The sequence below is a fragment of the Phyllobates terribilis genome, unplaced genomic scaffold, assembly GCF_046119375.1.
Source record: "Phyllobates terribilis strain yellow unplaced genomic scaffold, ASM4611937v1 Scaffold_11__3_contigs__length_659146591, whole genome shotgun sequence".
In the NCBI taxonomy this organism is placed as follows: domain Eukaryota; kingdom Metazoa; phylum Chordata; class Amphibia; order Anura; family Dendrobatidae; genus Phyllobates; species Phyllobates terribilis.
In genome coordinates, this window is record NW_027362771.1 from 329,859,350 (window position 1) to 329,931,438 (window position 72,089).

Consider the following 72,089-nt stretch of genomic DNA (forward strand, 5'->3'; position numbering starts at 1 on the left):
TTTTTTCTATTTATGGTGTTTATCATGGACGCTAACAAATTTAAATATTTTTTATAAATCCGACTTTTACAAACACGGCGATACCATTTGTCTATTTTTTTCCATTATTTTTTAACAAGGAAAAAGGGGTTGATTTGATTTTTTTTTCTATTGCCTATGACTGAGCTTCAAAGGAGTACCAAGATGACAGAGAAGAGAGCCTTCAGCAGGCCCCCGGCTATTATACTAACCTATCGGTACCCTGCAATCGCATCGCGGGGTCCCGAAACGTGTGAGCCCCAGTGTGCGTTGTATTGAAATGCCACTGTCAGAAATTGACAGAGTTTTTTAAATTATTAACAACCGCGGATAACAGTTCTAACCGCGGGCGATGGAGACAGATGCCAGCGGTGTAATATAGGCGGCATCAGCCACATGTGAAGGGAGCTAACCTCCTGAGCCCCCTCCACATGTGCAGTTCCGTGTCTATAAAATTAAACCACATCCTAATGCGGGGATGGCTTGAACAATTATTTTCCTTCTGCAGCTGTCCTTTATCTGATCTCATTTTTCTCGGCATAAGGCTGGTTTCACAAATCTGTGAAACTTGGCCATCCGCTGGGTTTCTCAGCCTGAGCTAACTGCCTTATAGGTTATGTATAAAAAAAGTTAGCTCAGGTTAGGAGACCCCGCAGTGGGCCAGCAATTCCGATCAAAACACGATCCATGCTTAAAGAAAGTGTGAAATCAGGTCTTGGAGATAGGTGGGGTTGTACACAGATCTGGAGAGGAGAGAGGTGGGAAAGTATTTTTGAGGACACAAACAGACTGTAGAAAAGGAGGAAAGCACAAGAGAAGGAAATCACAATGGAGATAGGCTGATAAAAAAGAGAGTGTAGAGCAAGATACAGTACAGCAAGTGAAAACAACAGCAACCTGTATACACGCAGAGATTACATCCACCCTACATTACAGGGAAAGTCATTCCCACAAAAGAAAAATCTGAAACTTGGATCAGACTGCAAACTCCATACCAGAGAGTTTGAAAATGAATAAGGGAGTAAAGATTGCAGACTGAACCACTTTAATGAACTTACAGTAAGTTTATCAGGGACTTTTGGAGTTTATGCTATTAGACAAGGTAATTACCTGCCTGTTCTGCCATACAAAGAATTGTTGGGGTGGGGCAGTGATTCTCTGGCTTCATTTTAACATCTACAGAGCAGCTTTTTTTTCTTCCGTTCTGCTTTATTGTTGGGCATCACTGCTGACGTCATGCTGATTGATAGTTGGCTCCCCGCAGTTAGGCAGTAGGGAGCTGGCAGTCAATCTGCATGATCTCAGTAGTAACACTTGGTTGACAGAGAAGTGTAGAAGATAAAGCACTGCTTTGTCTGACTGCTCTGAGCCATAACATATCATCACAGGGCAGATCAGACAGGTAGTTGGCATCTAGTTTTCAACTACCTGCCGGTAAGTTCTACCTGCCCAATAGCATAAACCCCAAAGTTCCGAATAACCTCTTTAACTAAAGGTAACAACTAATATATCTACAAATTATTTTTTTCCAAGTTACTGGTGACCATAGTCTTTACGGAGTACCTAGAAAAACCGACATATGATCCATTTTGGAAAGAGGAGTTTAAGTGTGAGGGAAAACCATCCCTAATTATAACTACAATCTCTGCCCACTTATCAGTAGCCCAAAATGACAAAGAGGGATTTTGTGTCATAAAATATATAAACTTTATTAGACAATATTTATACAATTGTACATATACAATAAATAAGATTGAAAAATATGAAAAAGAGGGGAAAGGAGTTTGAAAAGAGAGGACAGCTATAAAGCAGGATAAGATGGAAAAGATCCTGCAAAGAGACTACATCCCTAGTCAGCATTAATTATATATCTGGTGTAAATATCAATAGCCAGCTAGGTAATACAAAATAAGGAAATCCTAGCAAAGACCAAATCAGTCCATGTATCAAAAATCTATGACGAAGCCATTCCAGGTGAAACGCGCATCGAGGCTGCTTCACATCCCCAGCATTTCAGTCTGTGCCGCTTCTGACCACATCAAAAATGACCCAAGGTAATTGAAACTTTACAAATATATAGATCTCTTATCGCAAATGATTCACCTTATAGAGTTGTTACCTTGATGACACGAGCATTTTTTATAGTATCTATCTTGAACTGATTATTTCTCTCTGTCCTTTCATGTCATAGATTTTTGATACATGGACTGATTTGGTCTTTGCTAGGATTTCCTTATTTTGTATTACCTAGCTGGCTATTGATATTTACACCAGATATATAATTAATGCTGACTAGGGATGTAGTCTCTTTGCAGGATCTTTTCCATCTTATCCTGCTTTATAGCTGTCCTCTCTTTTCAAACTCCTTTCCCCTCTTTTTCATATTTTTCAATCTTATTTATTGTATATGTACAATTGTATAAATATTGTCTAATAAAGTTTATATATTTTATGACACAAAATCCCTCTTTGTCATTTTGGGCTACTGATAAGTGGGCAGAGATTGTAGTTAGAATTAGGGATGGTTTTCCCTCACACTTAATCTCCTCTTTCCAAAATGGATCATATGTCGGTTTTTCTAGTTATACAGGGATTACGGACCATATATCATATGGTTGGCTGATAGGTTTTCATTTACGGAGTACCTGTAGCCACTTTTCCTGTATTGGTGTAGTTAAATTAGCCCTTTCATGAAAGCTCACATTCAGAAAAGTGCCTTCTATTGATCTTTTCTTACAGTCTTTTAAGTGCAGAAGAAAAACTGTAGCGAACGGACAATAGATGCCAGCTCTGTATAGAAAGAAGAAACAATTAGTTTAATAGAAATTATGCAGATTCATACCTTTATCATTGATATTCAAGATATTCAATGAAGAACAATTTTACCAGTGGAGACTCAAATTGATAGGAATTAAGGTAAGGATGGCATTTCTAAATGTTAAAGGGCGGGGGAGAGGGGGGGGAACGGGGATCACCATTATCTTTAGCCAAAGGTAAAATGGGGAGCATGTGACATTCAAAGCATATCAATGTTCTATGCAACTTTCTGTAAAGGTTTGCAGTACTTTACATTCCTTTAGCAAAAAGCAGTGAAGTCGAGATAAAAGGTATATATCAATACACACCTCTCTGGGGGGAAATGTACTTTATCAGCAGTCAGTACTATAAAAGAAACCAATTCAAAGCCTATCTATCAGAAGCTGCTTTTATTTGATCCCAAAGCACGACTTGAATACATCGTAAAAGCCTTTATTTATTTTTTTATTCACAATATTTTATTACCATTTTCTTCCCTGCAAAATATCATTTATAAAATGTGGGCTTATTCCGAAAGTACAGGTGCATCTCACTAAATTAGAATATGATGAAAAAGTTAATTTATTTCAGTTCTAATCTTCAATACAAAAAGTGAAACTCATATTATATAGAGTCATTCTAAACAGAGGGATCTATTTCAAGTATTTATTTCTGTTAATGTTGATGATTATGGCTTACAGCCAATGAAAACACAAAAGTCATTATCTCAGTAAATTAGAATACTTTATAACAACAGCTTGAAAAATGTTTTTAAAATCCGAAAATGTTGGCCTACTGAAATATATGTTCAGTAAATGCACTCAATACTTGGTCAGGGCTCCTTTTGCATCAATTACTGCATCAATGCGGCATGGCATGGAGGTGATCAGCCTGTGGCACTGCTGAGGTGTTATGGAAGCCCAGGTTGCTTTGATAGCAGCCTTCAGCTCGTCTGCATTGTTGGGTCTGGTGTCTCTCATCTTCCTCTTGACAATACCCCATAGATTCGCTATGGGGTTAAGGTCAGGTGAGTTTGCTGGCCAATCAAGCACAGTGATACTGTTGTTTTTAAACCAGGTACTGGTACTTTTGACAGTGTGGACAGGTGCCAAGTACTGCAGGAGAATAAAGTTTCCATCTCCAAAAAGCTTGTTGGCAGAGGGAAGCATGAAGTGCTCTAAAATTTCCTGGTAGACGGCTGCGCTGACTTTGGCCTTGATAAAACAGAGTGGACCTACACCAGCAGATGACATGGCTCCCCAAACCATCACCGATTGTGGAAACTTCACACTAGACCTCAAGCAGCTTGGATTGTGTGTTTCTCCACTCTTCCTCCAGACTCTGGGACCTTGATTTCCAAATGAAATGCAAAATTGACTTTCATCTGAAAACAACACCTTGGACCACTGAGCAACAGTCCAGGTCTTTTTCTCCTTAGCCCAGGTAAGACGCTTCTGGCATTGTCTATTGGTCATGAGTGGCTTGACAGTGGCTTGACACAAGGAATGCGACACTTATAGTCCATGTCCTGGATACGTCTGTGTGTGGTGGCCCTTGACGCAATGACTCCAGCAGCAGTCCACTCCTTGCGAATCTCCCCCAAGTTTTTTAATGGCCTTTTCTTAACAATACTTTCAAGGCTGCGGTTAGCCCGGTTGCTTTTGGACCTTTTCCTACCACACTTTTTCCTTCCATTCAACTTTCCATTAATATGCCTGGATACAGCACTCTGTGAACAGCCAGCTTCTTTACCAATAACCTTTTGTGGGTTACCCTCCTTGTGGAGTGTAATGACTGCCTTCTGGACATCTGTCAAGTCAGCAGTCTTCCCCATGATTGTGGAGCCTACTGAAACAGACTAAGGGACTTTTTTAAACGCGTGGGAAGCCTTTGCAGGTGTTTTTTAATTATTCTAATTTACTGAGATAATGACTTTTGTGTTTTCATTGGCTGTAAGCCATAATCATTAACATTAACAGAAATAAACAATTGAAAAGATCACTCTGTTTACAATGACTATATAATATATGAGTTTTCACTTTTTTTTGTATTCAAGAACTGAAAAGTAAATTAACTTTTTAATGATATTCTAATTTAGTGAGATGCACCTGTATCTTCAAAGTCGCAACAGCAAGACAACCACAAAAAGGAAATGGTTTTGCAGGTGATAGTCACAGACAATTATGCTTTCCTTATCCATTTATTCTTCTCAGTGTTTGCATTTTGATTGTGTTCATGCTACCATTGGTAGCATGAAGCGGTACCTACATACCATTCAGGTTACACAGATTGTCCAGCCGCCTTCACCCAGGACATGCAGTCTGTCCACAGCCATCACACTTGCTTCCTGAGGATCTTGCTCGCATTCTCCACCAACTGTGGTAGATCGACTTACTTGGTTGCACATAGAGGTACACAGGAACACTGTCTCTTTAAATCTTCTGCTGAGTTTTTTTAAGAGAACTACATAAACTACAGTAATGTTAGCAAAACAACCAAACACGGCCTTCCCGGCCTAACAGGAAAACAAAACATAACCATAACGTATGGCACCGTCCTTGTTGCTACGGGTAACCGCCCGTTTCAGGAACAAACAATCCCAGGTTTGTCTTTCCGTCATAAGACCAAAACAGCTCAGAGATTTCACCTCCAGGCCCTTCCCACACCAAATGTTCCGAAAGGCTGTGATTTTATCCTCTGAGTTCCTCCCTTTCTACAGGTGTTTAATTACCCTAGCACTAAGAAGGCTGATTAACCTACTCGTGTGCTGGAACCTTTTTCCTATGCATAATTTCTGCAGCTTTTAAACTCAGTGCTACATATCTCCCCTCCAGTACTTTGCCAGTGACTGTCACATATTCCTCCCCTCTGCCCAAAGCCGTAGGTTTTGGCACCTTCAGTCACCAAACAGGGAAGTCTGTGTTCACATGAAAGATGAAGTTCTGTAGCCCTGAGTTTCAACTCTTGGAACTCCATCTCTGCTTCAAGAGACCATTTGGCCATTGACATCTTTCTGTCCTTATGAAGGTCGGTCAGGGTTGTGGCTATTATGACAAAATTCAGGGTACACCGCTGATAGTATCCCACCATTTCCAGAAATACCTAAAGCTATTACCCCCCAGTACTTTGCCAGTGACTGTCAATATATATATATATATATATATATATATATATATATATATATTTATATTATTTTTTTTTTTCCTTCCCCGCAACACCACGCAAGTCCAACACACACCAAAAGGAACTGAATGTGACTCACCAATTATCAGTGATGGGAGGGAATACAAGGAGCTGTCATGGGTTCTGGAAAATTTCATTACTCGTAAGTAATGAACATCTCTTCCTATAACCCATGAGAGCACCCAGGAGAGCATAAAAGAGAACCCTTAACCATAGGGCAGGACCACAACTTGTAAAACCTTTCTTCCAAAGAAAAGATCAGCAGAAGACCGCAAGTCCAATCTATAGTGCTTGTAGACGGTATAAGGTGAGAATCATGTTGCGGCATTACTTATATGTTCAATGGAAACATTCACTTTTTCCGCACAGCAGGTTGGAATAGCCCTAGTAGAATGAGCCATCAGGCCCCCTAGAACTGACAGATTACTTGAAGAGTAGGCTAACTCAATGACTCCTTTAGTCCATCTAGCTAGGGTGCTCTTGTTGATCCCAAGCCATTTCCTGGGGCCCTGATAGGACATGAAAGTGATGAACTCCAGGCTTTTGTGACTGAAATATAGCTTTCAGGACTTCTCTTGACATCTTGAGTATGGTATTCTTTTTCCTTAAGGGTCCCAGAATTAGCGCAGAAGGAAGGAAACACGATTTCCTGACTCCTATGGAACTTAGAGGCCACCCTGGGGAGGTATGCCGGATCCAGTTTTAACACTACCCTATCCTCTAGGATTTGAGTAAATGGAGGACTAACTGATAGGGCTTGAAGGTACCTTACCCTACAGGTCTAAGTCAGGGCTACAAGAATGAGTTTTTTTTAGTGTAATCACCTTTATAAAAGCCGAATCCATGGGCTCGAATGGGCGCTTGGTTATTGCAGTGAGCACTAGAATCAAATCCCAAGATGGCAGATTTGGAGTGGAAATTGGTCTGGACCTTAAGCTTGCCTTTATGAATTTTGCCAGATCATGGTCATATAGAGCGCCAAGAATCGATCCTGGACCCTGAATGTACACAGACAGTCCCTTTTCTTATCCATTCTGGAGAACTTTCAAAAGGGCTCTAACTTATACAAAAAAAAGACAGCATAGCCAGAACAATAAGATTTTTTTTTCTCAGAGGAGGGACCTCCACACATGAAGCCTCTAATTCTCTTCCCCTGGTTCCCCCATTTATTTTGGTCTCTTTGAGGATCTTTCATATGAGTGTAAGACTAAATTAGGGAACCTCTTCTTATTGTCTCCTGCCTTCTCCAAGATATCATGTAAAACTTGCCCAAACAGATATTCATGCTGACAGCTTTTGGAGCAAAGCCTAGTCTTGGATTGGATTGGAGAGCCCCTGACCAGCACTTTAGCTATAGAGCTCGTCAAGCTGCATTTGATAGAGCAGCGGATTTGGCTGTCAACTGAACCATATCTGCTGAGGCTTTTGTCAAAACCGCCACCACCCTTTATATCATATCTAGAGCGGCTAAAATACTTTCTCTTGCTGTCTTATTACTCAGCTGGTTTTCCATGCGGTCTAGCCATGGCATCAGGAACCTAGCTATACATGTGGCTGCTATGTCCGGTTTAAAGGACCCTGCTATTGAAGGAGTCTTTTAATGCCCCCACATTATCAAAGGGCAATAATGATTTTTTTTTATTTTTTTAGAGGCTTTTGAAATGGCTATATCAATCTTTGGGGCTTCATCCCAGATGACAAAAGTATCTCTCTCAGGCTATGTGCCCACGATGCAGAAATACTCAGGATTTTTTCCTGAGCGTTTCTGCATCTCCCTGGCAGAAAAAAACGTATGCGGATTGTACATGTGTTTTCCTGCCAGAGACATGCGGATGTGAAGCGTTCTTCACATGCATTTCCGCATGCGGGTTGACAAGGGCTTTCCAAGCGATTTTAGCATCACTTGGAAAGTGCTTGACAACTTGGTTACACTATATAAATCCATGCAACCGGTATGGATTTACATAGTGTGACCGAGAGAATGGTTAAAAATAAAAAAATAAATATATACTTACCCTCCGATGGCCCGCGCTGTCTTGCTTCACCGTCCCGGCTGCGGTAGAGTGAAAGACCTGCCGACGTCAGCGTCGCGTGACCCGTCACATGACTCTGACGTCAGCGCAGGTCCTTCATTCCATCGCGAAGTGCCGGGAAGCAAGGAGGAGCGCACCGCGGGCCACCATAAGGTAAGTATACATTTATTTTTTATTTTATTCTTTTTTTTACAGCTTTTTTTTTAATGGTACCTGGGTGTGGATGAGACTCTCCTCTCCTCTACACCCGGGTACCATCCGCACATTAGAACGCGCCAATTACGCAAGTACAGATGCAGTCTTGCGGAATTGGCGCGTTCTAATGCAAGTCAATGGCGGCGAAAACGCAGCACTTCCGCAAAATAATTGGTAGTGCTGCATTTTTTTCCGCAATGATAATCCGCAGTGGAAATTTCTGCAGCATGTGCACAGCACATGCGGATTATCATTGGGGAACATGGAAGGCCTTCAACCATTCGTTTTTTTAAGCGTTTCTGCAGCGTTTTTGCCGCTGCGGAAACGCTTAAAGAACGCATCGTGGGCACACAGCCTCAAAGGGATATTTATGCTTTGAAGCTTACAGTATGAACCCTTTCCGCTCAGGCTTCTTCCATTCCCATTTAAAAGCAGGGAAGGTCTGATGCTTACGTTGTTCTAGACCACATTATATCTTAAATGGATTTTTGAGCCTTGGGCTTGACTAGGTACACAAAGGACCTAATAGCCTCAATTAGTTTTCCCGTTTCTTTGATTGGAAAGGAAGAAGATGCATATTCCCCTTATGACATGACCAGCTCTCCTGAATCTGAAGATACAGTTCTGGTCCTCTTTATTTATCTCTCTTAACTAGCGATGAGCGAGCATACTCGTTACTTGAGATTTACGAGCATGCTCGGGTGATTCCCGATCATCTTCAGCGTACTAGGGTGTTATGTTTTAGTCGCATTTTGTGCATGATTTGCGACTGGATAGCTTAGATTTGGATAGCTTAGATATAACAGTATTAAATATACAGTGCCTACAAGTAGTATTCAACCCCCTGCAGATTTAGCTGGTTGACACATGCGGAATTAACTTGGCATTGTGACATTTGTACTGTAGATCAGCCTGGAAGTGGGAAATGCACTGCAGCAAATTTTGTTTTTGTTTTTTTTTTTAAACGTAAAAAGTTAATTCAGAGTGTCATTTATTATTCAACCCCTCAAACCACAAGAATTCTGTTTGGTCCCCCTAAAGTATTAAGAAGTAGTTCAGGCACCAAGAATAATGAGCTTCACATGTGTGGATTAAAGATCTCTTTTGCCAGCCTTTTCTGACTATTTAAGACCCTCCCCAAACTTGTGAACAGCACTCAGACATGGTCAACATGGGAAAGACAAAGGAGCATTCCAAGGCCATCAGAGACAAGATCGTGGAGGGTCACAAGGCTGGCAAGGGGTACAAAACCCTTTCCAAGGAGTTGGGCCTACCTGTCTCCACTGTTGGGAGCATCATCCGTAAGTGGAAGGCTTATGGAACTACTGTTAGCCTTCCACGGCCTGGACAGCCTTTGAAAGTGTCCTCCCGTGCCGAGGCCAGGCTTGTCCGAAGAGTCAAGGCTAACCCAAGGACAACAAGGAAGGAGCTCCGGGAAGATCTCATGGCAGTGGGGACATTGGTTTCAGTCAATACCATGAGTAACGTACTCCACCGCAATGGTCTCCGTTCCAGACGAGCCTGTATGGTACCTTTACTTTCAAAGCGTCATGTCAAGGCTCGTCTACAGTTTGCTCATGATCACTTGGAGGACTCTGAGACAGACTGGTTCAAGGTTCTATGGTCTGATGAGACCAAGATCGAGATCTTTGGTGCCAACCACACACGTGACGTTTGGAGACTGGATGGCACTGCATACGACCCCAAGAATACCATCCCTACAGTCAAGCATGGTGGTGGCAGCATCATGCTGTGGGGCTGTTTCTCAGCCAAGGGGCCTGGCCATCTGGTCCGCATCCATGGGAAGATGGCTAGCACGGCCTACCTGGAGATTTTGGCCAAGAACCTCCGCTCCTCCATCAAGGATCTTAAGATGGGTCGGAATTTCATCTTCCAACAAGACAACGACCCAAAGCACACAGCCAAGAAAACCAAGGCCTGGTTCAATAGGGAAAAAGTCAAGGTGTTGGAGTGGCCTAGTCAGTCTCCTGACCTTAACCCAATTGAAAACTTGTGGAAGGAGCTCAAGAATAAAGTCCACATGAGACACCCAAAGAACCTAGATAACTTGGAGAAGATCTGCATGGAGGAGTGGGTCAAGATAACTCCACAGACCTGTGCCGGCCTGATCAGGTCTTATAAAAGACGATTATTAGCTGTAATTGCAAACAAGGGTTATTCCACAAAATATTAAACATAGGGGTTGTATAATAATTGACCCACACTTTTATGTTTAAAATTTAATAAAATTCAACTGAGCAACATAACTTTTTGGTTTGTAAGATTTATGCTTCTGTTCATAAAACCTACTCTCGTTTGCAGTTTGAAGGCTCTAACTTATTTGCATCTTATCAAACCAGCTAAATCGGCAGGGGGTTGAATACTACATGTAGGCACTGTATAAACATTTATAACGTGATATGAAGTAAGAATTCTTTTGCCAAGTTTAAAAGCAGGAAAAAAAAATTAAAACTTTTAATTAAAAAATAAAAATGGATGATTCTCATCCGTACGGCATGTTTTTTTTTACATCAACAGATATTAACATTTACAAGACCAAATACAGTTTCCTATGTTAAGAATATCAATGCTTCCATAAAAACTAGATGCTATATGGTTGATCTATATGGGATCCAATTTTTATGTGGCTCCTTAGGCATTAAAAGGCAAGTTTCATCTGGCATATGGGGAGCTATTGCATGGTGGATTATTTTTTTTTTAATATATAGAGTGCAGAGTAGATCCATGAAAAAAAAAACAAAAAAAAAACAGCAGTAGCACAAATTAATTAGTAAGCAGAATATCCTCTCTATTTCCTGACAGATGGCTTTATGAATTGCAAATTTTAAAAGAAAAAGCAGAAACAAAAAATGTAAAGTAAATGTAGAAAAAAGTGATCTATTTACGCAATCATGAAGACGCACAACTAACTTATATGAATGTGCAAAAAGAATTAAGCTGGTGATGTGACTGACATTAGGAAAAGTACATCTTAACGGGTTTGGATATAACTTTTGTGCATAATTAACATGAATAATTTATTACATTTGAATATTCTTCCCCGCTTTGAAGTGCAGTGCTGAACTTTAAATTTAAAGCAACAATAAAAAAAAACAAAAAAAAGACCTCAAAATCTGCAAAGTATAAAAGGATTTATTATGACTAGTGTTGAGCATTCCGATACTGAAATATCGGGTATCGTCCGATATTCGCAGTATCGGAATTCCGATACTTTTGCAATATCGTATACCGGAATCGGAAGTTCCCATAATGCAATGAGCCAGTTTCATTTTATTCAGCCAATGAGGATCCTAAGAAGTGTGGGCACATCCTGTTAGGCATGTAGGCATCTTAACTAATGGCATGGCTGTGATTAGCTGCTGAAATGATGTCATGATGCACTATAAAAGCCGCCGCCGCCATTTTGAGCTCACTCTGCTGTGAATTCAGTTAGGGATAGGACGCTGTTGTTCTGAGGGACAGTTTTAGCTACCTGTTTAGTCTATTCTGCTTTACCCAAGCTACTTTATAAATCGCTGTGCCTTGCAGCGCTAGTGCACAGTTCCCTGTGCTGTTCACCGCTGTCTGCAAGGTCTGTGTGTGAGAGTGCAGCTCATGCTGTAGTGTGTGCTTCAGCCACGTCTGGTTGTAGTGCACTCAGTGTGTGTCACTGCCTCATACATTGTCCTTTTTTGCCAATTCATAATTTTTCCTGATATCTCCTATTAGTGTGGTGGTTCCATCCGTATTCAGCTAAATTGGTTCCATACACTATATAGGAGTAGATAATTTTTTTTTGTCTTGCAGCGCTAGTGCACAGTGCTCTGCATCTGCACTGTTCACCGCTGTCTGCAAGGTCTGTGTGTGTGTGTGAGTGAGTGCAGCTCACCCTGTAGTGTGTGCTTCAGCCACGTCTGGTTGTAGTGCACTCAGTGTGTGTCACTGCCTCATACATTGTCCTTTTTTTGCCAATTCATAATTTTTCCTGATTTCTCCTATTAGTGTGGTGGTTCCATCCGTATTCAGCTACATTGGTTCCAAACACACTATATAGGAGTAGTTAGAGGAGCCTTTCTGCAGCATTGTGCCCTGCAGCTCCAGCCAGATTAGTATTAGCCTATTTTTTGTAGCCTCATCTATTGCATTGTAGGTTACCTTCCTACATTGTAATAGCTACAAAAAGTTTGTGATACTATCGGTATTACATCTTTGGGCACATCCAGTGTCTTTCTGTGACAAAAAAAAACTAAATAAAGTTCACCAAACACTCCACTTTACAGTTGTATAGGCCACATTAGCTCATATTAAAGTCGAGTCCACACTTTATAAAATTAGTGTTTCTTATACCTGTTAGCAGCTGTTCAGGAATAAGCACACTAAGCCCTTAGTACTTTTCTGCCTATCTTTATCAGTCTACCAAGATGAAGAAGGCAGGGAGTAAGGCATGTGGTCGTGGAGTTTCTGCAGGGAGAGGACGTGGGGATTCTGTGCCTGCTGTGGGCACCAGTGACTCAGCATCCCCCAGTTTTACCAGGGAACAGTCCTTTATGCGCAGCTTTGTAGGAGCTAGCCGTACCCCACGGCTGCGGGAGGACCAAATTGAAGCCGTTGTCGGATGGATGGCAGCTAACGCATCGACTTCAATGAGTTCCAGATCCTCTCAGGTCCTGAGCACAGAAGAGCACCCATCTGTCTCTTCACCACCTGACAAATTGCCCAGGCAGTCAGAGAGCCCTGGACAGGAGCCATCTCTGTTCTCTGAATCTCTTGGCTTGGAAAGAGCGGGCCAGCAAAGCAGAATTCGAGAATTTGAAGAAGAGGTAGTATGCAGTGATGCGCAACCGTTTTGTCTCTCTGAATCTGAAGAGGCGGGTGGGCCAGTGCCTATGGTCAGCAGCACACCTCAGTACGCATCTGATGATGAGACTCAGGTGCCACTTTCTGGTGCGTACTGTGCTGTCAAGACTACCCAGGAGAAGCAGTTGTTTGAAGAGGGTGGTGTAGATGATGAGGTCCTTGACCCATCATGGCGTGAGGGACAGGAAGGTGGTGGGAGCAGCTCTGAGGAAGAGATTCCCCGAACAGCCCAAAAAGGAGGGAGAGGAGGGGGCAGACTTGGTTGCCTGTAGCCTCCACTTCGGCACCCATTAGGAGCATGGTTTTCCAAAATCCAAAGCGGGCGCTCCCAAGACTTGCAGTGCCTGGTTCTTTTTTGACACAGTTGCAGGTGACATTTGCTTTGTCAAATGCAAGCTGTGTAATCAGAAGGTGAAAAGAGGGAAGTGTGTCAGCAACCTCAATACCACAAATATGTGGAAACATGTGCGGACCAAGCACGTGGTGGAGTTACAAAAACACACTGAAGACCTAGGCCAACCTAGAGCGCCACCTACCACCTCGTGTTGTAGCCTCTTCCTCCAGCTCACACACTGCTGGTTCGGCTTCCTCACAGGATCGCCATGGAAGAATCTCTGGCACTGTTGTACAGAGACACAGTGTAATTCCACCCACAGCACCACTTTCCCAGTCATCCTCACACTCCCAGGCCAGTCTACAGCCATCGTTAGCACAGGCATGGGAGAAAAGGCGCCCATACTCGGCAAACCACCCCCGAGCACAGGCTCTGAATGCTGGCATTGCTAAACTACTGGCCCTTGAAATGCTATCATTCAGGCTGGTGGAGACTGACACCTTCCGTAACTTTATGGCATTGGCAGTCCCACAATACAACGTGCCCAGCCGCTTTTATTTCAGCAGGCAAGCCGTCCCTGCCCTGCAACATCATGTGGAGGGAAAAATTAAACATGCGCTACAAAACACCGTCAGTAGCAAGGTCCACCTGACCACCGATGCGTGGACCAGTAAGCATGGACAGGGACGATACCTTTCCCTCACTGCCCATTGGGTAAATGTTGTGGAGCCGGGTACAGATCTTGAGAGCGGCGCTGTACGTGTTCTGCCAACTCCAAGGATTGCAGGAATCCAGTCTGTACACTGACTCCTCCTCATACTCCAGTTCCTCTGAATCAGCGCTGCAGGAGCCGTCACGGTCTACCTCCACATCGACCCGTGAACGGTTACCTGTTATGATGACCGATATGAGCACAGCCGTGGCCAAACGTCAACAGGCCGTATTAAAATTAATTTCTTTGGGGAATCGAAGCCACACAGCGCAGGAGCTCTGGAATGCCATCAAGCAGCAGAGCGACGTGTGGTTTGTGCCAGCGAATCTCCAGCCAGGCATGGTAGTGTGTGACAATGGCCGAAATCTGGTGGCAGCCCTGGGCCTAGGCAACCTCACTCACATCCCATGTCTGGCACATGTGCTCAACTTGGTCATGCAGAGTTTTTTGAGGGACTATCCGGATCTTGATGCACTGCTTCACAAGGTCCGCATAGAGTGCGCTCACTTGCGGCGTTCCAGCAACGCAAGATCACGCATTGCAGCTCTGCAGCGCCGATTACGTCTTCCGGAACATCGCATCATATGTGACCTACCCACCAGGTGGAATTCAACGTTACATATGTTGGAGAGGTTGTGTCAGCAGCAGGCAGCAGTAATGGAGTACCAGCTGCAGCAGGCGCAAACAAGTCACAGTGCGCGCCGTTCACACTTCACCACCACTGAGTGGGCTCCTATGAAGGACATTTGCCACGTTTTGCGTGCCTTCGATTATTCCACGCGGGTGGCAAGTGCAGATGATGCACTAGTCAGCATGACTATCCCCCTTATCAGCATGCTTGAAAAAACACTGCAAGCACTAAGGGACGATGTTTTGGAAGAGGTGGAGGATGAGGAGCCACAAATGCCATCAGCTTCTCTACAGTCTGCGCAACGTGGTTCCTCACAAAGGCCTAGGCAGGGGACACTTTGTGAGGAGGATGAGGAGGAGTCAATGGATGAGGAAGACATCTGTCCAGAGGAGGGAGGTACACAATGCTCTAGAAGTCAGTATCTAGAGCGAGGGTGGGGTGATGCAGAGCAGGCAGAGATCACGCCTCAAGCAGGGGACAGCGTTTCTTGGCCAGTTGGCAGTCTGCAGCACATGGTTGATTTCATGCTGCAGTGCCTGAGAAACGACCGCCGCATCGCCCACATTCTCAACACGGCTGATTATTGGGTGTCCACCCTCCTAGATCCTCGCTACCGGGACAACTTACAAAGCCTCATAACACCGTTGAACCAGGAGCGTAAAATGCGGGAGTACCAAGACGCACTGGTGCATTCCATCATGTTCTCCATTCCAACCGAGAGCAGTGCTGCTAGTGCTTTACAAAGCTCAGTGCGTCGAGGCAGTGGAGGAAGCTCTGCACAAAGAGGGAGCAGAAGCAGCGCCTCAGCACAAGGCAAGACCAGTATGGCCCAAATGTGGCAAAGTTTTGTGTTCCCGCCACCACAAATGTCTACACCATCACAGACGGCTCCAGTCAGCAGGAGGCAACGTTTCCGTCAGATGGTGACAGGCTACATGTCTTGCCCTCTTAGTGTACTCCCAGACGGCTCTTCTCCCTTCAAGTTTTGGGTCTGTAAGCTGGATACATGGCCAGAGCTTAGTCAGTATGCATTGGAGGTGCTAGCTTGCCCTGCTGCTAGTGTATTATCGGAACGCGTCTTTAGTGCCGCAGGTGGTGTACTAACAGACCGTCGTATGCGACTATCCTCCGATAACGTTGACCGGCTTACTTTTCTCAAAATGAACAAGGCCTGGATCTCTCATGAATTTGCCAGTCCTCTTCCAGAATAAATAATTGGTTGGCAACAGTATCCAGGTCTCCTGTTGTGTTCATGTTTCTACCACCTGAACTGTAATACCTGAGCTCCAACACCGCCAGTTGGCGCTCGGAAGTGCCGTCTGCACAGTCAACACTTGCTGCCGTGTTATTGGGGTTCAGTAACGTCAGCTGTTCCCCTGCTGTGTGTCCAGCAAATTCTCCTGCTTTGTCCACATCCACTGTACTACTGATTTAAAACTTGCTCCAATTACACCTCTGGCTCCTCTGTTTTTAGTATTTACCCTGGGCTCCAATACCGCTAGTTGCTGCTCAGAAGTGCCGTCTGCACAGTCAACGCTTGCTCCAGTGTTATTGGGGTTCAGTAACATCAGCTGATCCCCAGCGAATTCTCCTGCTCTGTCCACATTCACACTACTACAGATTTTAAAGTTGCTCCAATTACGCCTCTGGCTCCACTGTTTTTAGTATTTACCCTGGGTTCCAGCACGTCAGCTGTATCCGGGTAGTGTCAACGTCACTTTGCCTCCAAGGCGTTGTCCTGTGGTGTTGCGGTCGGGTTAGTAGACTCTATGGTGCCTGCAGTTTAGGTGACTCCTATGTGGGCTGCGGGATCTGGCGATGAAGGCTGGTTCCATAGTGCCAATAGGACAAGCACCCCCTGTAGGACTGTGGGTTTTGGTAACTGCGGCCGGCTCGCGGCCTTGAAACTTTTTTTTACATGGGTACCTTCTGCTACCCATCCGGGTTCCAGTACCGTCAGCTGGTTCTCGGCAGTGCCTTTGGATTAGGTGCCTCCTTCTCGGTATCCAAGTTCCACCAACGTCTGCTGGTCCTTGGTAGTGCTGTCTGGCACCGGTACCTCCTGCTTAGTAACCGAGTTCCAGCACCGTCAGCTGGTCCTCGGTAGTTCCATTGGCTCTTGTACCTTCTGCTACCCATCCGGGTTCCAGTACCGTCAGCTGGTTCTCGGCAGTGCCTTTGGATAAGGTGCCTCCTTCTCGGTATCCAAGTTCCACCAACGTCTGCTGGTCCTTTGTAGTGCTTTCTGGCACAGGTACCTCCTGCTTAGTAACAGAGTTCCAGTACAGTCAGCTGGTCCTCGGTAGTTCCATTGGCTCTTGTACCTTCTGCTACCCATCCGGGTTCCAGTACCGTCAGCTGGTCCTCGGTAGTTCCATTGGCTCTTGTACCTTCTGCTACCCATCCGGGTTCCAGTACCGTCAGCTGGTCCTCGGTAGTTCCTCAGCCTTCTTGTACCTTCTGCTACATTTCCAAGTTCAAGCTTTTTGAAATGGTTCTTGGTAATCACTCTGGATCTCCCTGACGAGGACCCCGAAGACGACGACCCCGAAGACGACGACCCCGAAGACGACGACCCCGAAGACGACGACCAAGAGGACAAAGAAGAGAAGACAACCACCACGATACAGAAGAACAAGAGACAGAAAACCAAGAAGCTGCAGAACAAAAAGAAGAACTTTAAGCATAAGACTAAAAATCAGAGCAAAAGATAATTATAAGCAGAAGATGACTAAGCAGTGTATGGGGGTGAGTCCGTTCCTCCTCGTGGTGCCCCTGGAAAAGACCTGCTACTGCAGGCCAAACTAAACGCGGACAAATCCTGTTGTAAATCTTTTGTGACGGGCAGAACGAATGGTGTAATGTTCAAACTTTTATAGATAACTACAGAAATGCCTGTCACAAATAAGAATATGATGAAGAAGAAGAATATGAAGAAGATGAAGTAGAATATGAAGAATAATAGTTGAATAAGAAGAATATGAAGAATGTAAAAAAAAGAATAATACAAAGAAGGTGAAGAAAAAGAAGATGAAGAAGGTGAAGAAGTGGATGAAAAAGATGCTGATGCTGAGGATGATGAAGGAGAAAGTGTGGGAGAAGTAAAAAAGAAGGTGAAGAGCATGGAAGTAGTGAAACATAAATATCTGACAAAATATAAAAATACTTAACATAGTCAATATTTCCGTAACTCAAAGTCTTAAAAAAAATATTAATTCCTGCTATTCCATTTGATTGGGCTAAACCTCTATGCCTTTATTGTCTCCCCCACCTCCCCCAATACATTCTACATTATTCTTAGTTGTTTTTCTTCATGTAGAATTAACCTACAAGGAAAGAAAGGGTTTATTTTCATGCCGATATTTCTGTCCCATTGACTTGCATTGGTTTCCAGTATCGGAATCGGCGATATCCGATACTTTTGGGGTATCGGTCCGATCCAATCCGATCCGATATCGGAAGGTATCGCTCAACACTAATTATGACCCCGTAGAAGAATGGTATAATAGTGACGGTTGCCTTTTCAGCTCATGTCCATTGCAAGATATTTCGGACCATCTAGCTTAACTTGCTTTCACATCTTATGCCCACAATACTCCCCAACTCCAGTCCTCATGGCCACCAACAGATCATGTTTTCAGGATTTCCTTAATATTGCACAGGAGACGGAATTATCACCTCTGCAATACTAAGGAAATTCTGAAAACATGATCTGTCGGTGGCTCTTGAGGACTGAAGTTGGGGGAACACTGCTCTAAAGCCAGTGGTCTCTACTGTCAGAGCATGCTGGGAATTTTAGTTTTCCAACAGTTGGAAAGGCACAGGTTGTAGTCTCATATCTAAGCATTTTAGACTTTTAACCCCTTAAAGGGAACCGATCATGTCAGATGAAACTATTTAACTCTACATCTGCAGGTTAATAGCTTTAGTACGGAGTACGGGACTCGGTAGACAATTAACTTTAATCCAATCGGGTGCCGCCAGCTTTCAGTCATGGCTACAGTCACCGCTCACAGCACTGAGAGCAACAGCAGTAAGCATGCCCTGGCCCCTGGATAGCAGCACTGCAGAGCCAGCTGTCAAGTTAGTTATCCAATGAGGCAGATTCCCTTTAAGAAAAAAGCAATTTGTTTTGTTTTTCATTGTCACATTCCAGGAACCATATTTTTAATTTTTTGTCGACGTAAGGCGTGAAAGCGGGTTTTTTTTTTTACTGCATGCTGCATTTTTGGGTACATAAATTTATTACATAACTGTTATCTGTTTATGGGAAAAAAGAAAAAAAACACAGCAGTTCTGTTTTTTTTTTTACCTTTTCATACAGCACAAATAAAGGTGTCCGCAAAATTATGGCAATGTCAAATTTATATAGTTCTATTTAGGTTTTACTATTGCACAATAAATACTGATTGGGAAAAAAAAATCATTTGTTCTTGTGCTGCTAAATTCTGAGAGCTAGACGTCTTTAAATTTTCCATCAATAAAGCTGTATGAGGGCTTATTTTTTGCGTTCTAGGATGTGGTTTTCAGCGGCACCATTTTTTTTGGTACATATGACTTTGATTACACATTTTTGAAATTGGAATGTACAAAAAATTATTTAGGATTCATATTTTTTAAACAATGTTTACTTTTTGACAACTATCCTGGTGGCTCAGTGGTTAGCACAGTAGTCTTGCAGTGTTGGAATTTCTGACGTTATTTTTCTTGTGGCATGCACCATACAGGATAAATAATGGCATAATTTTATAGAAAAGGTCAGTATGATTACATTGATATCCAATTTATATACTTTTTTTACATTTTACTACTGGCACAAGAAAATCACTAATGAAAATATATATTTTGTATCATGTTCTGAGAGTTTAACATTCAGTTTCCCATATAAAGAGCTGTATGAGGGCTTGTTTTTTTGTGTATCATGCTATAGTATTTATTTGTACAATTTTTGATCACTGTTTTTGTTTGGTGAGAAAGAATGAACAAAAAAAGGCAATTCTGGCATTTTTTGCACTCTTTGTTGTGTTCAACATTGGACAGGATAAATAATATAGTGTTATAATACATTTAATTTTTTTTCAGTTTGGAAAACTAGAGTTGAGGAGAGTGTTTTTTTTTTAACGCTATTATAAAATGTAAAAAAAACTTTTAACAGTCCGTCAAGGGGACTTTGACATCTGTTCTTAAAGTCATATTATTGATACACACTACTTCAGCAGTGCTGTGTATTACACTATCTTGTCAGTGCTTAACTGTCAGGTAGTCTATCAGGCCCTAACTCCGGTGGGATGTGATAAGCACCCCTGCCATACACCACAGCATATGAGCTAACAGAGGGATTGCTTTCCTTCTGTTCAATTCCTCGTGTGTAGCTGTTACTGACAGTGGCATATGAGTGGTTAATCTGCTAGGATCGGTAAGTTACAGCAGGAGCCCGTCTGTGTATATCAGTTACAGCAGCTGATCAGCATGATGTACATATCCATCATGGAACACTAACTGATATGTGCTCATGGCGGAAATATAAGTCACATCAAATATAAGGGTTAAACCTTTTTCTGGCTTTGTGTCATGTTCCATAAATCAGCATTTCTACAAATAAGGTATGAAGAAATTTGGATAGATCGTTTTGAAAACAAAAACCTCACGATTCTTCATTTACAAAGGAATGCTCTTTAATAAAGGCATACATTAACATTTCTCTGCATGTTGGAAAGTTGTCACTGAAAATGAGGATACTTAAGTTACATTGAGATAGAACAATTTGATCCATAGCTGTAGACCTTAAAGAAAACAAAAACAATGTACCCGACAGGTTTGGAAAGCAGCAAAAGGATTTCTGAAGGCTTGTCCCGCAAATACCACATACAGGCAAAAGTACTACTGTAGACCGCACTCAATATCATTTTTTCTGTTCTACAAATGCTACATGGAGATGAATATTGGAAAGCACGTACTGCAATTCCACTTAATGAGATACAGACCTTTTAGATACACCTCTTATGAGAAATATACATGACCACTTAAATGTACGTGGATGATGGAATCATTTATGTGAATAACCGCATGCATGTTCCTATCAAGAAGAAATGAATATTATGCAGTAATGTTTACTTGTAAGTTAGAGTACATATTTTCAGTATATATCCTAGTTGTATTTTTATTTTGCCAAAATTGGGGTCAGAATGCATTGGAGGGTATGGATGGAACACAGATGTTTATTGCACATTATAGAGACCATAAATTTGGCCATATAAATGTAGCCTTACTCTAAAGTGATATACAATCTGCGAGCTGCCAAAGCTTTTTTTTAGAAGCTTAGAATAATAAGGTTTCACCATCAGAACATTAGATGCAATTCCAGATCTTGCGCTTCAGACACTGAATCCAGAGAATAGTTGAAGAGGATTGCATATTCACAATGTCAAATGACCTGAAAACTGCAGGATTGTACCCATATTCCATAATTGTGGCTAGAGTTTCTCTTCTCACATAAGTAGCATATGGCAATGATAAGTGGCAATTTCAGAAGCTTTATAAAATGCAAACACCTAAAATAAACATTTTATATAAAAATAATTTCAAAAGCATTCACAAATATGCAGAAAGGACACTAAACTGGAGCGGCTTTTCCCATATAATTACGCTCCATAAGAACAGCGTGGTCAGCCTCTCCATAATGCAACATGCACAGTAGTACAGATTACACCCACTACATATTAACTCCTACTGCACTGCTGAACTGCAAGTGCTCTATAGGAGGGTTCCCCAACTCCAGTCCTCAAGGCCCACCAACAGGTTATGTTTTCAGGTTTTTCTTAGTATTGAACAGGTGATAACTGCATCAGCTGCCCAGGCACAGCCATCACCAGCTGCCCAGGCACAGCCATCACCAGCTGCCCAGGCACAGCCATCACCAGCTGCCCAGGCACAGCCATCACCAGCTGCCCAGGCACAGCCATCACCAGCTGCCCAGGCACAGCCATCACCAGCTGCCCAGGCACAGCCATCACCAGCTGCCCAGGCACAGCCATCACCAGCTGCCCAGGCACAGCCATCACCAGCTGCCCAGGCACAGCCATCACCAGCTGCCCAGGCACAGCCATCACCTGTGCAATACTAAGGAAATCCTGAAAACATGATCTGTTGGTGGGCCTTGAGGACTGGAGTTGGGGAACATTGCTATAGACAAGGAGACATTACAAACGGTTACTGGTGATTATATGTAAATTATATTGTATATTCCATGAAACGTAAACAGGTCTGTGTTTTTTTTTTGTTTTTTTTTAACTTAATATGTCAATTCACTTGAGTTGCAAAACCAGTTATAGCCTGTGAGCATCTTCACAGCTTTTTCTGGGAAATAAAGGTGCACTTTTTTTCTTTCAATTCTTGATGTCTCATTTAAAAAATATATATTTATAAAATCACAGGTGCACAAAATTTTTCAACTTTGGACCCTAACAATGTAATTCTGCCAACCTTGTGCACGATTACCAAGTATAAAGTTTCACAAATCATAACCAATTATGCACAAGCCCTGTGACAACTAAAAGGGAGGACTTCTCACAATACTAAGACTTCTTATAGGTATTTTTTGACCATTGTATTTCACCATAATAAAACTCAGTGCCAGAAAAAAAAAACATTACATCGATTGTACTACAGATTTTGCAAAATGAAATGTCAAGAATACGAACGCTAAGTTTCTTTGATTCAGACGGGTGGAAAAACTCCACTAGCACATACTTGGTCATGTTTTGCTGACAGTAAGAGAAGCAAAAATTGGAGTGCCATCTTACAGTCAGTAAAATGTAATTTTGCTGGATTGTTTCAGACTGTTCAGGGCTAGTGTCAGATTACTGCACATACACTAATTCTTAGGCACTTCCGAATAAAAGGTTGAGAGGCTTCACAATTTAAACAATAAAAGGACTTTGGTTTGAAATTTAAATATTAAAAAAAAAAAAAAAGTAAAAAATAAACAGTGCAGAAGAATCTTATGACTGGCGCACAAGAGGTCAAGGAGGTAGAGAAGCCGTGGCAGAGATCGGGCCCATGTTAAATACTCCATTCCATCTCTGCATCAACAAAAACTGAGCACATAGACACATGTAGAAAAAGAAATACTGGTTTCAAATGTAAAACTTTACACTAGATGAGGTCTGTCCTTTAATAACTCCTGCTTGGATAAGCTACAGCTTGTTAGCCACACTGAATCTGTAGATTTTCTCCCAAATGTCAATTGTGTTATTCTCGATGGACGAGGACAAACAGTCCCAGCAGAAATAAGACGGCATACTGAAAAATAGAAGGAAATCATTGAATCAAAATCAGTTTAAAGTGACACCAGTTGAAAGTTTTTAGACTTGAACCAAAGGCAAAACAAGAAATATATTTTTTTTTATTATTATTAGTTGTCAAATAAAATCTTTTATGTTTTACATGATTCACTGTCCAATTTCTCACCTAAAAGCATTCTTGGAAAAGGAGAATAATCCCATAATACAAACAGGAAAAAATAGTGCACACAGTTCCTTCGGCTTTATGGTATGAAGCCACAGAGATATAATTTATCACAAAAGAGCTTCAGTGTGCACAATATTTAAAGAGGATATAATATAATATAGAATAAAATATATACACACAGTGGTGCTCAAAAGTTTACATACCCCGGCAGACTTTTTCCTTTTCTTGGCCTCGTTTTACAGAATATCAATGATAAAAAAAAACCTCTCCACTCATGGTTATTGGTTGGGTGAAGCCATTTATTGTCAAGCTACTGTATTTTCGCTTTTTAAATCTTAATGACAACCAAAAACATCCAAATGACCCTGATCAAAAGTTCACATACCCTGGTGATTTTGGCCTGATAACATGCACAGAATTTGACACAAATGGGTTTGAATGGCTACTAAAGGTAACATCCTCGCCTGTGACCTGTTAGCTTTTATGCACACACACACTGATTACAAGCTGAGTGAGTTTCTGGGATCCAGACAGACTCTTGCATTTTTCATCCAGCCACTGACGTTTCTGGATTGTGAGTCATGGGGAAAGCATAAGAATTGTCAACAGATCTACGGGAAAAGGTAGTTGAACTGTATAACACAGGAAAGGGATACAGAAAGATATCCAAGGAACTGATAATGCCAGCCAGCAGCGTTCAAACTGTCATTAATAAATAGAAAATCAGTGGCTCTGTAAAAACCAAACCACGGTCAGGTAGACCAACAAAGACTTCGGCCACAACTGCCAGGAAAATTGTTCGGGATGCAAAGAAAAACCCACAAACAACATCAGCTGAAAATCAGGACTCTCTGAATACTAGCGGTGTGGCTGTTTCAAGATGCACAAAAAGGAGGCACTTGAAGAAAAATGGGCTGCATGGTCGAGTCACCAGAAGAAAGCTATTACTGTGCAAATGCCACAAAGTATCTCGCCTACAATAAGCCAAACAAACATCAAAACTTCTGGAACAAGGTAATTTGGAGTGATGAGACCAAAATTTAACTTTTTGGCCACAACCATGAACGTTACATTTGGAGAGAGGTCAACAAGGCCTATGATGAAAGGAACACCATTCCTACAGTAAAGCACGGAGGTGGATCGCTGTTGTTTTGGGGATGTGTGAGCTATAAAGGCACAGGAAACTTGGTAAAAGTTGAAGGAAAGATGAATGCAGCACATTATCAGCAAATACTGGAGGCAAATTTGCACTCATTAGCCCGGAAGCTGCGCATGGGACGTACTTGGATGTTCCAACATGACAACGATCCAAAACACAAGGCCAAGTCGACCTGTCATTGGCTACAGCAGAACAAAGTGAAGGTTCTGGAGTGGCCATCTCAGTCTCCTGACCTCAATATCATTGAGCCACTCTGGGGAGATCTCAAGCGACAGTTCATGCTAGACAGCCCAGGAATTTACAGGAACTGGAGGCTTTTTGGCAAGAAGAATGGGCAGCTTTACCATCTGAGAAAATAAAGATCATCATCCACAACTACCACAAAAGACTCCAAGCTGTCATTGATGTTAGAGGGGGCAATACACAGTATTAAGAACTGGGGTATGTGAATTTTTGATCAGGGTCATTTGGATGTTTTTGGTTGTCATTAAGATTTAAAAAGTGAAAACACAGTAGTTTGGCAATAAATGGCTTCACCCAACCAATAACCATGAATTGAGAAAAAGTTTTTTGTTATCATTCATATTCTCTCAAACAAGGCCAAGAAAGCAAAAATTCTGCCGGAGTATGTAAACTTTTGAATACAACTGTATGCACACACACGCAAATTGATTTATTAAAAACAAAAAAAATAAAATAAAAAAAATCAGAAATTCTGTAATTAGCTATGAGAAAACTAATGATTCTCTTTATTTCTCGGGTCACCGTTTGATGAGCCAGGATGGCGTGACTTCGCAATGCCATACACACAATGTTGCACCAGCCAGGCTATATATAGAGTTGTGGGAAAAGATTCAGGATAAATTTTATTTAATTCCCTGTTGTTTGCATGTATTGGAGTCCAGTGGGCGGTCCTACTCACTGATTCACAGCTATCTTTGTATACACAGTCATAGAAGGAAAACTGTCAATCACTGAATAGGACCGCCCATTAGATACATGTACCTACAAACACCAGGGATTTCAATGAATAATATGGAAGTTTTACTGAAAAATTTCCCCCCAAAAATGTTTATCAATCTGACCAGATCCTGCTGCTCTATAACATCATGTTTGCAGGTCAGATACCATCTCCAATATGACAGGTCCCCTTTACTAATGATTTGCAACTCAGCACCCCAAATAAGATTACCTATAGTGCTCATGTCCTGTTGGTCTCAGCTCAGAGAGAAGATTACGTGATCATTTACTGGTCAATGCAGACTTTACTCTTGCAATACCAGGTCATACTATATCTTACTCATCACAGCTGAAAACAAGACAAGAAATGTGACCTCAAATCGGCAGTGACTAGCTGCAGCGGTTTTGAGATGTCATCTTTGGAATAGGAAGCACAGAGACAGTCAGGGGAACTGGGAAATGTAGAAATGGAAGCAGCAAAAGGGATTGGCAAGGTAAAATGTATTTTTTCAGCTAGACAAACCATTTAGATAGGACATTATGCTTTTATTGATAGACTTGCTTCAATAATTACACTCTAAGAAAAAAACAAAAACAAAGCAAAATGCGCCCCTGCTTAGATTTATTTTGTACATATAGGTCATCAAAATGGCTCACCTTAAACTTGGGATAGTCATTCATGAGTATTGTGACAATGCCAATGTAAGGTACAAACCTGAAAAGTAAAATGGTCATTAAATAAAACTGGACTGCTAAGAAAAAAAAAAATAGTTAGCTACTAAAGAACTGTTCAGTATCGGCACAATGAACAGAAGTGCCTGGTGTAAAGCAATGATAAGAGTGACAGTAGGAATCAGTTCATACACTGGGCAGTTGTCCTCGTTTAACATGGTCCTAATGGTACCATCATGCCATTCAAATAGAACATGGCATGATCACACATTTCATACTGTAACAGCCTATCATTTTAAAAAGATTAATGGGGTATTTGGGCCTTATTAGAATATACTCTATAATTCTATTCAAAGGTGGTCTCATCACCAGGATCCCAAGATCAATGGGAATAAAGTCAATGGGACTGTGCTGCAGTACACACAGAATCAGGGTGACCATACACAAAAAATACTGAAGTTGCAGAGCCCCAGGAGAGCAACAGAGACTGTTATTCCAGCAATCTGACATCTCTTGGCAATCTCCTGTAATTTGCTGCCACTTAAGCACTCCTTTATGCATAGTGACCTGTTGGAAAGGTGGTACACCATTCTACCTTGTTGTAGAATGGCAGCACGGTGGCTCAGTGGTTAGCACTGCAGCCTTGCAGCGCTGGGGTCCTGGGTTCAAATCTCACCAAGGACAACATCTGCAAAGAGTTTGTATGTTCTCCCTGTGTTTGGTAGATTTCCTCCGGGTTCTCTGGTTTCTTACCACACTCCAAAGACATACTGCTAGGGAATCTAGATTGTGAACCCCAATGGGGACAGTGCCGATATCTGTAAAATGCGGCAGAATATGATGGTGCTATATAAGCAATAGTAACTATTTCTTTATTATGTCTTCTGAGATTACATGACTATTGCAACCGAGTGACACTAACACACTCCTTTATGCAGTGACCTAATGGAAAAACGTCAAAGCCACCATGCAGAGGCTTTGTCAATGTATCTTAGAAATATTGCCAGCTTTAACTTTAAATTCAAGTTTTAGTATGACAAATATTTGTGGGCCATAATTAAATGGCACTAAATGGCAGAATAAGAATTACATTGTAATCAGCCTGAATACTATATGCAAGAAGCTTCTTGAAGACAAAAGGTAGTACTGAGGAAGCAGTACAGGGGAATACTAAAATATGACAATGTCTTGGATTCTGCCGGCAGGACCCCGGGGATCAGCCAGTAGTGCTTTGTATTCAAATGTTTGCCTCAGCTGATGATGCAAGTGGGAAACGTTCTGGTGTTTATGTGAGAATTATTCATGGCGTGCTAATGATGTGAGTCAGTGACAGTGACCTATGGATGCATCATTGCAGAAGTGCTAATGATCCTCCATCTCCTTCAATATATACAATAAGCGTTGCTTCCACGTAACAGATTGTTGGGTTAACATTAGGGGGTTAAGAGGTAGCAAGTCATTAGAATTGACATAACACTATACTCTCACTGAACAGACTCACTCAAAAGTCTATGTGCATCATTGACTCTAAAATGACAGCTAGAATTTAAGATCTGTCAGTAGTCTGAAATAAAAAAAAATAGTAATATTCAGTGCACCAAATATCTGGAGTGAACTATGTAGAATAAAAGCATCTATAGCAGAAAGCACAGATATCTATACACATAACCAAGATACTCTTATATCATCCAGAGGAACAACACAGTAAAGGACGCCCACAAAGTTTGCTCTGCAGATAGAGGAAGTTTTGTAATTTTGGAGCAGATCCTCTTCTATCCACAGCATAACCAGTGACTGGAGACCACTGATGCTCTAATCCATTTCTGAACAAACTTTCAGCAAATAATATAAGTGCAGACCCTTAAGCCTATTTTACACACTTTTTCCAGGCTGCTTTTTGCAAGCAAAAAAACACACCAAGAATTTCAACATTTCAAGTGTTTTTTTTTTTTTGTTCACTCACTACATTAAAAAAAAAATAAATAAAATCCACTACAAACCCCTATAAGACTTTCATGTAACATCCAGTCATAGGATGTTTGGATCTCTGAGACTATTACAAAAAGATGCCTGATTAAAATCTATATATTTCCAGACCCCCTACTTCTGTGTTTTAGGCAGCTCTTAAATCTAAGAAGCATCATTGTAAGAACCGCCCCGTCTTCTAGGTACTTTCAGCTGCATCACATCTAACTTAGTGTACTTAATTATACACTGCTCAAAAAAATAAAGGGAACACTTAAACAACAGAATATAACTCCAAGTAAATCAAACTTCTGTGAAATCAAACTGTCCACTTAGGAAGCAACACTGATTGACAATCAATTTCACATGCTGTTGTGCAAATGGAATAGACAATAGATGGAAATTATTGGCAATTATCAAGACACCCTCAATAAAGGAGTGGTTCTGCAGGTGGGGACCACAGACCACATCTCAGTACCAGTGCTTTCTGGCTGATGTTTTGGTCACTTTTGAATGTTGGTTGTGCTTTCACACTCGTGGTAGCATGAGACGGACTCTACAACCCACAGAAGTTGCTCAGGTAGTGCAGCTCATCCAGGATGGCACATCAATGAGAGCTGAAGCAAGGAGGTTTGCTGTGTCAGTCAGTGTAGAGTCCAGAGGCTGGAGGCGCTACCAGGAGACAGGGCAACAACCCAGCAGCAGAACCGCTACCTCCGCCTTTGTGCAAGGAGGAACAGGAGGAGCACTGCTAGAGCCCTGCAAAATGACCTCCAGCAGGCCACAAATGTGGATGTGTCTGCACAAACTGTTAGAAACCAACTCCATGAGGGTGGTATGAGGGCCTAACGTCCACAGATGGGAGTTGTGCTCACAGCCCAACACCGTGCAGAAAGCTTTGCATTTGCCAAAGAACACCAGGATTGGCAAAGTCACCACTGGCGCCCTGTGCTCTTCACAGAAGAAAGCAGGTTCACACTGAGCACATGTGACAGACGTGACAGAGTCTGGAGACACCGTGGAGAGCGATCTGCTGCCTGCAACATCCTTCAGCATAACCGGTTTGGCAGTGGGTCAGTGATGGTGTGGGGTGGCATTTCTTTGGAGGGCCGCATAGCCCTCCATGTGCTCGCCAGAGGTAGCCTGACTGCCATTAGGTACCGAGATGAGATCCTCAGACCCCTTGTGAGACCATATACTGGTGCGGTTGGCCCTGGGTTCCTCCTAATGCAGGACAATGCCAGACCTCATGTAGCTGGAGTGTGTCAGCAGTTCCTGCAAGATGAAGGCATTGAAGCTATGGACTGGCCCGTCCGTTCCCCAGACCTGAATCCGATTGCGCACATCTGGGACATCATGTCTCGCTCCATCCACCAAAGTCACGTTGCACCACACACTGTCCAGGAGTTGGCGGATGCTTTAGTCCAGGTCTGGGAGGAGATCCCACAGGAGACCATCTGCAACCTCATCAGGAGCATGCCCAGGCGTTGTAGGGAGGTCATACAGGCATGTGGAGGTCATACAGGCATGTGGAGGCCACACACAATACTGAGCCTCATTTTGACTTGTTTTAAGGACATTACATCAAAGTTGGATCAGCCTGTACTGTGTTTTTCCACTTTAATTTTGGGGGCGACACCAAATCCAGGCCTCCATTGGTTAATAAATTTGATTTCCATTGATGATTTTTATGTGATTTTGTTGTCAGCACATTCAACTTTGTACAGAACAAAGTATTCAATGAGAATATTTCATTCATTCAGATCTAGGATGTATTATTTGAGTGATCCCTTTATTTTTTTGAGCGGTGTATGTACCAGATGCCCAACTGGGGGTCTGTATGGAGGGAAGACAGGGCAAAAACTTAGAACAAGGATGAATTCTCATCGCCACACAATAAAAGAAAGAATAGATCTACCTGAGGATAAACATTTTTTGTGGCCCTGATCACAGCACCATTGACATGAAATTACTGGGATTTAAAGGCAACTTCAAATCTCAGAGAAAGTCTGGAAGTACAAACTTATGACGACCTTTGACACATTCAGAACAGGAATGAATGTGTTGCATGGATTTATGTCATACTACATCAAATAAAAAATGTGCTCCTCAGACCATTTGGGGGCAACACAACCCTGGACCAGGCATCAGAGGACAATAAAACGGTCACACACCTTATCTATGAACTGCACCATTATTTATGGCCACAATTGTTTCTCACATTGCAATACTGATGGTTCTGCTTCACATCACTTGTCTTATTTACTACACTATCCCTGTGTCCTGTTGGGTGGCATTAAAAGTCATCAACCACTTAGGACTCTCAATTTTCACAATTAGATAGTGTCACTAGGTGCAAATACAGCTGTTACAAATGGCATCTATAGCATAGCTGAGTGGTACTACAAGCCAGCTGTCAGACATTTTATTAGACCGTGCCATTAAGTGCACTTGCAAATGCTCGACCAACAGCATTAAAACTACTGGAGAATGGAACCAGTGGCAAAAAGGGTAAGGGGCCCGTGTGTGTGTGTGTGTGTGTGTGTGTGTGTGTGTGTGTGTGTGTGTGTGTGTGTGTGTGTGTGTGTGTGTGTGTGTGTGTGTGTGTGTGTGTGTGAGATAGGGAGGTTGGGGGCAGCATCATTAGAAGGGTCATAGCTGCCAATCACTGCAGATTTAAAGCGATTGTATTGGCACACGATGAATTCATTATGTAAAGAAAACAAAGGCCACATTAGGTTTTTGAGAATAACCTATTAAATGAAAATGGGCCAAACCTACTGACCATTTGATATGTATGGGGGCCTCCTGACTCTTCCCCCAACAGATTATGCCAAGGGTTAATAGGATATGCAGTTATGTGTATGGCCAGATTTAGGATAGTTAAAGGGAATCTGTCACCAGGTGTTATGAGAGCAGCATAATGAAGAGATTGAGACCCTGATTCCAGCGATGTATCACTTTCTGGGCTGCTTGTTGTAGTTTTGATAAAAATCACTTATCGAAGAAAGATCATTAGAGGACAAGTAAACTTGCTGCCATGTAGTCCTCCATATTCATGAATTCTGTACAACCTCACCCCAACCTCTGATTGGCTTTCTGCCTATACACAGTGCACACAAAGTTGTCAATTAGTGGTGTGGGTAGAGTTATAGAGTGTACTAATAGATCTGCAGCATATAAACCAGTGATTTTATCAAAACATCAGCAAGCAGCCCAGTAAGTGGTGAATTGCTTGAATCACTCCTCTCAGATATGGTAATTACTTACTGCTCATTGCCGAGGTTACTGGCCACCACTGCCATCCACTTAAGCAGAGGTGCACAACCCCTCCAACAAAGCTAGAGGAACAGTGTGATCTTGAAAAAAAAACAGGATGATACTAACCGTTCAAGCAACGTTCCAAAAAACGTTTAGATTATCTGTCTCCTTGTAAATACTTGGATTTCCATAAAAGAACAATTCTAGATCATCTTTTCCAAGAAATGCATTGTGCCATTTCTTTTAACGCTGACTAGAAATGTATGAATAAATTGACAAATGGACGTTACCAGTTTGGGGGAAAGGAGGGGGGTGGGGGAATGGGGTGGGGGTGTCCCTACAAAAACTGAGACTGTCCAATCAGTATATAAGACTGAAGGGATATACCCCAGGAATATGGTAACACTCAGTTGTCAATTTATTCACAGTAACTTTGGAGGAATAACAGAGGAACAGCACAATGCAGAGTTAGCTCTAATTCAGATGTCAGTGATTTTTCTCAAAAGCAAAAAAAAAAAAAAAAAAAAAACTTCAGAGTTTCATATCAGACTTTGGCCAGTGTGTCAGTTTTAATCAGAAGAGTTTAGTCAATGTCATCAGTTTTTCTTAGATGAAAAAATAAAACTGATGGAGGTTCTTAAAACTTCTCTTATTAAACAGTCGGTGAAAAATGAACAGCACACTGAAGGCATACGAGTGCTGTCCGATTTTTTCATGAATCTGTAGACTTGCATTGGCGTGTCTGATCAGAGACTTGGATAACACACGGACATATCTGTGTTTTTGTGCTGCCTACTTGGACATGTGAACAGCTCCATAGACCAATAGGTAGATACGAGTGCTATCCGTGAAAAACAATGACAGAACCAGTATGAGAAAAATGGACGTCTGAATGAGCCATTATGAGAAAAGATCAACCGTCATGGAGAACGTAAATGCCTTGGATGGTGACAGATCATTTTTAATGCAAGAAATATTTCCCAATTCCAGCTAAGTCACAAAATATAAGTTAGCAAGATGTAAAGGGCACACAGATAAGAGTATCAACAAATACAATTCCTTTGAAGTGTGTTCATGCAGTGTGTTACCATGTAGAAACACAATTGCACACAGAAGCTGTAGACACAATATGGCAAAATATTTTTCTGACGTTTAGGTGGCAGACAAATGTCTTTAAAAAACAAACCCAAAAGAACGTACCCCCTTGCCCTTCCGACAACATCCTTCTTTTCCAGCCAGTTCTGGCCCTGCTTGTAAAGTCCTCGATCATCTACTGCATTGTTGTCTCCCTTGGTTAAAAATTTGATCTCTCCATTTTCCCTTTAAAATAAAAGAATTACCAGCCAAACATTAACAATCTAATTTGAGCAGAGAGTGTGTGTGTGTGTGTGTGTGTGTATATAATATAGACACATAAAATATCCAAAAAATGGCAGCACTCCTCCAGTAAGTGAAAAAAATAAATAAAGTACCTTTATTAGTGCACCTCCAATAGCAACATTTCAGTTTCTCCTCAAAACTTTCCATAGGCTTCTATTCATGTGAATGGAGACCTAAGTCTAGGAGTGGTGTCTTATCAGGACAGGGACCCAATAATAAGGTACGCCTTGACGATGGATGTTGGGCTCACATACAGTGCCTACAAGTAGTATTCAACCCCCTGCAGATTTAGCTGGTTGACACATGCGGAATTAACTTGGCATTGTGACATTTGTACTGTAGATCCAAGGCCATCAGAGACAAGATCGTGGAGGGTCACAAGGCTGGCAAGGGGTACAAAACCCTTTCCAAGGAGTTGGGCCTACCTGTCTCCACTGTTGGGAGCATCATCCGTAAGTGGAAGGCTTATGGAACTACTGTTAGCCTTCCACGGCCAGGACAGCCTTTGAAAGTGTCCTCCCGTGCCGAGGCCAGGCTTGTCCGAAGAGTCAAGGCTAACCCAAGGACAACAAGGAAGGAGCTCCGGGAAGATCTCATGGCAGTGGGGACATTGGTTTCAGTCAATACCATAAGTAACGTACTCCACCGCAATGGTCTCCGTTCCAGACGAGCCCGTAAGGTACCTTTACTTTCAAAGCGTCATGTCAAGGCTCGTCTACAGTTTGCTCATGATCACTTGGAGGACTCTGAGACAGACTGGTTCAAGGTTCTATGGTCTGATGAGACCAAGATCGAGATCTTTGGTGCCAACCACACACGTGACGTTTGGAGACTGGATGGCACTGCATACGACCTCAAGAATACCATCCCTACAGTCAAGCATGGTGGTGGCAGCATCATGCTGTGGGGCTGTTTCTCAGCCAAGGGGCCTGGCCATCTGGTCCGCATCCATGGGAAGATGGCTAGCACGGCCTACCTGGAGATTTTGGCCAAGAACCTCGGCTCCTCCATCAAGGATCTTAAGATGGGTCGGAATTTCATCTTCCAACAAGACAACGACCCAAAGCACACAGCCAAGAAAACCAAGGCCTGGTTCAATAGGGAAAAAGTCAAGGTGTTGGAGTGGCCTAGTCACTCTCCTGACCTTAACCCAATTGAAAACTTGTGGAAGGAGCTCAAGAATAAAGTCCACATGAGACACCCAAAGAACCTAGATAACTTGGAGAAGATCTGCATGGAGGAGTGGGCCAAGATAACTCCACAGACCTGTGCCGGCCTGATCAGGTCTTATAAAAGACGATTATTAGCTGTAATTGCAAACAAGGGTTATTCCACAAAATATTAAACATAGGGGTTGTATAATAATTGACCCACACTTTTATGTTTAAAATTGAATAAAATTCAACTGAGCAACATAACTTTTTGGTTTGTAAGATTTATGCTTCTGTTCATAAAACCTACTCTCGTTTGCAGTTTGAAGGCTCTAACTTATTTGCATCTTATCAAACCAGCTAAATCTGCAGGGGGTTGAATACTACTTGTAGGCACTGTATATTGGCCAATTTATGCACCAAGTACCTTCTTTTTACTGTAATTTTTCTATAGCAATATTGCAGTTCCATTTTTTCCAATATTCCATATGTACATAATGTAGCCTTTACCCATTTCCTATGGCAGTAATGCAGTTCCAATTTTCTACATTATTCGTAGTATTTCAGAGTGCAGCTATATTTTCTCTTAGCTGCCACCTATACACACTAGTTTGAATGTGCTGGTCAGTTTTCCTGTTTGAGAGACAGACTGTCCCGCTAGGGACTGTAGGTATAGAAGTAACTAGTCCGGCGGGTCAGTGGAAGGCTTCACCCCGCATAGCTCTTATAGATTCGCAGGTCTCTCCCAATGTACACATATGGGAGAGACTTGTCAACCAACATGAGCGATACCTGCAAGGGACACACTGGAGTAGTGTCTACTCCTTAACTGTCCGGATCTTCTAACTAGGTTTTCTCTGAAACTCAGAAATATTTCATAAAAAAAATATACCTGGTTGCAATTGTGTAGCCAGGCTCTGATTCATACTGTCCGTGGTTGGGGCAGCATGAATCGACTGACAGGCTTCCTGTAAAAATAGTAAAATATAGAAACACATTACAATCCATGACATCAATAGCCCTTCCCAGAGTTATTTCCTCGCCATGCATGCTAAATCGAGGTCTTATAAATGTGCTGGTCAGAACAAAGTGTTTTGATGCCATTCACTTTACCATATAATGTAGTGAAAAACGATACTTAAAAGGTACAAATTATTTGGACATAATTCCTCAGGTCAGTTCAATTACAGCGATACCAAAAGTCTAGAGCTATTTCTATATTTAGAGTGGTTAAGAAAAATATTAGAAAAAAATAATAGGTGGCGCTTGCCAGGACTGGTGTAAAAATACCAAAAGCCACAAAAATTTTGCCAACATTCAAGCAGTTTTACACCAGAATATCTATAGCCCCAATACATCAAAACTGGCAATATTCTCACCGATCTTGATAAGGTGACAGTATGTTGGAGTGAGACACTCCTGATTCATTAACAGGCATCTGAATCAGGAGCCTCTTATGAGTGGCATGTGCCTCCACGCGAAATGCCACAAATCTTACCTCGGAAAGCCGCAGTTCGTCATGAATTAGAAAAACTGTGGTATAACACCCCTCAATGCGCCCCAGCTCTGTCCATTTTGACAGAGCTGGGAAAAACTGGAGCAAAAGTGGGAAAATTCGAAAAAAATTTGTGCAACCCTAAATATGTTAAGAAATTTCACAACTTTAAGCAATTTATGCCAGAATTCTGGCAAAATTGCTTTGATATAATTTTTTTTGGTGCTTCCATTTTCTTTTTTGGCAACCAGAAAAATCAGACATTTCTGTCTGCCTGTTTGTTTTTTTTTAAAGTTCAATAAGACCTGTATAAATCAGACCTTGCCACCCCCCCCCCCCATTTATATGTACCTTGATTTAAAAATATACAGATCACTTTAACCATTACACAGAATGTAAAATACCAGTTTTAATAATATCAATTAAACTGGAGTCTCATTGAAAAGTCTTGTAAATGGTGATGCTGGCAAAAGCGATCCTGAGGGCTATTATTTTACTGTTGATATGCATTGTCCTCCCCTCTGGGTCCATTATTTGTTTTATTTTCTAATATATCACTCTGCCAATCTATCCCTATGTACTGGAGTAGTGTACCTTCGCTATCATGCTATAACATGGTATGTTTGGACCTGCCTGATCTTCAAACACTGTCTCAGTAATGTAACTTTGTAGCTCATTTGGTGCCAGTGATATAAGGGAGATATAAAGACAGTGGTAGAAGTGGTTTTAAGAATTGGACTACTGTCCTTAAACGTAAGACATGGAAATACTATAGGACTTAGTTAATGGTTACAACTCACTTCTCATGAATTTTCAAGACACGATGAACAATTGGTATCTCTCTCCCTTCTATTCTGAAGACCACAATTTCCCCAACCCGAATAGGATCATCAACCCGATTGGTCAAGAAGAGCAAGTCCCCGCGATGAAAAGCTGGTTCCATGCTGCCACTGTGAATATAAAAAAAAAAAGTATCAGTCACCGTGGGCACATTGAAGAACAACATACCAGATATAATCATTGAAAACAGCATAGAGCAGTTCACAGATTTCCACGTATTGACAATGATGATAAATAGTTGTAAGACTTGTACCCAAAATTTGAAATTTCTGAGAGAGAAAATTTTAGTATTTACCATATTTTAGTAGCTTTAAAAAGAAAATACATTAAGTAGCTTAAACATTTCCACAAAATATGTAGCAAGATGTGTGTAATAACACATTACAGGGACTTTCCCTAAATTGGTGATTATTCACATATCCTTTTGGATAGGGGATAACTTGCTGATCGCTAAGGGTCCAACCAATGGAACCCCCAGCAATTCAGAGACAGAGAATTAGAGCACATGCTCAACCTCCACTACATTCATTGTCAATGAAACTGCCAGAAATAGCTGAGCTGCAGCCTCAGACAAGAGTTCTCAGTTGGTGTGATTATGTCCATGGATATATGTACAAATGTACAAGGATAGTCCTCCTTAATAGCAAAGACTAACCAAAACAATACATACCATACATATTTGTGTTTTCAATGGAATCACAAGACAGAATGACGGTCAGTGAAGATAAGGATCAGACATGTCTGCTTTCAAGCTCCCAATCCATTTGTACTCCAGGAGATAAGCTGCCATCAGATGATTGGCAGATCTCTCAAAAGGGCACAGTGTGGGCTCCTGTATATGGAAGAGACTGCTGAGAACCATCATTCCTCCGACACCTATCCAAGGTGTATGGGGGGGGGCATAAGACTTTTCCAGACATATCTATCCAACCTTTAGCTAGCGAATATTTCATGCATATCGGATAGGGATAAGATGATGATAGCAGTAAAGCAAAAACAAGAGGATATAAAGTGAAGGGTTATATATTTTTGTGCAAAACATGGCAAGTGTATGGTAGTGCACACTGCATAATATATTTGGCACAGTGGGCTCCTCCAAAATCTCAAGGAACTGAAGTAAGATTTCTGGCGAAGCGCTGGCCACATGACAGATTCTACTGATTCATTAAGAGGCATGCACCCACTTAAAGGTGTTGTGCCATCATAAAGAATACTTTTAAACAAGCAGAACATGTGGAAATAAATGGTTTTGTAATTTACATGTATTAAAAATTATGCTGTATTCAATAAATACTAAGCTTTTATCTTCTGAAGTATGCTCCCTGGCATTCTTCCATTCCGGCCTGGCAGTGGGCGATCTGTCCTTTCAGGAACCTGCTCCCTGCGCTGTCAGACTTGTATGAGGGAGATTACGTTGTGCACACTGGGGTGGGGGATTGGGGTGGCCCTCTTATGTTGACAGGAACTGCGCAAACTCGACCAGCTGAGCGCCCACTACCAGGGCAGAATGGAATAACGCCAGGGGGCTCTAGGGAGTATACTTCAGAAAATAAAAGCTTGGTATTTATTGAATGCAGCATAATTTTTAATAAATGTAAAATTACAAAACCACATTTTCTGCTTGGTTAAAAGTTTTCTTTACGGTGGCACAACCACTTTAATGATTCAGGAGCGCCTAACTCCAATACACCCCCTCATCAACACTTGCCAGATGACGACTCCGGGGCTTTTCTATTCACGACAGCACTTCTAACCACATCTTCCACAATAAATTTAGCACAATCACTATACTGTTGTACAGTACCTTTTTAATGACCCCCTACAGGTCTCATTACAAGATTACACCCTTGACAACCACACACTAAAAGTTAGTGTGCAATACAGAAAAAAAAAAGACAAAAAAAAAAAAAACACACGCAAACTGTGCAGTGAAATTGTATGCATTTTACTTATAGTAGTTTTCCCCATGTGGTTTTCATTTCAGGCCCAAACCTGGATTATTATTATTATTTTAAAGTGGGTGGAGCTTAGCCAAGAGGGGTGTGACCAACAAATTCATCATGATTTAAACCCCAAAACTTAAGTCTGTGATTGGACTACATTTTTTTTCTGCAGTGGCACATGGAGGTGAAAATACTTTAGGAGGCTCAAGGCTCTACAGTGCGCTCTTTACAAAGTCAGGCCCCATGTTTCACCTGTACAAACCACATATCAAGAAAAAAGTCTTCCAAGGAACTGTGATAGAAAGTGCAGTTCTGTTGTGCATTCTAACCGTGGAGATGAGGACACCGGTACACCATGATAAAGCAGATCGCTGTAGACAAAGGTGGATGTGATTAACTGCATTACAAGGATCAGGAGGGGTTCACATGTTACACCCACATTGCAGGCGTGAACCCACCTTGATAGTGAAAGCTGTCAGACTTTGCTTAATGTGGAGGATCATGGACAAGTTACGCATATAACGCTTGTCACTTCTCCAGCATTTTCCTTCATGAATGAACCTCACTTCAATGAAAGAGTTCAAAAGACCAAGTTGAAACTGCCACAGAGAAGTCTCAGACAGTAATTAGCCCCAATATAGGGTCAAAACAACAGCATTTCTTGCACTTAATGTTCATAAAGAAATAATTAACACCTATAGACTTGAGGGCAAAGCCTATTTGGAGGCACTTATTTTAGGACATTACGCCTGTCCTTTTCCTATGGTACAAGTCAAGTCTATTTACTTTTCCTATCCATGCTTAAGGAAAAATACATAAAACCTTTGGTTAGCCTTTTACAAGCTCCTCTCCCGATTGCTCTTTAAGACAAAACATGCCGCCACCTCACATACACACTTCTTGATATTTACACAAACATGGCAAGAAGACCAGTACAACACATCTGAGTGACCTTTAAAAGGTAATCTCCACTAATTTAGAGGAGATGTCAGGTTCACCAAGTATTTGCTTTATTAAGCTATCAATCAAAATAAATATGTCTAAGCAGCCGACAGCGGAAAGAGAAAGAAATAAATGGGCAATTGTGATAAGGAAAAGGGTAAGGTGATTAGAAGTGAAACCTTGCCGACAGGACTGGGTGATCTTACAGCAGGAAAAAATATGGTTATCTGCGAAATTTACATAATTCTGATTAGCTGACAGTTGATGAGGCAAAAATTCCTATATTAATAAAAATTAGGGTTATTAACTCGAGAAGTAGAGTGATAATTTCTGAGCACTTCTGCTCTCAATATTTCCTGCAGACACTAGCCACTCATTAAAGGTCTTCTAGCCGGAGAACCATTAACCCCTTATCCCAAAAGGACATACATGTATACAAGGGGAGGGACACAAAAATGCAGTTTTATCATCATTTGGCGGGGTTTTCAAATGAGTTATGGTCACACAAATTTGTAAGGAAACTTCAAGTTGGGTTGGTTTTGGATAGCAATATATGGTCTTACCCCAAGTAGAAGACCCCTACAGAAACATGAATATCCCAATAATCATGGGGGAACAACAGGTGACCGAGCGCCTTGTTCCTTTGAAAACACAGTGATAATAATAAAAGGGGTGATCTCAACTTCTTAAATGGGTACAATCTCACAGTGCCTGTAAAAAAACAAGCAACTTTGCAAGTTACTTCTTAAACATTTTCTCCGTTCTCAGGAATGTAAGGATTTTTAATTTTACAGTTTATTGCAGTCTTATCAGAGGTGGCGTGCTTCCTTGGCAAGGAGCGCATGCGTCATCCGGCCAGCTTCAGTGCCCCTACGCTCTGTCAATGCAGCATAGGCAAAGCCGCCTCTGCAAGAAGCACGAGAGATCGTACAGTTCATACCAAAGGGCATGCTTGCTGCTGGTCTGAACTGTCAATCTTCAATAGTGCACCCACCCCAGCAAAGCAGGAGGCAGAGGAGTGGTGTGGTTCCGAAAATAGAACAGATCTCTAATTCCTGCATTGAAGATCTCACATGCCTGAGTTTCAAGTTGGTACAGCCACATTGTTACTTGGGTGCACACTTACACCAGGTATTGGGAAAGAATTCCTGTTTGGGCATACATGCATGTCTTGATTAGCATTAAATGGTTAAAATTAATCTTAAAAATTAGGTCTAGGCCTGAACTCTAATCTACGCTCTTGCAAATGCCTGCCTGAGGATTTAAACAGCCATAAGCCATCCATCTGGGAAATAAATGGTAGCCTCAGAAATAGCTAGAGATGTTTATTCCGCCATTTCCAGTACTCCCACTTACCGTTACTAGGTACATGGAGCCCCTTGTTCTCAGCATAAGTGTGTGTAACAGAGGTTGGACCGTCCATCTGACTCAATTTTATGACCACCTCATCGTACATTGATGTGTTTGTTTTCTTATACCTAATTCACTGTGACTGCAGGGACATCAGTTTTTAATGTGGTATATCTTCACAACAGCCACAGCAGATATAATTACTCTAGATAACACTTATTAGTCACGGACACAATCAAAACCTCTTTCTAGGCTGTCACAATTACAGTTCAGTGCCTTGTGATAATCTACAGATGTTTAATATATTTTATATATAACACAGTATGTGTATAAAAATATATTATATATTTGTCTCTCTGTAGGAAATGTATGACATACTTATTACATGCAGCCAAAAATATTAACTAGACAGTGCTGCTAAATAATTGACTTCTCATGACTTTGTGACAGTAATTATCAGCCATATCTGAAAAGAGAAGAGTGTCTTCATCAAAAATTAGATTTTTCATTGAACACTGGGGCAATGAATGTAAATAGCTGCATACATAGATCAGTAATCTACGCCAGTAAAAATGAAATAAAATAGGACCTAACCTAAAGGATCATTTTACACAGACTGAAATCTCTGAACGAGTGTTCATAAGAACGTTTGTTTCTGATCATTGGCCAGCGTTAACATGCTACTGTTGAATGAGCAAACTGCTTTTTCACCAGCACCTTGTCCCGTGTAAACAGGTGATGTGCTGCTGACATGCATGATTGTATTAAATGAGCTCTGATTAATGTCTGAGTTGACAAATGTCAGTGTTCGTTACAGGGGGTAATTGCATTTGTAGCAGCTCACGTTCTCACTTCCGTAGGAGAAAAAATACAGATCTTTCTCCTGAGAATCAGAAGGCACATAACTTCTTATTGAGGGGTTGGAACATAAAATAACAGTGGTGTATCTCTCCTGGGGTGACTGAAGGCTTTACAGGGGGGGAGGTGACCGTAACTGGCTACGATCCTTCTTCTTGATGACACTTTGCAACTTCTCTCATTCCAGTAACAGATTCAGGATGTAAAACTTTTCATGCTGCTACCAAACTTCGAATGAGTGACAACCGAATATTGCACCTAAAAGTTTGATCCTGGTATTATACGGAAGCTGTAATATGATACCCTGATCTCTGTTCTATCCCTAATATTCTAGTTGCGGCAACATCGTAAAGTCATGACGGATTATGCATGTCCTTGACAGTGTACGGGATAAAACCTCTACAGCATTAGTTTTTGTAGCTCCAACCATACAAAACAAATTGATGTTTTATACATGTTATACGCCGACCTGCGGGATTTATGTTTAAAGCCTGGAAGCGGTGGAAGATCAGTTATTCAAAGCTCTAGTCACAGTGATGCTGACAAACAAGCATGACAACGTGTGGATGGGATGAGACTTGCTTACCTTAGGACAACAACTATAGGACTCTCGCTGCCAGTAATCACCATCAGGCCTTTCCATATCATCAGTGCAGAGGACACTATCATACCAAAGTTTAAAACTTGGTAATATAGCTAAAAAAGACAAAAAGAAACTATTAGTTGGACTCAAAGTAACCAATGACCTGACAGCAAAACGTAACGGTGACTACTCTCTGCTCATTGTTCTTGACCTCTCTGCAGCTTTCGACACCGTTGACCACCACATCCTCCTCTCTATGCTCCACTCAATCGGTATAAAGGACACTGCTCTCTCCTGGTTCTCCTCCTACCTCTGACCGCTCTTTCAGTGAATCGTTCGCTGGCTCCACTCCCCCACCACCCCCACCCCCTTCCTCTCACTATTGGGGTTCTTCAGGGTACAGTCATTGGCCCTCTTCTCTTCTCTCTCTACACGTCCCCAATTGGACAGACCATCAGCAAATTTGGCTTTCAGTACCATCTTTATGCTGTTGACACACAACTATACACCTCATCCCCTGCCCTTACCCCCACTGTGCTACAGAACACCAGTGACTGACTGGCCGCAGTTTCCAACATCATGTCCGCTCTTTAACTGAAACTCAACCTTTCCAAAACTGAACTACTTCTGCTCCCGCCGTCTACTCAAATCCCTAAATCTGACATCTCCCTCTCCGTGTGTGGCACCACAATAACACCGAACCAGCAGGCACGCTGTCTGGGCGTTGTTTTTAACACCAATCTTTCCTTCACCTTCCATTTACAATCTCTTGCGAGCTCTTGTCGCTTGCACCTGAGGAACATCTCTAGAATCCGCCCCTTTCACATCTTGAAAACAAAAAAAACCATCACTGTTGCCCTGATCCACTCCCAACTTGACGATTGTAACTTTCTATTAATTGGCCTCCCCCTCACTCGACCTTCCCCCTCCCCAGTCCATCCTTAATGCTGCAGCCAGGGTCATCTATCTGGCTAATAGTTACTCGGACGCTTCCGCTCTGTGCCAGTCATTTCACTGGCTGCCCATACATTATAGGATCCAATTTAAAATGGCTTGTCCTCACCCACAAAAGCTCTCCACAGTGCGGCACCCCCCTACATCTGCTCCCTCATTTCTGTTTATCGGCCTACCCATTCTCTACGCTCCGCAAGCAACTTTCGACTAACATCCGCACTAACCCGGACCTCCCACTCCCGGCTCCAACACTTCTCCCAAGCTGCACTTACTCTTTGGAATGCTCTATCCCAAGAAATTAGGACGAACCACAACTTACACAGTTTTAGGCGCTCTCTAAAAACGCATCTGTTTAGGGTGACCTATCACGTTCCCTAATCGAAGTCCTTTTATATTTTTAGAGCCCATCCATTATTTCTTCAAATATAAGTCTCCATCAAACTCCACCACACCCAAAAGCACTACAAATACTGGCTAGTGACGAGCTCATGCAGCCTTCATCTATCCCTCATCCCCTCAAGATCGCTGGACCTTCATTGTAAATAAGCCCCTGTACCTTGAGTCACCCCCACCTCATTGTAGATTGTAAGCTCTTGCGAGCAGGGTCATTATTTTTGCTTTAATTATTGTATTATCTTTAGCTATGTTACTTATGACTGTTGTATATGAACCTCTGAATTGTAAAGCGCTGTGGAATATGTTGGCGCTATATAAAGATTATTATTAGTTCCGGATCACCCAGGTAACATAATACAGTAATAAGTATTAATAGGAGTAATAATTTTATACTGCTTCATACTACGTGTTCATCCTGCAATTATAAAATAATAATAATTAATATCATGCCAGTTCCCATTTGTTTAAGCAATGGGGGCCCACTGGCGATACAGTGTGACCCCAAATCATAGATTTATAGTTTTTTTACCTGAGCATACAGATCATAACACTAGCATTTTATTTCTTTTCTGATCTTGGCTATTATTTTCTAATTATTTATGTCTCCATTATTAAAAGGGTTGTCACAACCAGGACTATGGAGTCGGTATTAAAAAAGACCAACTACGAAAATATATAGTAAATTGGGTTCAGTAGTTCAATGCAGTATGTGCTGTAAATTTTTTCATAGGAATTTGGGAAAATTATTAAATGTCCTATAAGTGTCTGCTCTAATCCTAAGGATTTAAGCTTTTAGTTGAGATGAATCTGTGCTGCACTTTATGTACATGCTCAGTAGTGAGGCAGGGCTGTGGAGTCGGAGTTGGAGTAAGGGAAATTGAGGAATCGGAAGTTTGGCTTACAGACTCCACAGCCCTGGTCACAACACAGATAGATATTCACTTTAATTAGTCAATTTGTGGAAATAATAAAACACATGAATACATTTACTGACAATAGATATGTCTCTGTTTAATACATAGCAGATTCACAGACTGTATCTGTGGTCACTGGTTCCATCCAACAAGGGAAAATTTCTAGAAAGCAGGATCGTGCATTTAGAATATTTTTTTTTTTTTACTTTGTTTATTGAATTTTATAAAATATGAAAACAAGGAGCACAAAACAACCAGTAAAGTATAATGTAAAGTGCTACAATACTATATCCAAATTTTAACTTGCCTTGTAACATTATGGTACATGTACAGGTGCTTCTCACAAAATTAGAATATCATCAAAAAGTTAATTTATTTTAGTTCCTCAACACAAAAAGTGAAACTCATTATATAGTCATTAAACAGAGTGATCTATTTTAAGTGTTTATTTCTGTTAATGTTAATGATTATGGCTTACAGCCAATGAAAACACAAAAGTCATTAATTCAGTAAATTAGAATTATTAACAAAAAACACCTGAAAAGGCTTCCTATGCGTGTAAAAAGGTCCCTTAGTCTGTTTCAGTAGGCTCCACAATCATGGGGAAGACTGCTGACTTGACAGATGTCCAGAAGGCAGTCACTGACACACTCCACAAGGAGGGTAAGCCACAAAAGTTCATTGCTAAAGAAGCTAGTATGAAGACCCGGGGTCTTCCGTGGGCGTAACGCTACTCCGACAACACAGGGTGAGGGTGAAACAGCATGGCAATACTTTATTGAACCACAAAGCAGACAATAAACACACAGAACAGTCCCAGCAAACACCCAAGATGGTACGACATTTCACAGCCTCACCCTTCCTTCTCAGCCCGCCTGGGATAGAATAGCTGCGACTTTGGAGACTTCCAGGGCCGACTACCTCTACCAGTGCCCCCCCCCTCTTCTGGTGTGCCCCCACAGAGAGAAGGTAGCGGGAAACTAGCAGTCCAGCGAGGTACAAGGCCAGGAGACCCACAGGTCTCAACCTGGCCTCTCCAAAAATTTCCATGGAGCCAGATGACCGGCGGGTCCCAATCTGACTTCTCCGAATGTCTCTCGGTTGCAGGAGACCAGTGGGTCCCTCCTGGCAACCCCAAACAACATATCCATGGTCAAATTGATCAGATCCGTATCTTTCCAGTCAAGGCCGTACTCTTAAGCTTGAATCATATAGAATTCAAATCTATGTCTCTTTGGATAATGCCATAAAATCCATCTACTGTACTGAAGGATGTCCCTCATTCTTCTTGTAAAGTCTTTCTCCAATCTCTGTTTCAAGTCTGACTGCTACAGAATCACATGCCCTTTTTAAGTACACATCCACAGGTCAAAGGTCATTAGTCACATGTCAGAGGTAAAGGTGTAGGGCTCAGCTATCATTGCTTGAGCTAACCTATTTACAAAGTTAGTATCACAGGGGATGCTGTAAATAAAAACATCTAGCTGGCTTTTAGTACAAATGGTCATTAGCATAGTAACACGATTGTTTCCAAAAGGAATAGAATTCAACATTCAGGGTTAAACAAATACTGATCTGTTCTTATTGACCAGACACAAAAAGACAAAGATAATAGAGTATTTCTCTTGGATAAACAAATCTAAAATGTCTGGCTTATTAAGATTTTAGGCTGTATCGTCACAGCTGGCTGTTCACAGTATGCTGTATCCAAGCATATTAAAGGAAAGTTGAGTGGAAGGAAAAGCACAAGCAACCGGGATAACCGCAGCCTTGAAAGGATTGTTAAGGAAGGAGTGGACTGCTGCTGGAGTCATTGCTTCAAGAGCCACCAAACACAGAAGTATCCAGGACATGGGCTACAAGTGTCGCATTCCTTGTGTCAAGCCACTCATGACCAATAGACCATGCCAGAAGCGTCTTCTCTGGGCCAAGGAGAAAAAAACCTAGACTGTTGCTCAGTGGTCCACGGTGTTGTTTTCAGATGAAAGTAAATTTTGCATTTCATTTGGAAATCAAGGTCCCAGAGTCTGGAGGAAGAGTGGAGATGCACACAATCCAAGATGCTTGAGGTCTAGTGTGAAGTTACCACAATCAATGATGGTTTGGGGAGCCATGTCATCTGCTGGTGTAGGTCTACTGTGTTTTATCAAGACCAAAGTCAGCGCAGCCGTCTACCAGGAAATTTTAGAGCACTTCATGCTTCCCTCTGCCGACAAGCTTTTTGGAGATTCATTCTCCAGCAGGACTTGGCAACAGTCCACACTGCCAAAAGTACCAATACCTGGTTTAAAAACAACAGTATCACTGTGCTTGATTGGCCAGCAAACTCGCCTGACTTTAACCCCATAGAGAATCTATGGGGTATTGTCAAGAGGAAGATGAGAGACACCAGACCCAACAATGCAGACGAGCTGAAGGCTGCTATCAAAGCAACCTGGGCTTCCATAACACCTCAGCAGTGCCACAGGCTGATCGCCTCCATGCCACGCCGCATTGATGCAGTAATTGATGCAAAAGGATCCCCGACCAAGTATTGAGTGCATTTACTATCATACATTTCGGATTTTAAAAACATTTTTCAAGCTGTTGTTATAAAGAGATCTAATTTACTGAGATAATGACTTCTCTGTTTTCATTGGTTGTAAGCCATAATCATCAACATTAACACAAACACTTGAAATAGATCACTCTGTAATGACTATATAATATATGAGTTTCACTTTTTGTATTGAAGAACTGAAATAAATTAACTTTTTGATATTCTAATTTAGTGAGAAGAGTATGTGTGTGTATATATATATATATATATATATATATATATATATATATATATATATATATATATATATATATATATATATATATATATATATATATATATACACACACACACATCAGTACAGACCAAAAGTTTGGACACACCTTCTCATTTAAAGATTTTTCTATATTTTCATGACTATGAAAATTGTACATTCACACTGAAGGCATCAAAACTATGAATTAACACATGTGGAATTATATACTTAACAAAAAAGTGTGAAACAACTGAAAATATGTCTTGTGTTCTAGGTTCGCCAAAGTAGGTTTGGGGTGAGCTGGACTGCAGAGTGAAGGCAAAAGGGCCAACAAGTGCTAAGCATCTCTGGGAACTCCTTCAAGATTGTTGGAAGACCATTTCCGGTGACTACCTCTTGAAGCTCATCAAGAGAATGCCAAGAGTGTGCAAAGCAGTCATCAAAGCAAAAGGTGGCTACTTTGAAGAACCTAGAATATAAGACATATTTTCAGTTGTTTCACACTTTTTTCTTAAGTATATAATTCCACATGTGTTAATTCATAGTTTTGATGCCTTCAGTGTGAATGTACAATTTTCATAGTCAAGAAAATACAGAAAAATCTTTAAATGAGAAGGTGTCCAAACTATATTATATATATATACACATACATACATACATATACACACACACACTGCTCAAAAAATAAAGGGAACACTTAACCAACAGAATATAACTCCAAGTAAATCAAACTTCTGTAAAATCAAACTGTCCACTTAGGAAGCAACACTGGTTGACAATCAATTTCACATGCTGTTGTGCAAATGGAATAGAAAATAGATGGAAATTATTGGCAATCATCAAGACACACTCAATAAAGGAGTGGTTCTGCAGGTGGGGACCACAGACCACATCTCAGTACCAATGCTTTCTGGCTGATGTTTTGGTCACTTTTGAATTTTGGTTGTGCTTTCACACTCGTGGTAGCATGAGACAGACTCAACAACCCACAGAAGTTGCTCAGGTAGTGCAGCTCATCCAGGATGGCACATCAATGCGAGCTGTGGCAAGAAGGTTTGCTGTGTCTTTCAGCGTAGTGTCCAGAGGCTGGAGGCACTACCAGGAGACAGGCCAGTACACTAGGAGATTTGGAGGGGGCTGTAGGAGGGCAATAACCCAACAGCAGGACCACTACCTCTGCCTTTGTGCAAGGAGGAACACTGCCAGAGCCCTGCAAAATGACCTCCAGCAGGCCACAAATGTGCATGTGTCTGCACAAACGGTTAGAAACCGACTCCATGAGGGTAGTATGAGGGCCCGACGTCCACAGATGGGGGTTGTGCTCACAGCCCAACACCGTGCAGGACGCTTGGCATTTGCCATAGAACACCAGGATTGGCAAAGTCGCCACTGGCGCCCTGTGCTCTTCACAGATGAATGCAAGTTCACACTGAGCACATGTGACAGACATGACAGAGTCTGGAGACACCGTGGAGAGCGATCTGCTGCCTGCAACATCCTTCAGCATGACCGGTTTGGCAGTGGGTCAGTAATGGTGTGGGGTGGGGTGGCATTTCTTTGGAGGGCCGCACAGCCCACCATGTGCTCGCCAGAGGTAGCCCGACTGCTATTAGGTACCGAGATGAGATCTTCAGACCCCTTGTGAGACCATATGCTGGTGTAGATGGCCCTAGGTTCCTCCTAATGCAGGACAATGCCAGACCTCATGTGGCTGGAGTGTGTCAGCAGTTCCTGCAAGATGAAGGCATTGAAGCTATGGAATGGCCCGCCCGTTCCCCAGACCTGAATCCGATTAAGCACATCTGGGACATCATGTCTCACTCCATCCACCAACGTCACATTGCACCAAAGACTGTCCAGGAGTTGGCGGATGCTTTAGTCCAGGTCTGGGAAGAGATCCCACAGGAGACGATCCGCAACCTCACCAGGTGCTGTAGGGAGGTCATACAGGCATGTGGAGGCCACACACAATACTGAACCTCATTTTGACTTCTTGTAAGGACATTACATCAAAGTTGGATCAGCCTGAAGTGTGTTTTTCCACTTTAATTTTGGGGGTGACTCCAATTCCAGGCCTCCATTGGTTAATAAATTTGATTTCCATAGATGATTTTTGTGTGATTTTGCTGTCAGCACATTCAAACTTTGTACAGAACAAAGTATTCAAAGAGAACATTTCATTCAGATATAGGATGTGTTATTTGAGTGTTCCCTTTATTTTTTTGAGCAGTGTATAAATATAAATATATATATATACATACATACATATACACACACACACACACACACACAGTGAAGGAATTATTTGATCCCTTGCTGTTTTTGTAAGTTTGCCCACTGACAAAGACATGAACAGTGTATAATTTTAACATTGAAAGAATATAAAAAAAAAATAAACTGTATAAATTAGATAAATTTATTTGCATTTTGCAATGAGAAATAAGTATTTGATCCCTCTAGCAAACAACACTTAATATTTGGTGACAAAACCCTTATTGGCAAGCACAGCAGTCAGACGTTTTTTGTAGTTGATGAGGTTTGTGCACATGTCAGGAGGAATTTTGGTCCACTCCTCTTTGCAGATCATCTTTAAATCATTCAGATTTTGAGGCTGTTGCTTGGCAACTCGGAGCTTCAACTCCCTCCATGAGTTTTCTATGGGATTAAGGTCTGGAGACTGGTTAAGCCACTTCATGACCTTAATATGCTTCTTTTTGAGTCACTCCTTAGTTGCCTTGGTTGTATGTTTTGGGTCATTGTCTTGCTGGAAAACCCAGCCACAACCCATTTTTAATGTCCTGGCAGAAGGAAGAAGGTTGTCACTCAGGATTTTACAGTACATGGCTCCATCCATTCTCCCATTGATGCGGTGAAGTAGTCCTGTGCCCTTAGCAGAGAAACACCCCTAAAACATAATGTTTCCACCTCCATGCTTGACAGTGAGGATGGTGTTCTTTGGGTCATAGGCACCATTTATCTTCCTCCAAACACGGCGAGTTGAGTTAATGCCAAAGAGCTCAATTTTTGTCTCATCTGATCACAGCACCTTCTCCCAATATCTCACAGAATCACCCAAGTGTTCACTGACAAACTTCAGACGGGCCTGCACATGTGTCTTCTTGAGCAGGGGGACTTTGCGGACACAGCAGGATTTTAAACCTTTAAGGCGTAATGTTTTACCAATGGTTTTCTTGGCGACTGTGGTCGCAGCTGCCTTCAGAACATTAACAAGTTCCCCCCGTGTAGTTTTAGGCTGATCTCTCACCTTCCTCATGATCAAGGATACCCCCCACGAGATTTTGCATGGTGCCCCAGATCTATGTCGATTGACAGTAATTTTGTATTTCTTCCATTTTCTTTCTATTGCACCAACAGTTGTCTCCTTCTCGCCCAGCGTCTTACTTATGGTTCTGTAGCCCATTCCAGCTTTGTGCAGGTCTATGATCTTGTCCCTGACATCCTTAGAAAGCTCTTTGGTCTTGCCCATGTTGTAGAGGTTAGATTCTGACTGATTAATTGACTCTGTGGACACGAGTCTTTTACACAGGTGACAGGTTATTTGTCACTGCAAAAATGCAAATAAATTTATCTAATTTGTACAATGATTTTCTTGTTTTGCATATTCTCTCTCTCAATGTTAAAATTAACCTACCCTTAAAATTATAGACTGTTCATGTCTTTGTCAGTGGGCAAACTTACAAAAACAGCAAGGGATCAAATAATTATTTCCTTCACTGTAATATACAGTACAGACCAAAATTTTGGACACACCTTCTCATTTAAAGAAATTTCAGTATTTTCATGACTATGAAAATTGTACATTCACACTGAAGGCATCAAAACTATGAATTAACACATGTGGAATTATATACTTAACAAAAAAGTGTGAAACAACTGAAAATATGTCTTATATTCTAGGTTCTTCAAAGTAGCCACCTTTTGCTTTGATGACTGCTTTGCACACTCTTGGCATTCTCTTGATGAGCTTCAAGAGGTAGTCACCGGAAATGGTTTTCACTTCACAGGTGTGCCCTGTCAGGTTTAATAAGTGGGATTTCTTGCCTTATAAATGGGGTTTGGACCATCAGTTGTATTGTGCAGAAGTCAGGTGGATACACAGCTGATAGTCATACTGAATAGACTGTTAGAATTTGTATTATGGCAAGAAAAAAGCAGCTAAGTAAAGAAAAAACGAGTGCCCATCATTACTTTAAGAAATTAAGGTCAGTCAGAGCGAAAAATTGGGAAAACTTTGAAAGTGTCCCCAAGTGCAGTTGCAAAAACCATCAAGCGCTACAAAGAAACTGGCTCACATGAGGACAGCCCAAGGAAAGGAAGACCAAGAGTCACCTCAGCTTCTGAGGATAAGTTTATCCGAGTCACCAGCCTCAGAAATTGCAGGTTAACAGCAGCTCAGATTAGAGACCAGGTCAATGCCACACAGAGTTCTAGCAGCAGACACATCTCTTCAACAACTGTTAAGAGGAGACTTTGTGCAGCAGGCCTTCATGGTAAAATAACTGCTAGGAAACCACTGCTAAGGACAGGCAACAAGCAGAAGAGACTTGTTTGGGCTAAAGAACACAAGGAATGGACATTAGACCAGTGGAAATCTGTGCTTTGCTCTGATGAGTCCAAATTTGAGATCTTTGGTTCCAACCACCGTGTCTTTGTGCGACGCAAAAAAGGTGAACGGATGGACTCTACATGCCTGGTTCCCACCGTGAAGCATGGAGGAGGAGGTGTGATGGTGTGGGGGTGCTTTGCTGGTGACACTGTTGGGGATTTATTCAAAATTGAAGGCATACTGAACCAGCATGGCTACCACAGCATCTTGCAGCGGCATGCTATTCCATCCGGTTTGCGTTTAGTTGGACCATCATTTATTTTTCAACAGGACAATGACCCCAAACACACCTCCAGGCTGTGTAAGGGCTATTTGACCAAGAAGGAGAGTGATGGGGTGCTACGCCAGATAACCTGGCCTCCACAGTCACCAGACCTGGACCCAATCGAGATGGTTTGGGGTGAGCTGGACCACAAAGTGAAGGCAAAAGGGCCCACAAGTGCTAAGCATCTCTGGGAACTCCTTCAAGATTGTTGGAAGACCATTTCCGGTGACTACCTCTTGAAGCTCATCAAGAGAATGCCAAGAGTGTGCAAAGCAGTCATCAAAGCAAAAGGTGGCTACTTTGAAGAACCTAGAAAATAAGACATATTTTCAGTTGTTTCACACTTTTTTGTTAAGTATATAATTCCACATGTTTTAATTCATAGCTTTGATGCCTTCAGTGTGAATGTACAATTTTCATAGTAATGAAAAATCTTTAAATGAGAAGGTGTGTCCAAATTTTTCGTCTGTACTGTATATATATAAGAATAGTAATAAACCTGACCAAGGATTGATGATAGCTTCTTGATAAGATGGGATGGAAAGAAGCACTCCCATGAAAGTTTTATCCTATTAACATTGCATTAATATATTGCAGTCATCATATTATATAGCACTGTGTACTTACAATTGCTCATTTTACCTTTCTACCCAGCTAATTCTGTTTTCTCTGCTCTATGTAGAAACAGGAAGTCTCTTGTTCCTGCATTTATCTTTCCCCTCTTCAACTCCTGACCAAGTTGCTCTGCTCTTCCCCCTGCCATAGACTTTTGCAATGACTCATAAAGGGAAAATTGACCTCCTGTTTCTAAATAGAGCTTAGAACGATTCAGCTAGTCAGTTTTAATCACATGATGTAATAGACCTAATGGAAAGGAGAAGAATTAGCTGGGTAGAAGGGAAAAATGAGGAATTGTAAATACACAGTGCTGTATAATATGATGATTGCAATATATTAAGAGCATAACAATTTTGATGGGAGTGTTTCTTTAACAAACAAAACATACACAAAAAAAGGTTGTGGGGGTGGGGATCAGATAGAAGGGTATTTGCCAATGAGTCCCTGCATGCTCATATTTTTCAAGGCATTTTATGTGAGTTGAAAGTACCCTTTCCAAGTACCAGTTTGTGTTCTGGAAGTGCATTTTGACTTTGTTCTGGATTGCAGAGGGCAGGGCTGTGGAGTCGGAGTCTGTGTCCATTTTGGGGGAGTAGGAATAAAATGGACCAACTCCTAAAATATATAATAAATTGGGTACAGTAGTTCAATACAGGATGTGCTGTAAATGTTTTCATAAGAATTTGGAAAAGTTATGAAATGTTCTATAAATGTCTGTTCCTGATCTAAGGATCTTGGCTTTTAGTTGAGATAAATCTGTGCTGCATTTTATGTACATGCTCAGTAGCGAGGCAGGGCTGTGGAGTCGGAAATCAGGGAAATTGAGGAGTCGGAGGCGGTGGGGTTTGGCTTACCGACTCCACAGCTCTGGCAGAGGATAGGATGGTTATTAAACTTTCCCACATGTTAAGTTACTGTTTCATTGTAGATTCTTTAAAAGGGAACCTGTCAGCTGATGTATGCTGCCCAAACAATGGGCCCCATGTATCAGCCACTGGCTGTACAATCAACGCCTGGTTGGTCGGTCTCAGAAACGCAGCGGAGTTTCAGAGAAAAACATGCTTTTAACAGAAGCCGGGGACCGAGCCACAACTAGTCGTTCAGGCAGGTCCACGGCAGATTCTCCCCTCCCGCTGACAGTGACTGACAAGCCTCTGCCTATACGTGCACATGATTAAGAAAAAGCATCAAAAGACAAATGTATATATACGCACACATAGCACTTTGTATACATGTAGTTGAAATATAAATCTATAAGGCATATATTTACATCCACATGTTGTTGTAATATAGGTACTTAAGTGCAAGCCAATGGATTACAACTACAGGTACACAATGTATGCTAAGTAGGATAAATACCTGAGCCTGTGTAGCTTTCTACATCCACGGTATGCGCCCACCCCAATGTGCATTTCAGCATACCTTCGTCAGTTGTAAATTCTTTTACATCTAATTACCATTTTTCACAGTTGCCTCCCTACATAGGGATTATCTATAGGCACAGTAGTATATTATCCATTGGCTGGCACTTGCACTTTAGTACATATATTACAACCACATGTGGACATAAATGTATACCTCATGGATTTGTATTTCAACTACATGTATACAAAGTGTTCAAATTATATGGCATAACTGTATAGGATTTTTCTGTTTGCAATTATTTTTCCTAGATAGAAGCTATTATATTGCTTTGTCTATCTGCATTTGCACTTTGGCAATTGTCTTATATAGAATCATCTCAATTTGTCATGCCATCAAGTGTTTTTCACACTTTTTCGATATAGAGGCAGTCTTGTAATTTTATACACTATTTTTTATGATATGCGCCTCTTGCAATTCCTTTGCTGGCAATATTTACTGTCTAATAAACTGAATAACATTTATATGACCACATCTCAGTTTGTTCTCCCTGTGTTTTCAACTTACACGTGCACATGGGCAGACTTGTCAGTTACGGTCAACGGGGGTGTGTGGAGGGGTGGGGCGAAGAAGTCGCCAGGGACCTGCCTTTGCGACTAGTGCACAGCATGGCTATTAAAAGTAAATTATAGTTTTTTCTGAAACACCACAGCGGCATCCATTGTCTATTTCTAATGGATACGGCAAGAAGAAGGATTTTTTTTGCTGGATCTGTTAGAAATAGATGACAACGGATGAAGCATTAACGGATTGCCCATTGTTTCCAAAGTTAAAAAAACAGATCCAGCAGAGATGAGTTAGTGAATAACGGACTAAAGTTGTGTCAGCAAAACTTTTTTCCTAACAGATTTCTGCTGAATCCGTTCTAACTGATCACTACTGGACATGTGAACATAGCCTTACAAGGTGACAGCCTTTTTAATTCTTCAGTGATTACTTCCCTAGACAAAATAAGCATGATTTTCTAATGAAAGTACATTGTATTTCTTTTACTTTATTTTTTTTCTATTCCTGGGAGAACCCAATTCAGATTGTCGTCGTCCACATGTCTGACAGAGGCCTACTCTCCTCATATAGAACACATACACGCTTGGCAGAGCTGAGCATGCATGTGTATGGGGTGGTTGGGAAAGAGCTGTTGGCTGAAGGCTCGTATAATCAACGCCTATTTGCAGAGTATGACCACGTTAACAATATCAAGCATTGGTCAGTGTCTTTCTGGTAGACAAATAGGAGAATGAGAAGCAGAATGATGAGAGAATCATATATGTCTAAGCTTTCCTACTGCAGTCCTGAGATGCAGAACAGGATTTGATATAAGCAGGACTTCTGCTCTAGTCAAGACTCCTGTCCTGCACACTAATACACTAAAACAACCCTCTAACTATAAATTGTCACCGAGTTTTAGGGCTCGTTCAGACGCACATATTATACAGACAAGTCCTGTCTGTATGCACCACGAAGAGCACAACAGTCAAAAGTGCCAGTGCAAATGACTGATTTTCCAAATAGAACAATTGGTCTGTATAGGGGAAAAACACAATTTGGGAGCATGCAGACTAGTGCATTTAAATGACAGCCAGCTCCTGCACATGTACTGCGCTGCAAACACAGCCTTTTGCAATGTGCAGATGTGACCGGCCCAAGTTTTTATACAGCTCTCTGAACCTGGCCTTAGGGAAACAGCAAAGCAGCAAGCAAGTTGTAGCATGCTACTTTACCTACTCTCCAAATTTCTTTCATTGGCAATTGCATGATTTTATAGATAGAAGTACCACTGCAATTTTGAAAAGATTTTCAGTCAACAATTTCAGTTTTCAAAAAATTTCTTGCAAGACAGATATAGTACTGCTTTAAAATCACATATTCTGGACACAGGAGAATTTTGTTTTACGTTCTTTTTGAAAAACGTATGTTTTGTGCGATTTAAAGGGAACCTGTCACGATTTAAAAGGAACCTGGAAAAGATTAGCAGAATATGTAGGTTTGTTGAAGTAGTTAAACCAAATGTTTTCCAAGTGTTTTTCTGTATATAAGTCCAGTGGGCAGTCCTACTCAGTGATTGACAGCTTTCTCTGCATGTACAGTCATATAGGGAAGACTGTCAATGCCATCCATTTTTTTGCTCATCCATTTTTAAAAACTGAACAAGGTAGACTGTCTAATTTTCTTATCCATTGACTTTAGGCAATGGATCAGTTAAAAACAGATGAGACTTGTATTTAATACTTAAATACAAAGCATGGCTTCAATTTTTCACGGATTTCCATAAACTTTAAATGCAGAGAGTCTGTTAACAATGCAGCTACTGTTGACTTAGCCCCCTTTAACGCAAAGGATCATGAATTTTAAAATATAAACATGCCCAATAGGTCGTTGGCCGGTCGGGGTGAAATCTGTAGGTTTAGCCGACGATCAACCAAGGATAGATTAACATTTATATGACTGCAGACATATGGCATATGCGCTGGACGTATACGCTAAAAATTTATGTAACTGTTCCTTGCATCTGACTAAATTTCAATGTATACATTTAACACAAGGAATAAGTCTATGTACATCTGAATACTTTGTTATAATAGAAAAATGAATAAAAAAAACTTAAAATAGTATCCCCTCCACCACGTTCTCAACTTGCTTTCATTGGTTATGACAGAACCACCCCCCTGGATTTCGGCACCAACTCTCTGGTGAGGTGCAAAGGATTGGGCCTAGAGAAATAACCCTGTTTTCTCCCCACTAAATTCAATAAAGACTACCTTTATAAGGTTATGTCATATTTCTGTGCCCTTATAATTAAGCAGATCGGTGGGGGCCCAGGTCCTGAAACCCCCACTGATTGCTCAAACACCCCTCTGCTCAGCAGACAAGAGCGCACACACAGTAGGGATTCAATAGAAAGTTTAAGCTTCACAGCCAATGCTTTCTATTGAATCAGTATTCTGCTTGGTGTGCGCTCCTGTCTGCTGAACTGTGCAGGGGAAGATGCTGGAGAGATTGATGGGGGCCCAGGTTCTGAGATATCACCAGTCTACTGAATTATAAGAGCACTGAGCTAGGAACCTAAGCGCAGCACTCCAGTGCTTTATTTCCCCGCTGGAGTGATGTCACTAATAGGAGTTCCCTGCCCCTTGTCATATACCCACCAACCTTCATGTGTTATTGGCAGAGCTCCGCTCGCCTTCTGCAGGTTGGAATCTGTCGGATCGCACCAGTGTTTGATGGGCGATCCTAAAATCCTATTCAATGTAAGTCTACAGAGCCAGAACAAAGCTCTCATAGACCTACACTGAAAGCTGTTACTGGTAAGTATTCTCCTAGGGGCAGGGACCAGACACCAGTGATACCACTCCGAGGGGGAAATAAAAAAAACAACAACCGGAGCGGTGCCTTAACGATTTACTCTTCAGAGATGTATATACGTCAGTACATCTCTGGGGGAGAATAACAGAAATAAAGTACACGTCTGTTACACAGTTTTTCTGGTCAACTATTTCACTGTACATCCCAAATATGCAATAAGACAAACCTGACAAAACCTGATAAAGGATGTTATATTTTATCACATTTACCAGCAGGAGCCTGAAAGTGAGTAGGCCTCCTCATAAACTCTTAGGTCCACGCTGTATATAAACCACATATATGGTTACCACTCCTTGCCCATGGAGGTCTATGGGGAACTATGGACACGTCGCCATATACGGCTGAATACTGTCATTTGCACAGCCCAGTGTGTCCGGTCACCATGCCTACTGCCGACCACTCACCACTATGGGGTCTGCTGAGGGCTCATGACTTAGGCAGAGGGGCTCTGTCCTCGACGAGAGCAGCACCCGTGCTACACACGAGAGAAGATAATGGGCTACACTGCAGAGCGGCCAGCAATGGCGGAGAGCCGTCCTCACACTGCAGCGGGGACGCCGCACACTGCTCCGCGCTCAGCAGCAGCCTCGTCTATAGCGCCATCTTGTCAGCGCTGCCTACCTGTCTCTTGTTCATCCGCCGCACATCGTCCAGAAAGTCCATAGACAGCATCGTCCACTCTAATTTACCCGGCACACACCGGAGAAACAGACACCGGAAGTTACCTTGGGCGAGGTGAAAGCGTAGCACTTCCGCTATCGAACCGGAAACCGCTCGGCAGCCATCTTACGTGAGGGCAGGACAAAGACTGCCTGCAGATGTTTGGCGGCACCGGGAAGGCTGCCTGTAGACATACACATAATTCTATGGAATATCTATATATATGTATATATATTTATTTCTATATAAATGTATATATATATATATATATATATATATATATATATATATATACACACGCAATCATTTACTTGTTTAGACACCATATAAATAATATTTTAGTTTATTTCACGGTTGATACAATTAGGCCAATACAGAATTTGAATCGTTTTTTTATGTTTTGGTGCTTTTCTTGAGTAAAAAAAAATGTTTACGTTTATAAAAAAAAAAGAAAGAAAAGTAAATCATTGTTCCTCTGATGCCCTTTAGGCTACATTCCCACAATGAGCTTTTGGTGAGTTTTTGATGTTGCTGATTTTCTGCACCTATTAAATTACTTGCGTTTTTTCATAGCATTTTATCCCCTTTCTGACTGTCTTTTGGCTCTTGCTGGTGCTTCATGTTTTAACTAAAGCTGCTTTGTTTTTTATACATCCTGGGATTTGGCTTTGGCAAAATGTTGTTAATACAGTCGTGCAGATTCCAGGCATTTTTAGATGCAGATTTTCCGCATCTAATGCAAGTTTATTGGAAGACTGCATATAAAACTCAGTGTACCCGCAAAATTGGTCAGGCATCATTTACTTTCCCACATTGGTCAGCCATTGAAACGGATGGGCATTGTTTACTTTACACATATCACTAATTTAATTAACCCCTTAAGGACGGAGTCAATTATGTCCTTAATGACCAAGCCAATTTTTACAATTCTAACCACTGTCACTTTATGAGGTAATACCTCTGGAACGCTTCAACGGATCCCCCTGATTCTGAGAGAGTTTTTTAGCGACATATTGTACTTCATGATAGTGGTAAAATTTCTTCGATCTCACTTGCGTTTATTTCTGAAAAAAATGGAAATTTGGTGAAAATGTTGAAAATTTTGCAATTTTCAAACTTTGAATTTTTATGCCCTTAAATCAGAGAGATATGTCACACAAAATAGTTAATAAATAACATTTCCCACATGTCTACTTTACATAAGCACAATTTTTGCAACAACATTTTTTTTTGTTAGGAAGTTATAAGGGTTAAAAGTTGACCAGTGATTTCTCATTTTTCCAACAAAATTTACAAACCATTTTTTTTAGGGACCACATCTTATTTGAAGTGACTTTGAGGGGTCTACATGACAGAAAATACCCAAAAGTGACACCATTCTAAAAACTGCACCCCTCAAGGTGCTCAAAACCACATTCAAGAAGTTTATTAACCCTTCACGTTCTTCACAGGAACTGAAGCAACGTGGAAGGAAAAAATGAACATTTAACTTTTTTTTTTACACAAATTTTACTTCAGGCCCCAAGGGTAACAAGAGAAAATGGGCCACAAAATTTGTTGTGCAATTTCTCCTGAGTAAGCCGACACCCCATATGTAGGGAAAAAAACACTGTTTGGGAGCATGGCAGGGTTCAGAAAGGAAGGAGCGTCATTCGACTTTTTGAATGTAAAATTTGCTTGAATAATTAGCGGACGCCGTGTTGCGTTTGGAGAGCCCCTTATGCGCTTAAATAGTGGAAACCCCCACAAATGACCCCATTTTGGAAACTAGACCCCTCAAAGATTTTATCAAGGGGTATAGTGAACATTTTGAACACAGAGGTACGACACAGAATTTGATAACGTTAGGTCATCATACTGAATAAGTTGTCATTAGTCTTCAGCGCAAGTGCTCGCTATTTGAGTTTGCATCGGGTACTCAGGTATGCACCAAGTATCACGGGTGCTCGAGTGACATGCTCGAGTCCCCGCCCCACATGTTTCACGGTTGTTAGACACTCAAAAATAAACATGCGGGGATCGCTCGTGCATGGCAGGCAATCCCCGTAGGTTTTTTTGCTGTATAACAACCGAAAAACATGCGTGGCGATGACTCGCATGTCACTCGAGCACCCGTGATAATCAGTGCATACCCGAGCACCCGATGCAAACTCAAGTAGAGAGCACTTGCACTCAACACTAGTCGCTATATCGTCTTAATTTTTGTTCTTTACTTTTGAAAAAATCCCAACCCCAACACAACCGTAACAAAACCCAAATCCTAACCGTAACCCTAACACAACCCTAACCCTGGGCTAAACCTAACCCTAACCCTTGGCTAACCCTAACAAAAAATATATATTTTTTATTTTAGAATTTTTATTTACCTAAAGGGGGGACAAAAGGGGGTTTGATTTATTATTTTTTTTATTTTGATCACTGTGATAGGGTTTATCACAGTGATCAAAATGAACCAGTAGGGATGAAAATTCCCTGTTGTTGCCGGGCACCGGCTGGCAGATCTCGGCGGGCGCACTGCGCATGTGCCTGCCATTTTCTTTCTGCGGCAAGATGCCGGAGAGCCGGGGAAGATCCGGGGGGTGATCAGAGGACGGCGGAGGTACCGGGGGGCTTAGGGGGCTTCATTTCTCTCTCCTCTGACATGAATATCATGTCAGAGGAGAGAGAAATAATTGTAAACCGCGGGCACATTTTTGTTTGGCACGTGACAGGGGACCGTAAAAACCGGTCCTGATCATATTCTCCAGGGTCTCAGCTACCCCTGGTAGCTGAGACCCCGGAGAATTTCCGACTCTGGGGGGCTGTACAGTCTTATTCCTCAGCGACTCATTTTCACGGCGCTGAGGAATAAGTACCCTTAACTGCCGCTGTGAAAATGCGTTACAGCGGTCGTTAAGGGGTTAAACTGTACTAATACAGCTCAAGTGACGATACCAAGAGATTTTTGTATAAACTTGGGAAAATCACAAAAATAAATGGGTTTCTCATTCTGCTGTACATGCTTTTTTTTCCACTAAAAATGCTGCAAAAACGGATGGGAAAGTTTTTTGCTGCATTATATCAATACGTGTATTCGTTTGCTGTCCGTGTTACACATCCGAGTGCCGTCCGTGTGAAACGTACCAGCGCCTGGGAAAAGCAGTACAGCTTGCGCTGATCCCAGGTGTCGGCTGCTGAAGGCAGCTCTCATCATTGTCGCCTGGTCGCGCTGAGATCAACGCAACCAGGAGACAATGATGGGAGTTGTATTCAGCACCCACTGTGTACATCCTGTGTAAAATTAAGAATTAAAAAAATGGCGTGGGCTCTCGCCGATTATTCATAACCTGGGGGCTGATATGACTAGCCAGAGAAAGGAGCCATTAACCAAAAATGTTCCCTGGCTATTAATAACAGATCACAGCTGTTTGATTAGCTTTTACTGACTAGATTACAGAGTGACCCCAGACAAAAATTGACGTAGGGTCCCCCTATTCTAACCAGTAAAGGCTAAACATATAGCCGTGGGCTAATAATAATAGCCAGAGAAGGGGCCATGGATATTGGCTCCCTCTGAGGCTAATAACATCAACCCTCAGTGGCCCCAGAAATGCCACAACAATAAGTAGGCTCTTCCCACTTGCCCTGGTGCAATGGCAAGTGGGGTAATAGGGTTGGGGTTGATGTCAGCTTTGTATTGCCAGCTGACATCAAGCCCAGGGGTGAGTAATGGAGAGGCGTCTAAAACGCGCCCCCATTACTGACCACATGGGCATGGAGAGGGGGTGAATATTCATGCCCTTTAATAGCTGGCACACGCGATCGCCCGGCAGCAGCAGGAGCCGCGCTGCTGATACACTGTGTGCCGCTATTAAGGATCATGAATATTCAGTGCTCATCACGCCTATGGGCGTGGGGAACAGTGAATATTCATTTTCTTTAGCAGCGGGGACAGTGTAGGCTGCAGCAGGTGGCTGCTGCCTCCTGTGCCCAGCTCCTCCGCCGCTGTCGCTTCCCCCACCAACCACAGCCACAGTATGTATATATACCCCCCCAGCAACATTCGGACTATAAGACGCACCCCCCATTTTCCTCCAAATTTCGGAGGAAAAAAGTGCGTCTTATAGTCCGAAAAATACGGTAGTTTTTTTTACCGTTCACTGTGCTGTAAAAATGAAATAGCAACATGATTCTCTAGGTCAGTATAATTAAGACAATACCAAACTTTTAAAGTTTGTTTTATATTTTAGTGGTTCAAAAATTCAGAACCTTGTAAAAAAAATGTTTTATTTGTGTCACCATTTTTCTGAGACCCAGAGCTTTTTTAATAGGTGAGGGCTTTTTTTTGCATGTGGAGGTGTAGTTGTTTAATTGCTACAATTTTGGGGTACAAACGACATTTTGAATGCTAGTACACCAGGAAATGTGGAGGGGGCCGTAGGAAGGGAACAACCCAGCAGCAGGACCGCTACCTCCGTCTTTGTGCAAGGAGGAACAGGAGGAGCACTGCAAGAGCCCTGCAAAATGACCTCCAGCAGGCCACAAATGTGCATCTGTCTGCACAAGCGGTTAGAAACCGACTCCTTGAGGGTGGTATGAGGGCCCGACGTCCACAGATGGGGGTTGTGCTCACAGCCCAACACCGTGCAGGACTCTTGGCATTTGCCACAGAACACCAGGATTGGCAAAGTCGCCACTGGCGCCCTGTGCTCTTCACAGATGAAAGCAGGTTCACACTGAGCACGTGACGGACGTGACAGAGTCTGGAGACGCCATGGAGAGCGATCTGCTGCCTGCAACATCCTTCAGCATGACCGATTTGGCAGTGGGTCAGTAATAGTGTGGGGTGGCATTTCTTTGGAGGGCCGCACAGCTCTCCATGTGCTCACCAGAGGTAGCCTGACTGCCATTAGGTACCGAGATGAGATCCTCAGACCCCATGTGAGACCATATGCTGGTGCGGTTGGCCCTGGGTTCCTCCTAATGCAGGACAATGCCAGACCTCATGTGGCTGGAGTGTGTCAGCAGTTCCTGCAAGATGAAGGCATTGAAGCTATGGACTGGCCCGCCCGTTCCCCAGACCTGAATCTGATTGAGCACATCTGGGACATCATGTGTCGCTCCATCCACCAACGTCACGTTGTACCACAGACTGTCCAGGAGTTGGCAGATGCTTTAGTCCAGGTCTGGGAGGAGATCCCACAGGAGACCATCCGCAACCTCATCAGGATCATGCCCAGGCGTTGTAGGGAGGTCATACAGGCAAGCGGATGCCACACACAAAATTGAGCCTCATTTTGACTTGTTTTAAGGACATTACATCAAAGTTGGATCAGCCTGTAGTGTGTTTTTCCACTTTAATTTTGGGGGTGACTCCAAATCCAGGCCTCCATTGGTTAATAAATTTGATTTCCATTAATGATTTTTGTGTGATTTTATTGTCAGCACATTCAACTTTGTACAGAACAAAGTATTCAATGAGAATATTTCATTCATTCAGATCTAGAATGTGTTATTTGAGTGTTCCCTTTATTTTTTTGAGCAGTGTATATTTTATAAATTCTTATTAGGGGACTTGAACCTGTGAGCGTTTGATCACTTATAGACTTTTATATACTCTAGTATTGCAGTATATAGTGGGATTGTCCACTTTGAACTTTCCTCCCACCTCTCAGCTAACTCGCTCTTCGCCAACCTACAGGCCGGCTTCCGTTCCCACTGACCTAACCAAAATTACTAACAACTTACTGCCAAAGCTAGTAGACAATATTCTATACTCCTACTTATTGACCTTCCCTCTTCGTTCGTTACAGTCGACCACTCCCTCCTACTTCAGATCCTCTCTTCTCTTGGCATCAAAGACCTTGCCCTCTCTTGAATCTCCTCATACCTCACTAACCGCACATTTGTCTCCAATTGCCATACTACCTCCTCATCCTGCCCTTTCTCTGTTGGTGTCCCTCTTCTAGATCTATACCTTTGATCTGGGCAAACTCATAAAGTTCCATGGCTTTCAGTACCATCCATCTACCGTATTTTTTGGACTATAAGACACACCTAGGTTTTAGAGGAAGAAAATTGAAAGAAAATGATGCCCTGTTAAGGGGGAGGGGGTCTGCTGCTGACACTGTTTAGGGGTATTCTCCCCCAATTCTGTTAATATCCCCCATCCTGGTATATTTGGCCCCCTCCTTCCTGTTATATGTGGCCCTCATCCCCATCCTGATATGCATGGCACCCCAATCCATCATCCTGGTATGCATTGCACCCCAATCCCCCATCCTGGTATGCATGGCCCCCTCATCCCTCTTCCTGGTATGTATGGCATCCTTCATCCTGGTATGCATGGCCCCCCTCACACCCATCCTGGTATGTATGGCATTTTCATCCCTCTTCTTCATATGTATGATACCTTCATTCCTCTTCCTGGTATGTATGGCACTCTTCATCCCTGTATGTATGGCCCCCCTAATCCTGGTATGTATGGCCCCCCTCATCCTGGTATGTATGGCCCCCTTCATCCCTGTATGTATGGCCCCCCTCATGCCTCATCCCTGTATGTATGGCTCCCCCTCATTCCTCTTTCCTGTATGCATGGCCCCCCTCATGCCTCATCCCTGTATGCATAGCCCCCCTCCTCCTTGTATGGCCCCCTCATCCAGGAAAACTTGGCATCCCCTGATCCCCGTCACGCTGCACAGAAAAAAATTAAACGTTCATACTCACCTCCTCTCTCCTCCAGCGCTGTGTCTCGCTCTGGGCCGGAATAGTTACTGCTCCCCACGTTGGGACTGTGTGCGTGGGGAGCAATGACCATTCATTCTCCCTAATAGTGCAAGCTGTAGCCGCAGCACGGCTCCTGCTGCGCTCAGCGGTCAGCATGCCCGCTATTAAAGGCCATGAATATTCACCACACCCATGGGAGTGAAGGGGGACCTTTGGGCTTAACCCCTTCACAACATGCGCTGTATATGCACGGCGCTGCGGGAAGCTCATTCCCACAAAGCGAAGTACATATATGGTGCCGCTATATCCTGTCACTGCGCGGTGATGAGTTAAAATGGCTGCTGCCTCTGACAGCAGGCCATCCCCGCACGTCACCCCGGGGCATCTATTGCCCTGTGTCGGCAATTGCTTTGATTGGCTGATCAATTCTGACCAGCCAATTAGAGTGTAGCATCGGCGTCTCTGCCCCCTGCTAGGCAGAGACACCGTCCCACTCACCTCCTCGCTCCCCGCTCTGCATTCTCCAGCGCTCATCTTCCTGCTGCCAGCGCGCGCGCTCCCTCCCGCTATTGGCGCGCTGTCCTAAGGAGTCCCCGGCCAATAGCCGAGGATCCTCCCATATATAAGGGATCCCCTGGTGTCTGACCTATCGTCTTTCCTCGCTGCTTTCCGGAAAGTCTTCGATGAACCAGGACGAAAATCCTCTTCAGCCTCCTCTCTGCTACGTCTCCACCAAGAGAGTCTCACCGTGGGCCAATATGCCATACGGTTCAGTACCCTCGCTTCCGAGCTTGCCTGGGACAAAGAGGCTCTGGTGTCCATCTTCTGGGAAGGTCTTTCCGGTCGGATTAAGGATGAGTTAGCCGGTCTGGACATTCCTACCACCCTGGATGACCTGGTGTCACTAGCTACACGGATTGACATCCGTTTCCAAGAACTTACCAAAGAGACTACCCGGGAGAGAAAGTTTCCTCGCCTTGCTCCTACTTTCCAGAGACCTGCCTCTCAACCAGTCACTCCCCGGGCGCACTCGCCCGAACCTATGCAGATCGACCAGACCAAGATGGTCAAATCTCGCCAAGAGTCAAGCCGAGCCGAGGGGAGCTGTTTCTATTGTGGCAGTAAGGAGCACTTCATCCGTTCCTGCCCGGAGAAGCCGGGAAACTCCAGTGTCTAGGACCGCTCTGAGAGGTCGTCCTAGGCAAAAGTAAGCCCTCTCCGTCCCTGACTTTGTCTGTCTCTATCTCCGGGGGAGAGAACCGTCTCTTTGAAATTGCTCACCTGGATTCTGGAGCTGCTGAAAACCTCATTTCCCAGTCCCTGGTAGAGAGATACCGGATTCCCACCAAACCTCTGGCTGAACCATTGTCAGTCGCCTCCGTGGATGGAAGACTCCTTCTGGTGACCATCCTGCTCGTCACTGAACCCATAACCCTGCAGGTGGGAATGCTGCTCTCTGAGAAGATCTCCTTCCATGTGCTGTCTGGACTCTCTCACTCCCTATTGCTAGGTCTACCCTGGCTCCAGACACATGAACCCATGCTGAACTGGCAATCCAGTGAAGTACTCCGGTGGGGGCAGGATTGCCATAGGACATGCCTGGTTCCGGTTCGCCCGGTTCGTCCTCCACCTACCCCGGCTGATTTACCCGGTCTACCGGCACCTTACTGGCCCTATGCAGATGTCTTCGGTAAAAAGGAAGCTGAGACACTGCCACCTCATAGGCCATATGATTGCCCGATTGACCTGGTACCCGGCGCCACTCCACCCTGTGGGCGTATTTACCCGTTGTCGTCGGCCAAGACCCGGGCCATGTTGGAGTACATCGAGGAGAATCTGTCCAGAGGATTCATCCGGAAATCTACCTCCCCGGCTGGAGCCGGATTCTTCTTCGTCAAGAAGAAAGATGGTTCATTACGCCCCTGTATTGACTATAGAGGACTCAACCAAATCACGGTAAAAAACAAATACCCCCTGCCGCTCATCTCCGAGTTGTTTGACCGTCTTAAGGGAGCTAGGATCTTTACCAAGCTAGATCTACGTGGGGCGTATAACCTGGTCCGAATCCGTCAAGGAGACGAGTGGAAGACGGCATTCAATACCCGGGACGGTCACTATGAATACCGTGTGATGCCCTTCTGTCTCTGCAATGCTCCCGCCGTCTTCCAAGAATTGGTCAACGACATCTTCTGTGATCTTCTTTACTCTTGCGTGGTGGTGTACCTGGACGATATCTTGGTCTTCTCTCCGGATCTTCCCACACACCAGAGGGATGTTCGTCAGGTCCTGCTTAGGCTCAGGCAGAATCACCTCTATGCAAAATTCGAGAAGTGCCTCTTCGAGCAGACCTCTCTTCCTTTCCTGGGCTATGTTATCTTCCAGACAGGCCTACGAATGGATCCCAAGAAGCTCTCTGCTGTCCTAAAGTGGCCGCGTCCGGAGGGGTTGAAGGCGATTCAGCGATTCCTGGGCTTCGCTAACTACTATCGTCTCTTCATCCCGCACTTCTCTTCCCGGACTGCTCCCATATATGCGCTCACCCGTAAGGGAGCAAATCCCAAGGAATGATCGCCCGAAGCTGAGGAGGCCTTCCTTTCCTTAAAGCAAGATTTCTCCTCTGCCCCAGTGCTGCACCGTCCGGACTGCAACAAACAGTTCTACCTGGAGGTTGATGCTTCCTCCTCCGGAGCCGGAGCGGTGCTCACCCAAAAGTCTTCATCCGGGAGAATGGTAACCTGCGGCTTCTTCTCCAAACTCTTCTCCTCGTCTCCTCCATAGGAGACCGAGAACTGTTAGCCGTTAAATTGGCGCTGGAGGAGTGGCATTACCTGCTTGAAGGGGCTCTATACCCGGTGATCATCTATACGGATCACAAAAACTTGGCATATCTCCAGAATGCCCGAAGACTCAATCCGCGTCAGGCCCGGTGGTCTTTGTTCTTCGCCCGCTTCGACTTCGTCCTACATTTCCGCCCGGCAGACACGAATGTCAAAGCCGACGCCTTGTCCCGATCCTTCCTGTCCTCCGATCAAGAGGAGGAGCCTATCGTGAGAAGGTTCTTCACTGGGGTCATTCATCTAAACTAGCCGGCCATGCTGGCCAAAAGAAGACCTTCCTACTCATTACCTGGCATTACTGGTGGCCTACCCTGCACAAGGATGTGGTAGACTTCGTCTCGGCCTGTTCGTCCTGTGCCCGCAACAAAGTTCCCAGACATCTTCCAGCCAGTCGCCTCCTGCCTCTTCCTGTACCTGCTACCCCGTGGCAGCACATTACCATGGACTTTATTACTGATCTCCCTGTTTCTGCCGGTTGTACAGTCATTTGGGTGGTCGCCGACCGCTTCTCTAAGATGGCCCACTTCATCCCTCTGCCTGGTCTCCCGTCTGCATCGGAGCTGGCCAAGGATTTTTTCCGTCATATCTTCCGTCTCCATGGCCTACCCCTCCACATTGTGTCGGATCGAGGGGTTCAGTTCACCTCACGTTTCTGGAGAGCTACCTGTAAGCTACTGGATGTCACCCTGGATTTCTCCTCTGCCTACCATCCACAGTTCAATGGCCAAGTGGAGCGTATCAACCAAATCCTTACCGGCTACCTCCGGCACTTTGTTAACGCTCACCATACCGATTGGGTGGAGCTCCTACCATGGGCCGAATTCTCCTACAACAACCATGAGAGCGAATCTACTTCTAAATCCCCATTCTTCGTGGTCTACGGTCAACATCCCCGGATTCCGTTTCCCATCTCTGCCTCAGTGGACAACCCTGCCGCGGAGGCTCTTGTCAGCAAATTTTCCACCATTTGGGAAAATACTAGGTCCGCACTTGTTCAGTCCTCCGATCGGATGAAGAAACATGCTGACAAGAGACGTCTGGATCCGCCTCAATTCCGCCCGGGAGATAAAGTCTGGCTCTCTTCCAAACATGTCCTACTCAAAATACCCTCCTATAAGTTGGGTCCTCGGTTTATCGGTCCATTTGAAGTTCTCAAACAAATCAACCCAGTGGCCTACAAGTTAAAACTCCCGGCCACCTTACGAATTTCCAACTCCTTCCATGTATCTTTCCTCAAACCAGTTGTGTTTAACTCGTTTTCCAATCTAGGTACTCCCCCTGCTCTGGTTTCCGCTGAGGACGTTTTTGAGGTAGAGAACATTCTGGCCACTAAGAGGGTAAGAGGAAAGACCCTTTTTCTAGTGGATTGGAAGGGGTTTGGCCCAGAGGAGAGAACTTGGGAATCCAGGGAGAACATTCATGTCCCACTTCTCCTTGAAAAATTCCTTTCTGGCCTAAAAAAGAGGGGGCGTAAAGGGGGGTACTGTAGCATCGGCGTCTCTGCCCCCTGCTAGGCAGAGACGCCATTCCACTCACCTCCTCGCTCCCCGCTCTGCGTTTTCCAGCGCTCCTCTTCTTGCTGCTGGCGTGCGCAGCTCCCCGGGCACTGTGCTTAGGGCGCACGCGCTCTCCCTCCCTCTTAAAGGGGCCGCGCGCGCCGTCCTAAGGAGTCCCCGGCCAATAGCCGAGGATCCTCCCATATATAAGGCACCTCCTCCAAAATGGAGGTGCCCGAGCAAAAGTTGTTGCACAGTGTTTCTGACCTCTGCTTCAGCCCACAGGTCCCGCTGCTAGCCTGACTACCAGTCTTGCCCGCCAGCCTGTTACCTGCCAGTCCACTCACCTGGGAGCACTTGCCTGTTGCCTGCCTGTTACCTGCTGTGCCTGCCAGCCCGCTCACCTGGGAGCACTTGCCTGTTGCCTGCCTGTTACCTACCGTGCCTGCCAGTCCGCTCACCTGGGAGCACTTGCCTGTGACCTGCCTGTTACCTGCCATACCTACCCGGAGGCTCCTGCCGTCACTTGCCGAGACCACCTGCCAGCTCACCTAGAGACTCCTGCCGTCACTTGCCGTGACCACCTGCCAGTCCACCTAGAGACTCCTGCCGTCACTTGCCGTGACCACCTGCCAGCCCACCTAGAGACTCCTGCCGTCACTTGCCGTGTCTACCTGATAGCCTACCTGGAGGCTTCTGCTCGCCAGCCTGCTATGCCTACCTGCTATTCCGGTCAGTCCCTGCCATCTGTACCGTGGGAGTCACCTGCTTCCTTACAAGGTCGTCCCCAGAGTAGCACCTGGTCCCTCAGCTCGGTCCCTCCCTGGTCACGGAGTCGTTAGCTGCCGTACAACCAGGGTCGGTCTGTGTTGATACTTAGTTACACCCCTCTGGGTCCCTCCTTGCACCGTAGCACAGAGGTTCCACCTCCCTGGCCCGTAACACAGAGATGTCACAATAAAGTTGTAAAAAAAATCAATGTGACATGCTGTGATTGGTGCAGTCTGAGACAGCACCAATGACAGCAGTCACAATGGATGTGTAACATCCCTGGCAGCGTGCTTGCATGGCTTACCATCTCCCACCATACAAGACTGCAATCTTACCTTTCAGGACAGGCTGCACACTTTTGCTCCAGTACCTGCTGTTTTTATGTCTCTTGTCTGCTGGCTTAGGGCGTCGGCGCTGTTGCTTTCTGATTCTTAAAGCTACAGTGTGTGTAGTCCTAATGCGTCCCCAGCCTATTGCTGTGAGTCACTGGATACTTAAACCACCTCCACCCAGTAGGAGGGGCCTGAGCACCACTTTCTTACAGTCTGTTCTGTGCAACTGTGAGCTGCCAGGTCCTGTACTGACTCTAGTCTGTCCGCCACCCTGGGGGCTGAGTACCCAGGGCCTCTACCTGTACCTGTGACTTCTAGTCAGTTTCTGCCACCCTGGGGGCTGAGTTCCCAGGCTCATTTCTGTATCTTGTTCCTGGTTCAGATCTTGTGTGAACAGTGTCCTAGTCCGTTACTTGTTTGTCTCTATGTCTGTATCTTCCCTCTTTCCTGCAGTATCTGAACCTGCACCTAACTCCAACTCATTGTCTCTGTACTTCTGTTTGTGAGTCTTGTGTCCACTCGCTACTTCATTGTAAGTACCTTGTGTGTATCTGGTTCTGCTCGTTCTGTTTCCCTCCCTCTGTATCTATCTCCTGTGTTCCAGCTATCTTCTTGTGTTTTCCAGTCTGTTCCATGTGAACAGAGCCCTGTCCTGTTCACTGCATCTGTGGTTTTGCTCAGCTTTGCTTGTTCACCGCATCTGCGAGTTTTGCTTTGCTTTGCTAGTTCACCGCATCTGCGGTTTTGCTCTGCTTTGCTTGTTCACCGCATCTGCGGGTTTTGCTCTGCTTTGCTAGTTCACCACATCTGCGGTTTTGCTCTGCTTTGCTTGTTCACCGCATCTGCGGTTTTGCTCTGTTTTGCTTGTTCACCGCATCAGCGGGTTTTGCTCTGCTTTGCTTGTTTACTGCATCTGCGGTTTTGCTCTGCTTTGCTTGTTCACCGCATCTGCGGTTTTGCTCTGCTTTTCTTGTTCACCGCATCTGCGGGTTTTGCTCCGCTTTGCTAGTTCACCGCATCTGCGGTTTCGCTCTGCTTTGCTTGTTCACCGCATCTGCTGTTTTGCTCTGCTTTGCTTGTTCACCGCATCTGCGGGTTTTGCTCTGCTTTGCTTGTTTACCGCATCTGCGGTTTTGCTCTGCTTTGCTTGTCTACCGCACCTGCGGCTCTGTTCCTGTATCCCAGTCTGTACTGGTCCCTATCCTGCCTACGTTTCTACTTGCCAGTACCAGCTTGTCTGCATGTCAGCCGTGCCTCCCTGTGCCCACCTGTCTGCATGCCAGCCGTGCCTGCCAGTGCCCACCTGTCTGCATACCAGCTGTGCCTGTCAATATCCACCTGTTTGCATACCAGCCGTGCCTGCCAGTACCCACCAGTCAATATGCCAGTTTAACCTGCCTGTTCCTGCATTCCCCGGTGTGGGTCAACAGCTGTGACTGGGGTCTGACTTGGAGTAGCACCTGGTCCTTCTGCTCGGTTCCTCCCTGGTTCACGGAGTCGACTGAGCCGCCGTGTGACCTTGGTCGGATCGGGTTCATACTTAGTTACGCCCCTCCAGGCACTCCTCGGTTCATGGTACAGTGGGATCACTAATCACGCTCACGCCAGTCTGCCCGGGCGTGTGCGTAACAGGATGGGGTGATCGTGAAATCACCTCGGCTGATTAACCCTTTTTGGCGCTGATTGGCTGAACAATAGTTACTGGCCAATCAGCACCAAAATCACCCCTCTGCACTCCATCTTTACATCAGAGTTGGCTTGCAGAGCGGTTGTGTACCCCCTGTGTTACCTGATAGAAAATTATTGGTGGCCAGTGTCATCCTCCTGTGATCTATCTCCTGCCTCATGCGATCTCCTGTGCTGTCTGTGTGCTGTGTGACCGATCTGTGATCACAGGAGCAGCAGCAGTTCCAAAATCCCTGACCCAGCACATTAGGGGAGCGGACATCACAGTGTAAGAGCTGTGCAAGAGTACCTCAGGGTAGGTACACCCACATGTGAAGACCCGGTGTCTTCCATAGGCGTAATACTACTCAGACAACACAAGGTGAGGGTAAAACAGTGTGGCAGTACTTTATTGAACCACAAAACAGGCAATAAACAGATAGAACAGTCCCAGCAAATACCCAAGATGGTACAACATTACA

At 43.3% G+C, this 72,089-nt stretch overlaps 1 protein-coding gene and 1 non-coding gene across 2 annotated transcripts; both read right to left on the reverse strand.

The window, feature by feature from the left end:
* Positions 1 to 22,613: 22,613 nt before the first annotated feature.
* SEC11A (SEC11 homolog A, signal peptidase complex subunit) lies at positions 22,614 to 57,920 on the reverse strand. The gene is made up of 6 exons (XM_073652672.1): positions 57,763 to 57,920; positions 41,791 to 41,900; positions 36,072 to 36,221; positions 32,446 to 32,565; positions 26,005 to 26,062; positions 22,614 to 23,060 (listed from the first exon to the last, which is right to left on the reverse strand). The coding sequence occupies exons 1-6, from the start codon at positions 57,811 to 57,813 to the stop codon at positions 23,010 to 23,012; spliced, it is 540 nt and encodes a 179-aa protein (XP_073508773.1). The 5' UTR covers positions 57,814 to 57,920; the 3' UTR covers positions 22,614 to 23,009.
* On the reverse strand, positions 25,606 to 25,698 carry LOC141168041 (Z30 small nucleolar RNA). The gene has a single exon (XR_012251796.1). It is a non-coding gene; the product is annotated as a Z30 small nucleolar RNA (small nucleolar RNA).
* Positions 57,921 to 72,089: the final 14,169 nt, after the last annotated feature.

Bases quoted from the DNA above. Each gene is read 5' to 3' on its own strand.
- SEC11A (XM_073652672.1), bottom strand. From the start codon at position 57,813: ATGCTGTCTATGGACTTTCTGGACGATGTGCGGCGGATGAACAAGAGA. The intron at 41,901-57,762 runs GTAGGCAGCGCT...TGTCTTTTTTAG, and splicing joins GGCGGATGAACAAGAGACAG to CTATATTACCAAGTTTTAAA. The intron at 36,222-41,790 runs GTAAGCAAGTCT...TTATATTCACAG, and splicing joins CCTATAGTTGTTGTCCTAAG to TGGCAGCATGGAACCAGCTT.